The following is a 72,089-nucleotide window of genomic DNA, read 5'->3' as shown; positions in this document are numbered from 1 at the left end:
CCGGCTAATCCTATGATGGGACCGCATTGCCATTAAGGATGGTGACAGCCTTGCTCTGGTCACTCCAGAAGCTGACCAGTCTATGCATGGCTGAAGCTTGAGGAGACAACAGCCATGCTGTAGTTACCCTGGAAGCTGACTAGTCCATGCACGGCTGAAGCTTAAGTTGTCATCAGGGAAGTAAATGTGGCTAGAGATCTTAAGCCTAGTAATTTTCCTTATAATATTAATTATTTTACTGTTGTTCTGTCGCTTTGCTCAACCTCCTCCACTGGGTAAAAACCTCTTTTGTCCTTGCTGGGTATAAAGATGCTGCTCTTTATTTTGTTCCTACTCCTCCCCATCAGGGCACTCCATTTACCTGTGCCAGGGGATGGGCCCATAGAAGGGTGCCCCCACTGTACTCACACCACATGATTGGGGAGCACAGTAACTAGAACCCTGTTATATCACACTTACTGTGAATGTACAGGGACTCACCAAGGAACTTGTATTCACAATCAGATGACCTACTTAGTCTGTGATCCGGGAAATGACCAGCCTTATGTATGTTACTATGCTAAGTCCTCACCTTATGAGTCCATCTGGTTTGAGGTCTATGTCGGGCTAAAAGAAGGGAACCTTCTAACCCTAACCAAAAAGGTCCCTCCCTCCTACAGGGGGCCTATTTCCTTGTATTTTGATGCCTGCCAAGCTGCATACATCAGCTACTCTTATCCTGTAGTTTCTTGTGACGGCCTATCATGGGAAAGATACTATAGTAACTGTCACAAGTATATATGCGCACCAAGGAGAGGAAGCTTTCAAGAGAAGACCCCTCTTTGCTCCCGAGGTCTCTGGAAGCAGACTGTCAGGCCAGCACGATGTGGTCCACTGACCCTGTAGAAAGTCAAGGACAACCACGGGAGACAGTCAGGCTTATCAAAATGCCAGCAAAACCATATTGTAAGACGAGAACCTGCAATCCTTTAAATTTTACCATCCTGGAGCCAAATCTGCCCATATGGACTACAGGTTACCCCACGACATTATGGATCAGTGGTCAGGGAACTGACCCAGGAGTCTATTTATATATTAGAAAGAAAACTTGAACCCATTCAACCCAACAATTCTGAGTTTTTGAGTCATTCTATGAGCACATCCACCAGGAGTTGCCTGAACCTTCTACCTTGGCTAGACACCTCTTTGCCCAACTAGCTGAAAATATAGCTAGCAGCTTGCACAGCTCCTGCCCCAAGATAACTTTACTCTGAATGTCCCCTCCCCCAAACCAACGCTCACAAGCTCAAGCGTCTGGCTCTTAAAAACTTCTATTGTTGGGAGACTCTGCATTGCTCACTGGGGAAAAGCCTTTACAGACCCGGTAGGAGAATTAACTTGCCTGGGACAACAATATTACAATGAAACAGTAGAGAAAACTTTATGGTGGGATGGGAAATATAATTCTGCATTGCCCCACCCAAGCCCATCCTGTTTCCCTTCCTTAAATAACTTTTGGTACCAACTTAACGCCCCAAATATCTGGCAGGCACCCTCTGGCCTCTATTGGATCTGTGGACTGCAGGCATATCGGCAGCTGCCAGCTAAATGGACAGGAGCTTGTGTACTAGGAACAATTAGAACGTCCTTCTTCCTAATCCCTCTAAAGCAGGGAGAAGCCTCAGGTACCCTGTTTATGATGAAACTAAAAGGAGAAATAAAAGGGGCATAGCCACAGGGAATTGGAAGGATAATGAATGGCCCCCTGAGAGAATAATCCAACATTATGGCCCAGCCACCTGGGCAGAAGATGGAATGTATGGATACTGCATCCCTTTTACATGCTCAACCACATCATAAGGTTGCAGGCAGTGCTTAAAATCATTACTAATGACACTGCAAGAGCCTTAAATCTGCTGGCCAAGCAAGCCACAAAAATGAGATATGTTATTTATCAAAACAGATTGGCCTTAGACCACCTCCTAGCCCAGGAGGGAGGGGTATGCGGAAAGTTCAATCTAATCGTTGCCTAGAAATCAATGCCAATGGAAAAGTCATTGAAGATATAACTGCAAAAATCCAAAAATTAGCCCATGTTTCAGTCCAGATGTGGAGGAGATGATTTCCAGACTCCCTCTTCAGGGGCTGGTTTTCATTCCTTGGAGGATTTAGGACCTTAGTAGGAATAGTTCTGGCCATATTAGGAGGTTGCTTAATACTCCCTTGTCTCTTACCCCTCCTTGTCAAAAACATCCAATCTGCCATGGATTCTCTTGTAACAAGCCAAACTACTCAGCTAATGGCTCTAACCAAATAGCAGCCCTTGCCAAGTAAAGAACTAACTCCCCATGAAGAATTAAAATTTGATGATGATGCTTTCTATTAAACTTCATTTATAGGAAGCACCAAAGGGGGGAATGAAGCAGAAAACATAAAAAGAAAAGTAAAAGGAAAAACAACTTTTCCTGTACTTGGCTGACTCCCTCCAAGGCTAGCAATAGGCAGAGCCCTAGCAGGGCCTTGATAAAACTATCTGAAAAGCCACAGCCCAAAGGAACATGTTCCAGAGACTCTCCCAACAACCCCCAACTCCGAGCAAGGATAAGAAAAACAAGTTCTTTTTATCAGTTTCCCCCTTTGAAATTCTTTCCCTATACCATTATCCTTTGATCTGCTCTTACAACTACTTTTGTAACTATTTCTGCAAGTTTGCAAAGATTTTGTAAGTTCCTGTTTTCCAGCTGTGCAGTATGGCAATGGTCACAAGACATGCCTGAGTTGTAAAACCTGTCACTGTTTGATAAACTGCCTTTGTTCTGCTTCTGTAAGCTTGCTTACCTGCCTTACAGGTTTTGCACCCTTTTCAGATGTATGTATAAAAGTCAAGCCCTGTCTTTGTTTGGTGCTCAGCCTTTGGATATGAATCTGCTGAATTGGTGGCCACCTAAAAAAATCCTCCTCTTCCACCCATTTGTCTCTCTGGTTTCCTGATTCCCACAACATTAATACTTAATAAACTCCTATCTATCTATATCTATCTATCTATCTATCATCTATCTGTCTGTCTGTCTGTCTGTCTGTCTGTATGTATGTATGTATGTATGTATGTATGTATGTATTCCATTAGTTCTGTCCCCCTGACTAATACAGATTTTGGTACCAGGAGTGATTCTAAGGAACAGAATATTAAGGATGGAGTTCTTTTGTTGGTTTAGGGGTTTCTGCAGTTGGTTGCTTAATATGATTAGACCCGAAAATGCTAAGGAATCTACTTCTAATAGTATGGAGAACACTGATAGTACTTGGCATGAACTGTTTAGAGAGTTATGCAAAATAAATGCATTTGACACTCCTGATTCATTGCTTGTGAGAGGCAAGGAGATTAGTGACTCAATACATAATACCTTTGACCATATGTGGAGAACAAAGGAACATAATGAAACTGGTTGTTTGCTCGTAAGTCTAGCGGACAAAGTGATGAAAGAAAATGATGAACTCAGGGATTTTATCTCCTGGCCTCAGAGGCAGATGCTGAGCCTCAAATCTGCTAAGATTGCCCTGAGTGACAGTTTTATCTCCTGTAGAGAAAGAGCTGAAATTATGGAAAAACAGAGACAAGCTCTTATCATGTGAGTGGCTGACCTGGAACAAAAGTTGCATACACAGCCTCGTCAGGTGTCTACTGTTAAAGTGAGGACATTGATTGAAAAAGAATGGGACCCTGCATCTTGGAATGGGGATGTGAAGGAGGACCCTGATGAAGCTGGGGACACTGAGTTTGTAAACTCTGATGAGATTTTTTTTTTTTGCCAGAAGAAACAGCTACCCTATCCCCAGTAGCAGCAACATCCCCTCCCTGACCCATGCTGCAATCAGCATTTACACCTTTGTCTAAGGAGATAAACCCTGTGCTGCCTGAGGCAACAGTGATAGCCTCTCCTGAGGCAATCACCAGGCAAGATAATGTTTATTCTCCTCAGGAGCCACCCCCAATGCCCCTGTTTGCTTCTAGACCTATAACTAGACTAAACTGGCAGGTACCTAGAGGTGAGATTGAGAGTGTGACCCATGAGGAAGTGTGTGACACTTGAAAAGAACTGCTTGAGTTTTCTAATTTACATAAACAGAAATCTAAATAACAGGCATGGGAATGGATATTAATGGTGTGGGATAATGGTGGAAGGAATATAGTGTTGAATCAGGCTGAATTTATTGATCTGGGCCCTCTAACTAGGGACTCTGCATTTAATGTTGCAGCTTGAGTTAAAAAAGGGTCTGATCGGTTTTTTTTTTTTTGGTTACCTGAAATATGGATTTAAAGATGGCCCACTATGAGTGAACTGGAAATGCCTGATCTCTCTTGATTTAATGTAGAGGAAAGGATCTGAAGGCTTAGGGATATTGGGATGGTGGACCGGATTAGTTACTTTAGACCTACTCATCCCAGCTGGGAGGATCCAGAAGATAGACCCTTGACCAATGTCTTGAGAAATAGATTTGTGAGGGCAGCACCTGCATCTTTGAAGAGCCCTATAATTGCTCTTCTCTATATGTCAGATCTAACCATGGGAACTGCAGTCACTCAACTACAAAATTTATATACAATGGGAATAATTGGATCCTAAGGTGGCAGAGGCCAAGTGGCAGCACTCAACCATCAAAGTCAAGATGGGCATAGCTATCGTAATCGACAGCAGAGGCAAAGCAGCAATCAGAATAGTCTGACTTGTGTAGACCTCTGGCATTGGCTAATTAATCATGGTGTTCCTAGAAGTGAAATTGATAGGAAGCCTACTGCATTTCTACTTAATTTATACAAGCAGAAAACTTCTAGGTCAAATGGACAAAAGACTAATTTGAATTATAAAAACAGAGAATCACAGCCCCTCAATCAATTTCCAGACTTGAGCCAGTTTACAGACCCAGAACCCCTTGAATGAAGAGGAGGCTGAGTCCCCTTGAGGAAGGACCCCACTACATTACCAACAATTTATGCAGTTAATCTTTCTCCCATCTTTCCCCAAGGAGACCTCCGAATCCAGCCTTTTACCAGGGTAACTGTGCATTGGGGAAAGGGAAAATGATCGGACATTTCGGGGACTACTGGACACTGGCTCGAGCAGGTCCTGAAGGCACAAGTAAGTTACATGAGGAAGTGGCTCAAATGCCCATGGTCTCCACTCCTGCCACCCTGCCTTCTCTCCTGCAGCCTGCACTGATGGCCTCATGGGAAATTCCCTATGACCAGTTGACAGAGGAAGAGAAGACTAGGTAGGGCCTGTTCACAGATGGTTCTGCATGATATCCAGGTACCACCCAAAAGTGGACAGCTGTAGCCCTACAGTCCCTTTCTAGCACATCCCTGGAGGACAGCAGTGAAAAGGAGTCTTCCCAGTGGGCAAAACTTTGAGCAGTGCACCTGGTTGTGCACTTTACATGGAAGGAGAAATGGCCAGATGTGCAATTATATACTGATTCATGGGCTGTAGCAATGGTTTCGCTGGATGGTCAGGGACTTTGAAGAAGCATGGCAGAAAAATTGGTGACAAAGACACTTGGGAAAGAGGTATGTGGACGGACCTCTCTGAGTGGTCAAAACTGTGAAGACATTTGTATCCCATGTGAGTGCTCACCAACGAGTGACCTCAGCAGAGGAGGATTTTAATAATCAAGTGGATAGGATGACCCATTCTGTGGACACCACTTGGCCTCTTTCCCCAGCCACTCTTGTCATTGCCCAATAAGCCCATGAACAAAGTGGCCATGGTGGCAGGGAAGGAGGTTATGCATGGGCTCAGCAACATGGACTTCCACTCCCCAAGGCTGCTCTGGCTATGGCCACTGCTGAGTGCCCAATTTGCCAGCAGCAGAGACCAACACTGAGCCCTCGATATGGCACCATTCCTCGGGGTGATCAGCCAGCTACCTGGTGGCAGGTTAATTATATTGGACCTCTTTCATCATGGAAAGAGCAGAGGTTTGTCCTCACTAGAATAGACACTTTCTCCAGATATCGGTTTGCCTATCCTGCATGCAATGCTTCTGCCAAGACTACCATCAGTGGATTCATGGAATGCCTTATCCACCATGGTATCCCATACAGCATTGCCTCTGACCAAGGCACTCACTTTATGGCTAAAGAAGTGGTGGTGTAGTCTCATGCTCATGGAATTCACTGGTCTTACCATGTTCTCCATCATCCTGAAGCAGCTGGATTGATAGTAAAATGGCCTTTTGAAGTCACAATTACAACACCTACTAGGTGACAGGACTTTGCAAGGTTGGGGCAAAGTTCTCCAGAAGGCCGTGTATGCTCTGAATCAGCATCCAATATATGGTACTGTTTCTCCTATAGCCAGGATTCACTGGTCCAGGAATCAAGGGGTGGAAGTGGAAGTGGCACCACTCACCATCACCCCTAGTGATCCACTAGCAAAATTTTTGCTTCCTGTTCCTATGACATTACGTTCTGCTGGCCTAGAGGTCTTAGTTCAAGAGGGAGGAACACTGCCACCAGGAGACACAACAACAATTCCATTAAACTGGAAGTTAAGATTGCCACCTGGACACTTTGGGCTCCTCCTACCTTTAAGTCAACAGGCTAAGAAGAAAATTACTGTGTTAGCTGGCATGATTGACCTGGACTATCAAGATGAAATCAGTCTACTAACACACAATGAAGGGAAGGAAGAGTATGCATGGAATACAAGAGATCCATTAGGGCATCGCTTATTATTACCATGCCCTGTGATTCAGGTCAATGGGAAACTACAGCAGCCCAATCCAGGCAGGACTACAGATGGCCCAGACTCTTCAGGAATGAAGGCTTGGGTCATTCCACTAGGAAAAAAACACAACCTGCTGAGGTGCTTGCTGAAGGCAAAAGGAATACTGAATGGGTAGTAGTAGAAGGTAGTCATCAATACCAGCTACGACCATGTGATCAGCTATAGAAATGAGGACTGTAATCGTCATGAGTATTTCCTCCTTCTTTTGTTAAAAACATGTTTGTGCTTGTATACACTTGTACTAAGAAAATATCTTCAGTTTATTTCCTTTCTCCTTTATCTTGTGACATAAGATTTATTGACTTCATATCAGCATTGAAGTATTGTTAACTTTATATAATAGTATTTGGGTTGGGGATTGGTGCATTTCCGGTTGTACGAAGAATAGTTGTGTTATGTTAGGTGTAATTATGACCTTACTATTGTCTTTATTTGAAGATTATGTATAATCTCAGGAGTTGTATATGGGTTCAAATTGACAAGGGGTGGTCTTCTGATCATTAATACTGAGTTTCAACTTGATTGGATTGAAGGATGCAAAGTATTAATCCTGGGTGTGTCCATGAGGGTGTTGCCAAATAAGATTAACATATGACTCAGTGGGTTGGGAAAGGCGCACCCACCCTTAATCTGGGTGGGCACAATCTAAGCAGTTGCCAGCATCGCTAGAATATAAACAGGTAGGAAAATGTGAAAAGAGAGACTGGCCTAGCCTCCCGGGCTACACCTTTCTCCAGTGCTGGATGCTTCCTGCCCTTGAACACTAGCCAGACTAATAAACAAGAAAAGAGAAAAGAATCAATAAATAAACTAAAAAATCTAGATGAAATGGATAAATTCCTGGAATTTATACCCTCCCAAGACTAAACCAGGAAGAAGTCGAACCCCTGAATAGACCAATAAAAAGTTCTGAGGCAGTAATTAACAGCCTATCAAGCAAGAAAAGCCCAGGACCAGATGGATTCACAGCCGAATTTTACCAGAGGTACAAAGAGGAGCTGGTACCATTCCTTCTGAAACCATTCCAAACAATAAAAAAAGAGGAACTCCTCCCTAACTCATTTTATAAGGCCAGCATCAACCTGATACCAAAACCTGGCATAGATGCAACAAAAAAAGAAAATTTCAGTCCTGATGAACATCAGTGCAAAAATCCTCAATAAAATACTGGCAAACAGAATCTAGAAGCACATCAAAAAGCTTATCCACCATGATCAAGTCAGCTTCATCCCGGGGATGCAAGGCTGGTTCAACATACACAAATCAATAAATGTAAATCCATCATATAAATAGAACCAATGACCAAAACCACATGATTATCTCAATAAATGCAGAAAAGGCCTTCGATACCATTCAACACACCTTCAGAAACACTCAATAAACTAGGCATTGATGGAACATACCTCAAAATAATAAGAGCTATTTATGACAAATCCATAGCCAATATCATACTGAAAGGGCAAAAGCTGGAAGCATTCCCTTTGAAAACCAGCACAAGACAGGGATGCCCTCATCACCACTCCTATTCAAGATATTATTGGAAGTTCTGGCCAGGGCAATTAGGCAAAAGAAATAAATAAAGGGTATTCAATAGGAAGAGAGGAAATCAAATTGTCTCTGTTTGCAGATAACATGATTGTATATTTAGAAAACCCCATAGTCTTAGCCCAAAAACTCCTAAGCTGATAAGCAACTTCAGCAAAGTCTCAGGATACAAAATCTGTGTGCAAAAATCACAAGCATTCCTATACACCAATAATTGACAGAGAGAGCCAAATCATGAGTGAACTCCCATTCACAATTGCTACAAAGAAAATAAAATACCTGGTAATACAACTTACAAGGGACATGAAGGACCTCTTCAAGGAGGACTACAAACCACTGCTCAAGGAAATAAGAGAAGACACAAACAAATGGAAAAAAAATTCCATGCTCACGGATAGGACAAATCAATATCATAAAAATGGCCATGCTGCCCAAAGTAATTTATAGATTCAATATATTCCCATCAAGCTACCATTGACTTTCGTCACAGAAATAGAAAAAGCTACATTAAATTTCATATGAAACGATGAAAGAGCCCATATAGTCAAGAATCCTAAGCAAAAACAAAAAAAAAAAACAAAAAAAACAGCTGGAGGCATCATGCTACCTGAGTTCAAACTATTCTACAAGGCTACAATAATGAAAACAGCACGGTACTGGTACAAAAACAGATATATAGACCAATGGAATAGAACAGAGGCTTCAGAAATAATATCACACATCTACAACCATCTGATCTTAGACAAACCTGCCAGAAACAAGCAATGGGGAAGGATTCCCAATTTAATAAATGGTGCTGGGAAAACTGGCTAGCCATATGCAGAAAACTGAAACTGGACCCCTTCCTTACACTGTATACAAAAATTAACTCAAGATGGATTAAAGACTTAAACATAAAACCTAAAACCAGAAAAACCCTAGAAGAAAACCTAGGCAGTACTATTGAGGACATAGGCATGGCAAAGACTTCATGATTAAAACACCAAAGAAATTGCAACAAAAGGCAAAATTGAAAAATGGGATCTAATCAAACTAAAGAGCTTCTGCTCAGCAAAAGAAAATATCATCAGAGTGAACAAGCAACCTGAAGAATGGGAGAAAATTTTTGCAATCTATCCATCTGAAAAAGGCCTCATATCCAGAATCTACAAGGAACTTAAAGACATTTCTAAGAAAAAAATAACCCCATCAAAATGTGGGTGAAGGATATAAACAGACACTTCTCAAAAGAAGACATTTATGAGGCCAACAAACATGAAAAAAAAGCTCATCATCACTGGTCATTAGAGAAATGCAAATCAAAACCCCAAAATTCAGTACCACCTCACGCCAGTTAGAATGGCGATCATTAAAACATCAGGAAACAATAGATGCTGGAGAGGATGTGGAGAAATATGATTGCTTTTACACTGTTGGTAGGAGTATAAATTAGTTCAACCATTGTGGAAAACAGTGTGGCAATTCCTCAAGGATCTAGAAGCAGAAATACCATTTAACACAGCAATCCACTGGGTATATATCCAAAGGATTATAAATCATTCTACTATAAAGACACATGCACATGTATGTTTATTGCAGCACTATTCACAATAGCAAAGACTTGATATCAATCCAAATGCCCATCAATGATAGACTGGAAACAGAAAATGTGGCACATATACACCATGGAATACTATGCAGCCATAAGAAAGAATGAGTTCATATTCTTTGCAGGAACATGGATGAAGCTGGAAACCATCATCCTCAGCAAACTAGCACAAGAACAGAAAACCAAACACAAGAACAGAAAACCAAACCATGGTGGGATATACCCTCAAAGTAAAGGCAAATTGCTTCATTTTGCATTCCCTAGTGCAAAGAAAAAGGTGGTGCCTGCTATATGCCTCCATGGGTTGTTGAAGCAAACATTTCACACCTATGGATACTACTCTGGCCCATATACTAGATAATAATGAAGTGATCATCTTTGAGTAGGGCCCAAAACAAGAAATGACCTTGCTGTGGGTCCAGGTTGTTATGTGAAGGAGTTAAGGATATGCCACCCCAAAATATGCCAAATTGGCATATTATTTCAAGCTGAAAACACTTCAAAAACTGCATTTGCAGTAACAGCCATTTGACCTGCTGTTTTCCACATGTAGCAAACCATAAAATTTCCATATAGACCAGGAGGTCAAGACAAGCCTGGCCAACATGGCAAAACCCCATCTCTACTAAAAATACAAGAATTGCTTTGGGAGGCCGAGGTAGGTGGATCATTTGAGGTCAGGAGTTTGAGACCAGCATGGCCAACATGGTGAAACCCCATCTCTACTAAAAATATAAAAATTAGCCAGGCATGGTGGTGCATGTCTGTAATCCCAGCTACTCAGGAGGCTGAGGCAGGAGAATTGGAGAACTGCTTGAGCCTGGAAGGTAGAGGTTGCAGTAAGCCAAGATTGCACCACTGCACTCCAGCCTGGGTGACAGAGTAAGACTTTGTCTCAAAAAACAAAGAAGCAAAAATTTAGCCAAGTGTGGTGGCACATGCCTATCATCCCAGCTACTCAGGAGGCAGAGGCATGAGAATTGCTTGAGCCTGGGAGGTGGAGGTTGCAGTGAGCTGAGATCACACCACTGCACTCCAGCCTGAGTAACAGAGTGAGATTGTCAAAAAGAGAAAAAAAAAGTTCCATAGATGTTGGGAACAGGCCCCCAAATCTGGCCATAAACTGGCCCCAAAACTGGCCATAAGTAAAATCTCTGCAGCACTGTGACATGTTCTTGATGGCCATGACACCCACACTGAAGGTCGTGGATTTACCGGAATGAGGGCAAGGAACACCTGGCCCAAGCAGGGTGGAAAACCACTTAAAGGCGTTCCTAAACCACAAACAATGGCACGAGCAATCTGTGCCTTAAGGACATGTTCCTGCTGCAGATAACTAGCCAGAGCACATCCCTTTGTTTTGGCCCATCCCTTTGTTTCCCATAAGGAATACTTTTAGTTAATCTATAATATATAGAAATAATGCTTATCACTGGCTTGCTGTCAATAAATATGTGGGTCAAACTCTGCTTGGAGCTCTCCACTCTGAAGGCTGTGAATCCCCTGGTTTCCCACTCCACATGCTGTATTTGTGTGTGTGTCTTTAATTCCTCTAGTACCACTGGGTTAGGGTCTCCATGACTGAGCTGGTCTCACCACATAGAGAAAGATGGTTTTCCTGTACTAGGACAAGACAATAACCCTATTACCAGAGACTGGAAATGGTGCTGCAATGGACCTGTGCAAATAAACTTAATAACCCTTACCTTCTACTAGGTTTACCCCTCCCCAGTATATCTCCTAGTGACATTCCTGGAATTACTGCCCTTAGCCTAGATCCTTTTGTCCTTTCATTTCTTCATAGACGTATCGTTCTTCGTCTAAAAAAATATAAAAGCTTTCTGCTTTGGCCATTTCTTCAGATCTTCACTCTCTTGTGAGGATCCCCCTGTACATGTAAAAAGTAATAAAACTTGTATCCTTTTCTCCTCTTAATCTGTCTTCCATCAATATCATTCCTAGACCTAGTCAGAGATGGGTGGAGGTGATCCGTAACATTCCCTACAAATTTTGGTGCCCAACATGGGGCATCCTTCACTGGCTGGAACACTGCTTGCTTGAAACTGCTGCACCTGGAATCCTGGCCCTCTGACAAAAGGCCAGCAAAGGTAAGAATTCTTAATACTGTCAGTCTGCTGGATCTCTGCCTGTGGGGAATGGTCAAGATGAGAGTGGTAAGACTCTTTTCTTCCTCTTTCCCTCTCTAAATTTAGGCTGGCAGGAGAAAATATTTATGTGAACTAGTTTTGGGGGCAAAGTGACTTTGGTGTTTGTGAGTAGTCTTGTTTTCTATTTGATCCTTTCCCCCCAGAGTTAATCTTTGCTTTCCTTTTGTCTTTTGGGGTAGTTTGTTATAAGGGGGAAAATCATATGAAGATTCTCATTTCATCTTGTTTTATGTCTTGAGAGCTTGGCTTTGTAACCAGGTGAGAAGTTATCTCTCTCTGGTCTCTGCCACTTGGGGAACATGATTGTCAAGTCATGTCTGGCAGCCAGCCAAAAGGCTGGGAACTTCAGATGCAAAGTGACTAGCAGGACTCTCCTTGTCTGACTGTGCCAGCTCTCAGGGGTGTTTTCTCTTAAGAAGAAGCTCTAATTTATAAGCAGCTTTTGTCATCTCAACCTTTGTTGCTTAGTGCAACATGGAGGTCACACATAATGACCTCCATTGTATGCCTACATATATGTAATACATATACAATGTATATTACATATATGTAATTGTATATGTATTACATGTATTACATATAATGTACATTGTATACATATGTGTACATTGTATATGTATTACATATATGTACATTGTATACATATATGTATACATGCATATACATGCATATACGATGTATATGTATACATGCATATACGATGTATATGTATACATGCATATACGATGTATATGTATACATGCATATACGATGTATATGTATACATGCATATACGATGTATATGTATTACATATATGTGAACATATAATGTATTACATATATGTGGACATATACGATGTATATGTATATGTGGACATATATATACATGTGTACATTGTATATGTGTATGTATATGTATATATATACACAAAATTGAGCACTGTAATACATATACACATACATTGTATAGGTATGCATATACACAATGTAGCACACCATAAAAGTTCCATAGAGACTGGAGTTGTGTAATACATATACACAATGGAGTACTATTTTCCTTATCCATTCATCTGCTGATGGACACTAGGTTGCTTCCAAATCTTGGCTATTATGAATAGTGCTGCAATAAACACAGGAGTGTAGACATCTCTGATATACTGATTTCATTTCCTTTGGCTAAACACCTACCAGTGGGATTAGTGGATTTTATGGTAACTCTACCTTCAGTTTGTTGAAGAACCTCCGAACTCTTCTCCATAGTGGTTGTACTAATTTACATTCCCACCAACAGTTACAAGGGTTCCCTTTCCTCCACATCCTCTCCAGGATTTGTTATTGCCTGTCTTTTGGATAAAAGCCATTTTAACTGGGGTAAAAAGATATCTTATTATAGTTTCAATTTGCTGATAATTGATGATGTTGAGCATCTTTTCATATACCTGTTTGCCATTAGTATGTCTTCTTTTGAGAAAGGTCTATTCAGATATTTTGCCCATTTTTTAAATTGAAATATTAGATTTTTTCACTATAGAGTTGTTTGAGCTCTAGTTTCATTTTTCTGCATGTGGACATCCAGTTTTTCTAGCACCATTTATTGGTGAGACTGTCTTTCCCCCAATGTATGTTCTTGGCACCTTTGTCGAAAAATTAGTCCATTGTAGATGTATGGGTTTATTTCTGGGTTTTCTCTTCTGTTCCACTGGTGTATGTGACTCATTTTGAGCGCATCAGCAATGTCAGTGAGAACAGCTGAGAGGAATTCAGGCAGTAGAACTAGTACACTATTGACTGCAGCAGGTGATGAGACAGCAAATGACAACTGCAGTGTGATCTTTAGCAAGTGATTAAGTTTAAGTTTCATCATCACTAAAATTCATTCATTCATTGAAAGCCTATTATAAGGCCAGACACGATGGCTTATACCCATAATCCCAACCCTTTTCGGGGGCTGAGGCAGGAGGATTGCCTGAGGCCAGGAGTTTTAGATCAGCCTGGGCAACACAGCAAGACCCTATTGCTACAAAAAATAATTTTAAAAAATAAACAAAAAGAAAGTCAAGTTTGTGTTGGCAACTCTTATAGGTACTGGAGATAAAGCAGTGAACAAGAAGCAGTGGGGCAGATGGCACAGCAAATGCAAAGATCTAAACTAAACCAAATGTATTTGTTTGAGAAACAGAAAAAAGTTGTGTAGATGTAATGAATGAGGGAAGGGGGTTGTGGTAGTAGACGAGTTAGAGAGCTTGACAAAAGCCAGATTATCTGGTCTTAGAGGCAGTGTTAAGGATATCGTTTTTTTCTACATGAGATGGAAATGACTGAAATATTTAGATTGGGGCATGACATGATCTGATTTACATTTTTGTAAGATTGCTCCAGCTGAGGGAAGAATAGATGGGAGATATCGAGTGAGCAGCAGAAAAAACTTTCAGGAAGAACCGTAGAAGTAGAGGCAGTACATACTGGTGGTTTGTAATAAGCTGGTAGTATCAGAGATGGTCAGATAGACTGTATTTCATACATAGCAACAACTATACTTTTGATGGGTTGAATGTAGAATGCAAGGGAAGGAATGGAATCAAAAGCTGTTCTTAAGATATCATATGAACTGAGTAAACTGAGTTACTCAAGGAAGGGGAACAGCTAAGAGAGGTATCAGTTTAGGGGTATAAGGGTTAGAAATTCTCATTTTATCATAATTTAAGATGCCTGCTAGGCATCTAAATTTTGAGATGTCAGGTAGGCAACTGGGTTACACAAGACTGAAGCTCAGTGAAGAGACATGACAGCTGGCATATTAATGGCATTAGAGCCAGGGTTCTGAATTAGACTTCTTATAAAGATAGCATATATATACAGAAGAAGAAAGAGTACCAATCAAAAAGGACAATAGAAGATAAAATAATTGTAAATGCCTTGTGGATATCTGCTGTCATCAATAGCTGGGGTTAGCAGTGCAACTTGCAGCAAGAACTTGAAAATTAAAGCAATAATACTGCTATCAGGTCTAAACTTTAAAATCAACATGTAATGGGCCAGAGCAGAGATATGCAATGCGAAAGGCTGTGACTTCACTGTAATCTGTGTTATGGGCTGTGTTGTATGCCTGCAAAATTCATCTGCTGAAGTACCTCAGAATGTAACCCTATTTGGAGAAAAGGTCTTTAAAGAGGTAAGTAAGTTAAAATGTGGTCCTTAGGGTGGGCCCTAATCTAATATGAATGATGTCCTTATAAGAAGAGGAAATTTGGAAACAGACATGTGTGCACACAGAGGAAAGACCATGTGAAGACAGAGGTAGAAGATGGCCATCTGCAAGCCAAGGAGAGAAGCCTCTGAGGAAACCAACTCTACCAGCACCCTGATCTTGGACTTCCAGACTCCACAGCTGTGAAAAAATAAATTTTCATTGTTCAAATTACGCAATCTGTAGTATTAGTTACAGTAACATTAACAAACTAATATCATCTGATTAAATGTAATAATAATACAACGAAGAAAAAAGTGTGTCAATCAGAAAAGAGTTTCGTCACTTAAGGAAGCATAGAAAAAATAAAATATGCAGGAATTTGAAACTAAATAGGTAAGGGCAAAAAGTTGGAACAAATGCTATGTCAAAGGAGAGGTGGATAAGTCCCAAATACAAACATATTCATGAGCTGGTCATCAAAGAGGCTGATAGAATAAAATACTGAAGTAGGAGGGGACTGAAGCAGACAAGAGAGATAAGAAAGACAAAGTGAATACATGACAGGAAATGTGCAAAAATAGAGCAAGGTATGATTAAGGTGAGGCAAGGTTTCCACTAATTTTGTAAATGGTAGTTTGAAGTTGCCACTACGTTCTACATTTTTTACATAACTCAAGGTTTTAAACAGAAAGGTTAGTTCAGACAGAAAGTGTCACTTCTTGTGTCAGAGACTGCCAATGGCCTCCCAATATCCATTCTCCCATTTTCAGTTAATAATAATAACCTTGATTTTTATGGTTGGCACATTTCTATCCCTGAGATTACAAGAAGTCTATGACATTTCCAGGAAGTCTTCTTGGCCTTTCCTTCATTACCTTCCTGGAATGTAGATATGATGGTTGAAGTTCCAAAATCCATCTTAAGCATCTTGGCTCATGAAGTAAAGGCTACACTCCAGGGGTGAGCCACTGCACCCAGCCTGATTCCATAATTTTTCTCAATTGTTTCCTCTGAGTAGAATCTCATTTTCTCTGTCATTTGCTTTCCTACATATTAAAGCTCCCTCATTGTTTTTTTTTAAATTTATTTACTTTTATTATTTTTTAATAGACATGGGGTCTTGCTCTGTTACCCAGGCTAGAGTGCAGTGCTTCAATCATACCTCACTGCAGCCTCGAACCCCTGAGCTCAAATGATCCTCCCGCCTCAGCCTCTAGAGTAACTGGGACTACAAGCATATCACCACGCCCAGCTAGCTTCCTTGTTCTTCCACTGTTACTGGAAAGGGGTCCTGATTCAGACCCCAACAGAGGGTTCTTGAATCTTATGCAAGAAAGAATTTGGGGCAAGTCCATAGAGTAAAGTGAAAGCAAGTTTATGAAGAAAGTAAAGGAATAAAGAATGGCTGCTCCATAGGCAGAGCAGCCCCGAGGGCTGCTGGTTGGCTATTTTTACGGTTATTTCTTCATTATATGCTAAACAAGGGGTGGATTATTCATGAGTTTTAGGGGAAATGGGTGGGCTATTCCTGGAACTGAGGGTTCCTCCCCTTTTCAGACCATATAGGGTAACTTCCTGATGTTGCCATGGCATTTGTAAACTGTCATGGCACTGGTAGGAGTGTCTTTTAGCATGCTAACGCATTATAATTAGCATATGATGAGCAGTGAGGATGACCAGAGGTCACCTTAATCGCCATCTTGGTTTTGGTGGGTTTTGGCTGGCTTCTTTACCACATTCTTTTATCAGCAAGGTCTTTGTGACCTGCACCTTGTGCTGACCTATCTCATCCTGTGACTTAGAATGCCTAACTTCCTGGGGATGCAGCCCAGTAGATCTCAGCCTTATTTTACCCAGCCCCTATTCAAGATGGAGTTGCTCCAGTTCAAAAGCCTGTGACACCATTATTCCCATACTTCTATTAGGGAATAAAGGCAATTTACACATCCCATCTCTCACTCTACTTGTTACCAGCATTTCCTCAACTTGTTTAGGATACTTTTTTCTTTCACTGCCCTCGTATTTCTTTTGAAGCTGTGTGCTCAGATGAAAAAGACAATTTTCCCAGGTACTAAGAGGTGATTCCCCCACCCCACACCCACCCCCACAGTGGTCTAAAAGAAACCTTGTGTTTTTTTCCTTACAAATCTCCTCATTGATGACTTCTTGATTTTCCTCCCATTTCTATTTGATCTTTTCTCTCTTGACATTCCAATGTCATTTATTTTATTTTATTTATTTATGTTTTGAGATGGAGTCTTGCTCCGTTGCCCAGCCTAGAGTGCAGTGGCACGATCTCCACTCACTGCAACCTCCGCCTCCTGAGTTCAAGTGATTCTCCTGCCTTAGCCTCCCATGTAGCTGGGACTACAGGCCCGCGCCACCATGCCTGGCTAATTTTTTTGTATTTTTAGTAGAGATGGGGTTTCACCATGTTGGCCAGGCTGCTCTTGAACTCCTGACCTCAAGTGATCCGCCCACCTTGGCCTCCCAAAGTGCTGGGATTACAGACGTGAGCCACCCCGCCCAGCCCCCAATGTCATTTATACTTATACTCATTTATATTATACTTTTTTTTCATTTATCATTCTCTGCCTTTTATAATGATAATTTTATTCACTCATCCAACCAACATATGAAGAGCTACTATCAATCCCATTTTAAGATGGGGAAAGAGAGTTCAGAGATGTTGGATACCTTGCTCAAAGACAGACAAGTTTAAGGGAATGGAATGGAAACTTGAGCCCAAGTTGCAAGTCATAATCTGTGTTATTTCCACTATCCTATCTTTTTTTTTTTTTTTTTTTGAGACAAAGTTTCCCTCTTGTTGCCCAGGCTGGAGCGCAATGGCGCGATCTTGGCTCACTGCAACCTCTGCCTCCTAGGTTCAAGCGATTCTTCTGCCTCAGCCCCTCACCAAGTAGCTGGGATTATAGGCAACTGCCACCACGCCCAACTAATTTTTTGTATATTCAGTAGAGACAAGGTTTCACCATGTTGACCAGGCTGGTCTTGAATTTCTGACCTCAGGTGATCCACCCACCTCGGCCTCCCAAAGTGCTGGGATTGCAGGCATGAGCCACCGCGCCCAGCCTCCACTGTTCCATCTTAACTTCTCTCAGAGTGAGCAAATAAGAGGCCTTCCTGCCGAATCTGCCCCTATCTCCTTCTGTTTGGTAAACATAGTAGCTGCTGCTTTGGTTTTTTACTCTAAACTTAAATGTCTTGATGTTGGCCTTGCACTTTCTAGTCCTCTAAGATCCCCACCAATCCCTGTGGTCTAACTCCAGGTTGCTTCACAAGGTTGTCACCTTCCTGGCTCTTTAGGCTTTTGTGTTTTTACCCCTGAAGTTTCATTCAAGTTCAGTTTGGAATGTCTCATTCCAAAAGTCAGGAAGACTGGCCTAAAGTTATACCTAAGTCGTGCGTTAACCTTATTGTAAGAGTTAAAACATTAAAAAGATTGAATTTTCCCAGTTGCCAAAAGAATGAGACATTCCCCCACCCCCCTTTCTTAAAACATTTTCTTGAGCAAATTGTAATTATAATCCGTGTGTGTGTGTGTGTGTGTGTGTGTGTGTGTGTGTGTATCTTTTTAAAAGCTAAATAAGCCTCTTGTCAGATAAAACCCAGGAATCGTTTTCTTCAGGTCCAGGGAGCCAACTCCTTGACATTTAAGTATCAAGGTAGACAGTGCCCCTATGTTCCAGGCTCGCGGGAGTTACCCGAAGCGCCTTGCTCCAAGCCGTAAGTACCTGTTTGTCACAGAGATAACGTTTTATTTTTCCTTTGGATAAAGGCAATTAACCAACACAGGCGGCCACTCCAATGGTGAACTACCAAAAATTGAATACCAAACCATGTTAACTCGTCTTACATGAGAACATGCGTGTGCTTTGGCTACATAAAAGGTGAGATTTTTGTCTCTCTTTGCAATCTCATTAGTGGATTGCCTGTAACACCCATTCCGGTCTGGTTCGATGCTTACAGAATAATACTTTTTTTTCTTTTCTACGTTTGTGGAGATTTTCTAGGATCGCAGGAGATTTTTTTTAAATTTTTTTCTAGACAATATCAATTTATTTAGGTCCCTTACTTTTACTAGCCACCCCCTTCCCACCTGCTTCCAATGGTAAATTATAATGGTAACTTGCCCCTTGCTCACCTCATGCTTGGCTTTGGGAACCCGTGAGAAACTGCACTCCGTTGGCGGTAGGAACCACGATTCCCAGCATTCCCAGCGCCCCGAGTCCTTCGGGCTTCCTTTTCCGGGTCTCGAGGCTGCTGAAACCGAAAGCGCTGTGCTGTGGGCGCAGCGCCGAGATTGATTCACCTTCACCTGTGCTGCACTCCAGCTGACCCAAGTAGGAAGCCAGACGAGCTGTAAAACATGAACGGAAGAGTGGATTATTTGGTCACTGAGGAAGAGATCAATCTTACCAGAGGGCCCTCAGGTATGTGCGGAACGGAACATATCTGATAGTAGGGGATTAGAGGGTGTAATTGCAGACACCTCTGCTGCTGAGCCGGATTCACCTGGCCTCGGGGCGGGCAGGCCCCAACCTAGAGGTTTCATGCAACGCTTTGCGGTGCTTAGAGAAAATATATTGAAATCCATCATTAGCCAGATACGGGTCTGAGGTTTCCACCTCAAAATCCAGTCGGATGACCACAAATATATATAGTCAAGAAGGGGTTCTTTGTGCAAGTCGTGCTAGAAAAGCCTTTTTAAAAGCCTGCTTTTTTAGCCTGCTTATCGTGGACACCACATCCTTCTTTCCGTTGCCTGTTCTATCCCTCCCCTTATGAGGGACCGTTTAGTAAAATGGGAGCATAAACGGTGTGGACTCTGAATGCATAGCCGTTTTCCTGCAGCTAGGATCCCTCCCTCGCTCCTTTGATTTCTGGGAAATTCATTTACAGTGTCAACTAGAATGTTAAAGTAGGAAGAGCCCTTAGAAATCTTTTATTACACAGGTTCCCAAACTTGGTTCCGCCACAAAATTACCCAGGGCTTAAAAAAAAAAAAAAAAAAAAAAAAGAAAAAAGAAAAAAAAGTTAAATCTTATCTCCCATCTGCAGGGATTTGGATTCAATACGGATTTATTTTATTGATTTATTGATTATTATTATTGATTTTTTATGAACGTCTCATGTGATTTTGAGCAGCCAAACTTCTATCCTCTTCCCCCAGTGAGGCTCTTCATTAAACCGGGCTCTTGACATTACTACATTCTGCCTTCTTTCGACTTTGTTTACTTTCCTTTACAGCTATTTAGTTGATCGATTAAGAGCTTTAGCTTTGGAATTACGGTATCTGGGTCCAAATCTTGTATCAATCTCCTTTGATTCTTTGATACTTATTGGCTAACTTAACTGATGTAAGCCTTAGTTTATCATCTCTAAAATGGGGATGGTTATAAATATACTTCATATTGTTGTGAGAATGAAATGAGTTAATCCATGTAAAATGTTTACAACATTGCCTGACCTATGGTAAGCAGTATGTGTTTCCTACTATTGTTATTGTTAATGGATAAATAGCTAAACTGACACAATAAATTCTACTAATACTGTATTCCAAGAGTCTCTAATAAATCATCAAGTACTCTGAGCTCCATCTGTGAAATGTTCCTGAAATTCTTTCACTCCTGTGTCCCTTGCCACTACCTAGGACAGTCCATCACCTTTTCTCATCTGCAGTTCTGCAGTAGCTTAATCATCATGGATAGATTATTCTTTATAAAATATAGCTTTCAGAATTATCCGTACTTTGTGTCTTCTTTTCTTTTCTTTTTTTTTTTGAGACAGGGTCTCACTCTAATGCCCAGGCTAGAGTGCAGCGGCACGATCTCAGCCCACTGCAGCCTCTCCCTCTTAGCCTCAAGCAATCCTCCCACCTCAGCCTCCTGAGTAACTGGTACCGTGGGTGTGCACTGCCACACCCGGCTTATTTTTTTGTATTTTTGGTAGAGATGATGTTTCACTACATTGCCCAGGCTGGTCTCATTTAAACTCCTGAGTTTAAATAATCCACCTACCTCTGCCTCCCAAAGTGCTGGGATTACAGGTGTGAGCCACTGTGCTCTGCCTTCCTTTCTATTATTAAAAATTGGAAGTTGGTTTTACTTATCAGAATATAACTCATCACTAATATCATTATTAATATTATTATTATTTTTTTAGAGACGAGGTCTCGCTTTGTTTTCTAGGCTGGTCTTGAACTCCTGGACTCAGGCAGTCCTCCTGCCTTGGGCTTCCAAAGTGCTGGGATTACAGTCATGAGCCACCATGCCTGGCCTATCAATAATCTTAATGGATTAATGTCATGCTCCATATGTGCACCTAAACTTTTGTCAAAGGCTCATTTGGTATGCCCAAGTTTCTTGGATTCATTTTTTTGCTATTTTATATAAATTTATCGTTCATGCACTGTTATATTTATTGACTTTTGAGGCTAACATAGAAAGTTCCTTTTAAATCAAAGTCTGTTTTTTTTGTACTTTTCATCCATTGGTAACTTGTTCTTTTAGGACCAATTAAAACAATGCTTGTTCCTTTTCTGATTGCTGTGCAAGTATTTATTTAAAGGCTCTAGTTGTTCTGCTCCTGTTTTGCCTCTTTCTTCTTTATCCTAAATACCTTCAGTTATTTTACTACCTCTTGAGATGTTTGAGATTTGATTCCTGCCTTTTGCTTAAGAATTTAATGTACTTTGACGTAGTCCTTTTGCTCTGGCATCCAAAGTATTTTCAGATCTCCTGTCTAAAGCAGAGCAGGACCCTGATATTATCTCTTGTTCTAAACATGAAATCTTTTTAAAATTCAATATAATATCACTTCATCGTTTTTGGCATTTGCAGTCATAAATTTCCTAGTGTTAGTATTTTCCCAAAACATTGGCATTAGGACAAGCTTCAAGGACAAATGAAAGGGAATAATTATATCTAGCTAATATATTTCACCCAAAAATGGTTTGATTTCTGTATCACATATTTATTACAAATGAATGTATTTATTCACTCAGTGGCTTCCTAAATTTTCATAAGCATTTCCATGTATTAATTATATGTCAGTGAACTTACTGGGAGAGTAAAGCCTCAAGTTTAGGAATGAACTTGGATGAAAACAGTCATTTGAAATTTGGTTGGTTCAGTTAGCAAGGAAAGGTTTCAAGTTCATGTTAATCACTTACCAGAACTGGTTTCCTAGTATGTGATAGTCTTCTTCTCAGGGTCTAATTCAACTCTTCTTCGTGGTGTCATCATGAAGATATATAGGGAGGAGACTGCATCTCAAAATACCACTGGAAACAAAATACCACTAGAAACTTCCACATAATTTTGGTAGTCCCATAAGGATCTTTCTTTCTATAGAAGAAATATGAAAATCCTCTAATTCTAAGCGTGCATTTCTTTTGTAGACAGCATTGCCCACTCTTTGTCTTTGTACAGCTGTGTACTCAGGAACCTGATGTTTAATCAGGTCCAAGAACATGTGTACCATTGCCCCTTTGTGTTCTGTCAGGGACAAGAATTGTGGATATTTCTAGTGTTTGGGCCCATATTATAAGGCAGTTGAACCTGTTCCTGACTGATCTGCTTACTGCAAGGGAAGTAATGAAATCTTGGGGAAATTATGACAATAGAGTGAAGAGGCAAAAGAAGCTTGACATGTATTAGGTTGGTTGGTGCAAAAGTACAATTACTTTCTTTTGTTCTTCTTTTTTTTTTTTTTTTTTTTTGAGATGCATCTCATTCTGTCACCAGGGTGGAGTGCAGTGGCACAATCTTGTCTCATTGCAACCTCTGCCTCCCAGGTTCGAGCAGTTCTCCTGCCTCTGCCTCATGTGTAGCTGGGATTACAGGCATTTGCCACCATGCCTGGGTAATTTTTGTATTTTTAGTAGAGACAGGGTTTCACCATGTTGACCAGGCTGGTCTTAAACTCCTGACCTCAAGTGATCCACCCACTTTGGCCTCCCAAAGTGTTGGGATTACAGGCGTGAGCCACCCTGCCCAGCCATGAGTACCACTACTTTCAATGGCAGAACCGCAATTCCTTTTGCACTAACTTAATAGCATGGAATCTCTCCTGTTGTCTGCTTTCTCAACTGTAAGGAGGGACTTGGGCTAGATAACTTCGGAGGTCTCTTCCATCTCCAAGAGTTCATCATTCTTTGGCTCATTCCACATGTTATTTTATGACTCCTACCATTTGGGGCTTCGTTTTGTTTTGTTTTGTTTTTTGATTCCTGCCATTTTGGACTAATAGTATGAGCTGAAGAATTTCAAAGGCAGTGGCTGCAATCTCAAATGTCTTCAAGGGTTGAACAGTTTACCTTTTATCTTTTGTGGAAGGCTATTTTTTTCTGTAGGAGTCCAGCTTGATTATAGTGTCTAAGGCTCTTACTTTTTCTTTATAAAATTGAAAGTCTCTTAATGAGTTTTAAAACTCAGTTACTCTAAAAAGTGTGACAAGACTCTTAATATGTTTTTTTGCACTGCAACAGGTGAGAGATTGGCCATAAAGACAACCTTACTGTACATTGAGTACTATGATTAGGAATCTTGTTTTTAGGTCCGAGTCCTCAATGGGTTTCAGCAAGTTACTCTTGTTATGCCATCTTTAAAGAGGAAAGAGAATATTTATTTTCTTACTTTCTTTAGAGGCCTTGGAAAAGATGTTGGGTTGATGGCAGTGTTTTAATAATGAATACTAAAGGAGGTATTGTGTTTCTGGTGGTGTGCTAGTTACTATATATACATATATTATATATGCTGTATATATACTATACATACATACATACTCATTTAATCTTCACAGCAACCCTGAGTAGTAAATATTTAATCTACATTATTAGATTGGGAAATTGCCTTAGGTTAAGGACTTGCCCAGTTTCTAATGCCAGTAAATTTCAAAGGATTTTAACCCAGGTGTGTTAATTCTGCTATACCATATACTACTTTCCACCACAGTAGCCATGTTTAAGAAGTTGACTGCCAACCTTTCTCCTGACCTTTATTTTATTATATCATGCCTTATTCCCAGAAGCATTTGAGGCATCTTAAATGACTAACATAACTTACAGTGGAAAGTTTTTATTGCTTGCTGTTGATAGAGCTGAGGGCATATCAAGGTGAGTACCTAAAATCAAGATGCCCCATTAAGTTCTATCATTTAAGCCCTTGTAGACCTGTCATAGGCTTTAGGTTTCATGCTAACTGAAACTGTTGTTAGTAGTTTTCTGATCTATTCCTTTCTTCACATATCAAATAGATGTGAGACTGAAGGCTATATCCTTGCCCTATTTTCTCTTGCTTACACAAAGTCTCGCCTTCATGGAGTTTACAATCCAATAGAGATATGATGTTCACATATGAAAAATTAAATCTCACTGCAAAGGTGCAGATAGTTAAGGAAAATGATGAGCAGGTAGTTAGTGGGAGGGCAAAGGAAGTGTGGAAAGGAGCATGGTAATCTGACCCTGTGCTAGGAAAGTTCAAGAATGCAGCCACTGCTGAGAACCATTAAAATGGTCAATTAAAAGAAGGTGGAACTTGTGAGTCTTCTGGAATGGACAGGCTTTAGGCTAGGGCCAGAGTCAGGGATGAGTATGGCCTAAGCAATAATAGAAGAAAATAAGCAGAGCATATTCTGAGGTTAGTGAGTAAACCAGCCTAGACAAAAGGGAAGTTTCCTTTAGGAGGTTCAAGAGAGAAGAGGTAGCTGAGTAGTAACCTGAGTAGGTGGAGATCAGATTATGAAGAGTCTTTAGTGTTAGTATGGAAACTTAACCTTTCTCTAAGGTTCTATCTGGATTCTTTCTACTTCCTAGTCATTGATTAGGACTCAGTTCAAGAGTTAGCTCCTTTAGGAAGCAGACTTTACCCAGGATAGATGTTCTCTTATTGTCTGTATTATACATCATTTACAGATTGCCTGTAATGTATTCCCATGTATTGCCAAGCTAAGCACTGTATCTTGTCCCCTTGTAAAAAGGAAGAGATGAAATGGTTTTTATCCCCATTTCAGAAATGAGGAAACCTTACTTCTGCGTTATACAACTCCTTAAGTGCAGATTTGGATCCAGGTCTGTGTGACTTAAAATTCCAAGCCCTGAATCACTATAAATAACTTTTTTTTTTTCTGTATGCTTTCTCACTTATGTCTCCTCCTTCTACTTCACTTTGAGCTCTTCTGATTCAAAGAACGTATATTTTATTTCTTATTTTCTTTCATTTAACTTTTATTTTAGGTTCAGGGGTACATGTATGGGTTCCTTATATAGGTAAACAGTGTCATGTGGGTTTGTTCTACAGATTTTTTCATCACCTAGGTATTAAGCCTAGTACCCGTTAGTTATTTTTCCTGATTCTCTCTTTCCTCCCAACCTCCACCTTAAGTAGGCCCCAGTGTCTGTTGTTCCCCTCTATGTGTCTATGTGTTATTATTTAGCTCCTACTTATAAGTGAGAAAGTGTGGTATTTGGTTTTCTCTTCCTTGGTTAGTTTGCTAAGGATAATGGCCTCCAGCTTCTTCCATGTTCCTGTGAAGGACATGATCTTGTTCTTTTTAATGGCTGCAAAGTATTCCATCGTGTATATGTACCACATTTTCTTTGTCCAGTCTACCACTGATGGGCATTTAGGTTGATTCCATGTCTTTGCTATTGCAGATAGTGCTGCAGTGAACACACACATGCATGTGTCTTTAATGTTTTTTTTTAATGCTTTGTCTAGTGCGTGACACACAGTGGTCAATAAATGTTCATTAAATGACTGAGCAAACCAATAGATATCAGAATAATATAATGGAATGTTTTTATATTTATTTATGACACAGGGTCTCACTTTGTCACCCAGGCTGGAGTGCAGTGGCATGATCTTGGCTCACTGCAGCCTTGACCTCCTGGGTACAAGTGATCCTCCTGTCTCAGCCCCTCAAGTAGCTGGGACCACAGGTATGCCTCACCACACCTGATTAATGTTTTTATTAGCCATATTTTTCATACAGACGGGGTTTCACCATGTTGCCCAGGCTGGTCTCCCAACTCCTGAGCTCAAGTTATTCACCCGCCTTGGCCTCCTAAAGTGCTGGGATTACAGGCGTGAGCCACCACACCCAACTTATTTATTTTTGAGACAGGGTCTCTCTCTGTCACCCAGGCTGGAGTGCAGTGGCACTATGATAGTTCACTGCAGCCTCGACCTCTTGGGCTCAGGTGATCCTCCTGCCTCAGCTTCCTGAGTAGCTGGGACTACAGACACGGACCACCACACTTGACTAATTTTTTTTTTTTTAATTATTTGTAGAGATGAGATCTCACTATGTTGCCCAGTCACACCGTGGACTCCTGGTCTCAAGTGATCCTCCGCCTCAGCTTTCCACAGTGCTGGGATTCCAGGCATGAGCCACTGTGCCTGCCATAATGGGATGTTTTAAATAAAGAGAAGCAGTAACATGATCTGTTTCAGCTTTCAAAAAGTGGTAAACATGGGTCTTCACTAAATACAATTTGAGAAAGAGAGAATGAGGATGGACACGTTGTATTATGGATAGGAAACTGGCTAAGATATCAGAAACAAGGAGAAATAGTAGATGGAACACCTCTTGGAGAGAGTCAGGTAAATGGAACAATTCTCTAAAGATTGCTTCAAGGATCAGTATTAAGATCTTTTCAAAACAATACTAAAGAAAAGCTGTACAGTAAAATATCTAGGAATTACTTTGGGGAAATAGAAAGGCAAGCTGATAGATGTTCAACTGCAGAAACATTTTGTGAAGCCATGTGACTAGGCAGAAAAGTGGTCAATGATTACATGTGATAAGTACACAATTATTTATTGAAGGAAAAATAGCCAAACTATACTTAGATGATAGGGTCAGAGGCCGGGCGCGGTGGCTCAAGCCTGTAATCCCAGCACTTTGGGAGGCCGAGGCGGGCGGATCACGAGGTCAGGAGATCGAGACCATCCTGGCTAACACAGTGAAAACCCGTCTCTACTAAAAATACAAAAAATTAGCCGGGTGTGTTGGCGGGCGCCTGTAGTCCCAGCTACTGGGGAGGCTGAGGCAGGAGAATGGCGTGGACCCGGGAGGCAGAGCTTGCAGTGAGCCGAGATCGTGCCACTGCACTCCAGCCTGGGGCACAGAGCAAGACTCCCTCTCAAAAAAAAAAAAAAAAAAAAAAAGATGATAGGGTCAGAACTGCTGGTTTCAGAAGACTGAAAAGTAAAGTAAAACTATTTTTTAAAATTTATTTAGCATTTATTATGTGCCTACATGATGATTAGGAATCGTGGACACTAGAATAAAGAATAAGAAATGATCCCTGTTTTTAAGAATTTTGCAGTTCAAGCCAGGCACTGTGGCTCTTGCCTGTAATCCGAGCACTTTGGGAGATCGAGGAGGAGGAGGACTTCTTGAGGCCAGAAGTTCAAGACCAGCCTGGGCAACATAGCCAGACTCCCATCTCTGCCAACAAAACAAAACAAAACATTAGCTGTGTTTGGTGGTGCATGCTTGTAGTCCTAGCTACTTGGGAGGCTGAGGCAGGAGAATTGCTTGAACCTAGGAGGTGAATGTTGCAGTGAGCTGCGATCGTGCCACTGCATTCCAGCCTGGGTGACACAGCGAGACTCAGTCTCAAAAAAGAAAAAGTGCCAGAATGCTTGAGTTCAAATCCTTACTCTATCACTCACTAACTGTGTGACCTTGTGCAAGTCATCTCACTTCTATCTGCCCCGGTTTCCTCAGCTATAACATGAGAGGATTATTAGAATCTACTAATAAGAGTTAGATTAGTATAGCGTTAGTATAATTAGAATCTACTAATAAGAATCTACTAATAAGAATCAACTAATAGAGTTGTGAGGATTAAATTTTTTTTTTTAGGCAGAGTTTTGTTCTTGTTGCCCAGGCTGGAGTGCAGTGGCACGGTCTCAGCTCACTGCAACCTCTGCCTCCCAGGTTCAAGCGATTCTCCTGCCTCAGCCTCCCAAGCAGCTGGAATTACAGGCACCTGCCAACACACCTGGCTAATTTTTCTGTATTTTTAGTAGAGATGGGGTTTCACCATGTTGGCCAGGCTGGTCTCTAACTCCTGATCTCAGGTGATCCACCCATCTTGGCCTCCCAAAGTGTTGGGATTACAGGTGTGAGCCACCACACCTGGCCGATTTTTGTTTTATAAATACATTTGTAGTGATGATTCCGTACTGTCGTAAGCACTTTACCACAAAACAACTCATTTAATTCACTGAAGTGCTTTAAGGGTACTACCATGTGGGGAGTAGACTTTATGGGGCAAGAGTTGAGTCATCTAGGAAGGGTAGGGTAAGCTGTGTCAGTAATTTCAGGGATATGTGGCTTCTATTTCTATTTTTCCCCCTTTTATGCCTTAGTTTATAAAAAACGCTATTACTGCAATAATCCTTCCCCCCCAAAAAAAAACTTGTTAGAAGCTCCCAGAAACATTTTTAACCTTGCGAGATTTCCCTAGAACTGGAAATGTTAGAAATTCCTGACCTAGGTGTAGTTTTCAATTCCAATAACAGACAATTGACACCAGTTGGGCTTTGTGTATGTACTAGGTACTATATTGGCACAGGAGGTACAAAAATGAATACAAGCTAATTACTTTGTCTTCTAGGAATGAATGTTGCAATAGAGTAATGAGACAATTAAACAAGTAATTTCATGTTTTCAGGCAAAGGGAAGAAGACATCCAAAGTCATGGAGATAAGCAGTAGATGTGGGTGGGGATGATAGGGTGAAAAGCCATAGCAAATATTAAATTTTGTTTACTGTATAATGCAAAGTAGAGAATGTCCAAAGATGGCTGGAAAGGTAGATTATAGGGATTTTGAGTTTAAACTTCATCTTCTACGTTTTTTTTACTTTGATTTTATCTTGGGGATATACTTAGAATTTCTTTAAAAATCATTTTATCATATTTGCATAGGAAATAGCAGAAAAAGTCTACTGTAAGGAGGATACTATAACAAAATTTTTTTGGCTTAATTAACATGAAATTGGTGCTTTGAGAAACTTTAGCTTTTTATTATTGACTAATACTAAGTGCAGAAGTAATTGTGGTTTTTGCCTTTTTTTTTTTTTTTTTTGAGACGGAGTCTCACTCTGTTGCCCAGGCTGGAGTGCAGCGGTGCAATCTCGGCTCACCGCAAGCTCCGCCTCCCAGGTTGATGCCATTCTCCTGCCTCAGCCTCCCGAGTAGCTGGGACTACAGGCGCCTGCCACCATGCCCGGCTAATTTTTTGTATTTTTAGTAGAGACAGGGTTTCACTGTGTTAGCCAGGATGGTCGTGATCTCCTGACCTCGTGATCTGCCCGCCTCGGCCTCCCAAAGTGCTAGGATTACAGGTGTGAGCCACCACGCCAGGCCAGTTTTTGCCATTTTTTATAGCAAAAACTGCAATTACTTTTGCACCAACCTAATAAGTAGGAGTCATTAATAAATGTTTAAAATGCTTGCATTTTTGTACATAATCACCAGGTTCATCTCAACTTTTTTGAGGCATGATTCACATTCAATGAAGTGCAGGTGTAATTACTCAATGGGTTCTTCTTGCTTGCTGCCTAGACTGAGCCAATTTATCAAGGCAGGGGAATTGCAATAGAGAAAGAGTTTCATTCACACAGAGCTAGCTGTACAGGAGACTGGAGTTTTATTATCAGTCTCCCTGAAAACTCAGGGATCAGGGTTTTTAAGGACAATTTGGCAGGTAGGGGGTCAGAAAGTGGGGATCACTGGTTGGTCAGGTCAGAGATGAAATCATAGGGAGTTGAAGCTGTCCTCTTATGCTGTGTCATTTCCTGGGTGGGGACTACAAAGACTAGATGAGTTAGTTAATAGATCTAAATGGTGCAGCCTGATCCATTGAGTGCAGGGTCTGCAAAATATCACAAGCGCTGATCTTAGGTTTTACAATCGTGATGTTATCCCCTGGAGCAATTCAGGGAAGTTCAGAATCTTGTAGCCTCCAGCTTCATGACTCCTAAATCATAATTTCTAATCTTGTGGCTAATTTGTTAGTCCTGCAATGGCAGTATAGTCCCCAAGCAAGAAGGGAGTTTATTTCAGCAAAGGGCTGTTATCTTTATTTCAAAGTTCGACTGTAAGCTAAGTTCCTCCCAAAGTTAGTTTGGCCTACACCCAGGAATGAACAAGGACAATTTGGAGATTAGAAGCAAGATGGAGTCAGTTAGGTCAGATCTCTTTCACCATCATCATTTTCTCAGTTACAATTTTTGGAAAGGCAGTTTCATAAGCATTTTAAATGTAAAGTTTATTTTGTAGTCGTTGGGTGTGTTATTCTGCAAAGGTAACCTGACATTCCTGGTGTGTGTGTGTGTGGTGGTAGGCCCCCTCCTGCCCTGCTTATGCCTGACTAGCTACCTACTATAACAATATGATTTTAACATATAAGCCTAATACGTATCTGTTGGACTTCCAGGGGTTCCTTTTGGAAAAGTCTTAATGTTAGAATTTGAAATTTGGTTTTGGAAAGCATGTCAAATAATGCAGGTTGAAAACAAAACAGGATCACAAGACACAATAAAATAATAGTCATTAATTAAGTTGAGGTGATACTTAAAAGCAAAGACCTTTACTCTTTAATAGAAAGGAGACTTGGTTTCCCAAACAATCAAAAGACCTAATAAAGACAGCACAAGACCAACACATCTTTCTCTCTTTTTATTTTTGTAGATTACTCAAAAGGTGAACAAGTCTTTTATTATCTCTTAGTATATGAAAATATTGTTTTAAAGAGAAAACCATATTCTACCTTTGCATCAGTATGTTGTTAATGCTAAAGCTAACTTCAATAAACAAATCCATCTAATCTCAATCAGCTTTGAACACACAAGATTCCCATAACCCTTTTATAATCTATTAAAGAGCAGATCAGTGGCCCAGAAAACCCATTATTTTGAGTCTGGCCTTGCATCAGTGTGCTTTTGATATTAATGCTCAATTTTGATTTTGATGCTCAATTTTTTAAAAAGTGAAATAATCCCCTTCTAATTTTAGCCAACTTGATCACTCACAAAATTCATAAGATTCATGTTCCACAAAACTTCTATTAGGTTGGTGCAAAAGTAATTGCGGTTTTTGCCGTTACTTTTGCACCAACCTAATACAACCTGTTCAAACCTTCAGTTTTGTCCTATACTTCCTTTTTGATATTGGCATTCTACCTTAGGACAGAAATTTATTATACATTTATTTCCCCATTATCATTCATTCATTCATTCATTTTTTTCCAGACTTTCTACAACCTGTTTAAACCTTTAGTTTTGTCCTATACTGACTTTCTGATATTGGCATTCTACCTTAAGACAGAAATTTACATTTCCTTCTTTCTTATCATTGATTGATTTGATTGATTGACTGACAGGGTCTCACCCTGTCACACAACTTGAAGTGCAGTGGCGTGATCACAGCTTACTGCAGCCTCATCCTCCCGGGCTTTGATGATCCTCTCACTTTAGCCTCCTGAATAGCTGGGACTACAGGCACACACCACCACACCCAGATAATTTTTTGTATTTTTTGTAGAGATGGGGTTTTGCCATGTTGCCCAGGTTGATCTTGAACTCCTGTACTCAAGCAATCCACCCACCTCAGCCTCCCAAAGTGCTGGAATTACAGGCGTGAACCACTATATACCTGGCCCTCCTTATTTAATTTACATTTCTTTCCTCCTTATTTTGTCCACACAAAGTTACAATGTAAAGAAAAGTTATCTCTATTGTCAACTTTCTTCACATCTTACTTTCTTTATATGCACTGTATTTAGAATTGTTTCTGTTGTATTCAGTAGTTTTAATTGTATATATTAACTATAACTTTAACTCTTAGTAACCCTAATTTCTGGTGAAGAACCTAGGAAGTAAGGTAATTTTGAACAGTTTTATACCAGTATTTGTAGATAGAACCATTTCATAATTTCTAGAAAGATAACCTTCTCAATCTGTTTATTAATAGATCTAAATATATTTAGCTTTTCTATACCATGTAAATGACTCATTTTATAATTATCTGTCAATTTAGCATAACATGATTTTAAGTTTCTGAAAAGATTCTTAAAATTATGAAAAACTTGCTTATACACTTTTATACTATTTACATTCATTTAATTTATTCATTCTTAAAAGTTAGACTTGTATAGATCATTAAACAAAGCTGGCCGTCATCCCAAGTTATTTTTTTTTTGTGTTTGTCTTTAAGACAGGGTCTTGCCCTGTCACCTAGGCTGGAGTAGAGTGGTGCTATTATGGCTCACTCCAGGCCTACAGCAGTGCACCACCACGCCCTGCTAATATTTTTTTTATTTTTCATTTTTGTAGAGACAGGATCTTGCCATGTTGCTCAGGCTGGTCTTGAGCTCCTGGCCTTATGGATGTTAGCTACCATGCCTGGCCTCAAGTTATTTCTTTGTTAATAGTTTCCACAGCTTGTGAAACCCTGACTTTACATACATGCATATTTTGCTGATCAGAAGAAACAACTATTTTCATTAAACCAACAAAGTAGTCTTATTTTTGTAATGTGAATTAAAAGGCATTTGAGTTACTTTCTATGTTTCTGATAAAATACTTGATTTAAGTGCTTACCTTTAAAGCCATTTCGTTACTGGAAAGGGGTCCTGATCCAGACCTGATGAGACGGTTCTTGGATCTCATGCAAGAAAGAATTTGAGGCAAGTCCATAAAGTGAAAGCAAGTTTATTAAGAAAGTAAACACCTCTGCCCGGCCGCCCCGTCTGGGAAGAAGTGAGGAGCACCTCTGCCCTGCCACCCCGTCTGGGAAGAAGTGAGGAGCGTCTCTGCGCGGCCTCCCCGTCTGGGAAGTGAGGAGCGCCTCTGCCCGGCCACCCCGTCTGGGAAGAATGAGGAGCGCCTCTGCCCGGCCGCCCCGTCTGGGAAGTGAGGAGCGCCTCTGCCCGGCCGCCCCATCTGGGAAGTGAGGAGCGCCTCTGCCCGGCCGCCCCGTCTGGGAAGTGAGGAGCGCCTCTGCCCGGCCGCCCCATCTGGGAAGTGAGGAGCGCCTCTGCCCGGCCGCCCATCGTCTGGGAAGTGAGGAGCGCCTCTCCCCGGCCGCCCATCGTCTGGGAAGTGAGGAGTGCCTCTGCCCGGCCGCCCCGTCTGGGAAGAAGTGAGGGGCGTCTCTGCCTGGCCACCCCGTCTGGGAAGAAGTGAGGAGCGCCTCTGCCCGGCCGCCCCGTCTGGGAAGTGAGGAGCGCCTCTGCCCGGCTGCCCATCATCTGGGATGTGAGGAGCGCTTCTGCCCGGCCGCCCCGTCTGGGATGTGAGGAGCGCCTCTGCCCGGCCGCCCCGGGATGTGAGGAGCGCCTCTGCCCGGCCGCCCCGGGAGGTGAGGAGCGCCTCTGCCCGGCCGCCCCGTGTGGGAAGAAGTGAGGAGCGCCTCTGCCTGGCCGCCCCGTCTGGGAAGTGAGGAGCGCCTCTGCCCGGCCGCCCCGTCTGAGAAGTGAGGAGCGCCTCTGCCCGGCCGCCCCGTCTGGGAAGAAGTGAGGAGCGCCTCTGCCCGGCCGCCCCGTCTGGGAAGAAGTGAGGAGCGCCTCTGCCCAGCCGCCCATCATCTGGGAAGTGAGGAGCGCCTCTGCCCGGCCGCCCCGTCTGGGAAGTGAGGAGCACCTCTGCCCGGCTGCCCCGTCTGGGAAGTGAGGAGCCCCTCTGCCCGGCTGCCCCGTCTGGGATGTGGGGAGCGCCTCTGCCCGGCCGCCCCTTCTGGGAGGTCTACCACGGAGGCCAGACCCAATGTGGGAGCTGGACGTGGTGGCTCACGCCTGTAGTCCCAGCACTCTGGGAGGCTGAGGCGGGTTGATGACTTGAGGCTAGGAGTTAGAGACCAGCCTGGCCAACATGGCGAAACATGAAAAATACAACAGACAAACCAACCAACCAACCCAGCGGCAACAAAACAGGTCTACCCTGGAGTCATACTCTAATTTTTTCTATTTTCCTCCCTTTCTGATCCTTTATCCCACTTGCTTTTTCTTCCTCTTCCTTCTCCTTCTTCTTTGTCAAATAGAGGATTGAGTTATTATCATTGATCCATACAAAGTCCCTCTCTCATTTATTTTCTTTAATTCCCACCCCCCCATTTCTATTCCCCATCTTCCCATGTGCAACCTTCCTAATGTGTTTGATATGCATCTTTTTGTTTGTATGTATTTTTAGAAAATGTTTATTGTTTCGTGTGCAAAAAAAAATTAATAAAAAAAAGGAAAAAAAAAGAAAGTAAACAAACAAAATAATGACTAATCCATAGGCAGAGCAGCCCCGAGGGCTGCTGGTTGCCCATTTTTATGGCTATTTCTTGATGATATGCTAAACAAGGGGTGGATTATTTATGCCTCCCCCTTTTAGACCATATAGGGTAATTTCCTGACATTGCCATGGCATTTGTGAACTGTCTTGGCGCTGGTGGGAGTGTAGCAGTGAGGACCACCAGAGGTCACTCTCATCACCATCTTGATTTTGGTGGGTTTTGGCCGGCTTCTTTACGGCGACCTGTTTTATCAGCAAGGTTTTCATGACCTGTATCTCGTGCCTACCTTCTTTCTCACGCTGTGACTAAGAATCCCTTAACTTACTGGGAATGCAGCCCAGCAGGGCTTAGCCTTATCTTACCTAGCTCCTGTTCAAGATGGAGTTGCTGTGGTTTAAACGCCTCTGACAAATTCATTAGAATGTTTTCATGTATTTTGGTGGTGGAATATCACATACACATGACACATAAACATAGAGACATACAGACACAGAGACAGAAACAGATCTTATAGCTTTATAAGATTCTTCATTTGCCAGTTTGCAAATAATCTCTCCCTGTTTAGACTACCAGTTCCTTGATTACTTATTCCATTTCCCTAAACAGTTATTTAGCTAGGTAACCCTAAATTGCAAACATTACTCTTAGGTGAAAATTGATACCCCCAGAGGCACAGAACTTATATCTGTATACCATTATTTGCTGAAACAAAAAGAATCAGTCAAGATAAAATTGCCAGGAAAAGTATCTTTAAACATAGGTAAGGTTTGTTATGTAAACTTTAAGCCAGTGTCTTTCCCATTGTAAAAATTTCTAGCTGCTTGGGTATAGGGGGATGTCCTTACAAATGGAGATTTCCTTTATAGAAGTAAATTTATTTTACATAGAGTTTCAAAGTAGCCAGCTAAGTGCCAGAAAGTTGTATTTTGGAGACTAATCTTGTTAGATACTTAGTTTGTTTCTTGATTAGATTACTGACTTCAAAGTTGAGCCCTTTCATGAATGGGACCAGGAAAGTATTTGCAGTTTCCAGGGCCTAATACATATACATTTTAAAAATTTCTTTCTTTCTTTCTTTTTTTTTTTTTTTAAAGCAGGCTCTCATTATGTTACCCAGGCTGGTCTTGAGCTCCTGGACCCAAGTGATCCTCCCACCTCAGCCTCCCTGGGACTACAGGTGCACTACCTGTTGTCCCAGTGAGGACTGCCTCAGGGCCTGATATTAAGTGTCTAAAAGCCAGGCCGATTTGCAGGGCAGTGTATCTGGATCTTTAAAAATCAAGGAAACCACTTTTACAGTGAATCTTGGGTCTCCACAAAGAGCAAAATGCCATGATACTAGGCCACACAAACCTCCACAGTGCACCTCACTACAAAGACATTAAGCCACATCTTTCTTACCTAAATGTTTAAAAAAAAAAAAAAATGAGTAGCTGCCTGTAGTAACAACCATTCACCATAAACAACTGCTGTTAGTCACCTCCAATACTGTAGCTCTTGTCAGTGACTTACCAGCCGTAACATACACAAAGGTCTCTCTCACAGTACAGAGTAGTCTCTGGTACTCTCAAAAGCCAACAAGTAATGCAGTATGGAAGAGAGCAGAGTTTTAGACTTGAGAGGAACCTGTCCATGACTTTTCAGACTCCACAAGAAGACAGAATACCCCAAAAGGAGTGAATGGTGTGTTTTTTCTGTGTTCCTTGAGGGGTCTGAGTCGTTAGAAGTCTCCTTTAGATTTCTTCCTATGGTATCAAAATAGCAAAAGGAAGGAGGAGCAGAGTGGAAAGAAATAGAACAAGTTTAGCCAGGAACAGTGGCTCATGCTTGTAAGCCTAACTTTTTGGGAGGCGGAGGTGGGAGGATCAAACTCCTGGCCTGAAGTGATCCTCTCTCCTTGGCCTCCCAAAGTGCTAGGATTACAGGTGTGAGCCGCCATGCCCAGCCCTAAGTAAGCTGACTTCTGACCAGAGAACTCTAAAAAATAATCTTTTCAAATCTCTTATTATCAGATTTTAACCAAGACTATTATAAAGTAGGTCTCTCATTCAGTTTGTATGGTTCTAAAACCAGCTTTTTTTTCCCCCCTCTTGTGCTTGCAAATGAATTATTTTATACATTTCAGAGGATCTCTGTTTTGGCCGTTTCTGCTTATGACCATCCCAAGTTAGGTGGGTCCACTTTCCTAGATATTTATAAGAGGGTGTCCCATAAGTGTTATATATAAGTCATGCTGGTGTTTCTAAAAAGAGCACTTGAATTTTGAAGCTTAATTTTTCATAATTTACGGACTTTTCAAAAGTCATAGACTGCTTCTTTGGCTTTTGAAAATTCTTCAACTTGGCTGCTTTGCGGTTTGGTAAGGCTGGGGAACATATGCCACACCCCTAGCTATGTTAGAAATAGACCTTATCTGCATCTAAGTAAATAATTAAGATAACTTACCAGATTTTTCATCAAAATTAAAAATTGCTAACAGTTACCATTATAACATGTAATTGAAACTACTGAAAATAGATTTACGTGCAAGGTGTGTAAAGAATGTAAAACGTGTCTTTAGTAAAAGAGTATGAGAAGGCATGGGAATATACATTTTTGCCTAGTTTAGGGGGTTAAACGATTGTTTTAAATTAGATAAGATAAAGCTAAAGGTTTAAACAAGTTGTGAAGATTTGTAAAGGTTAATCTTAAAATTCTGTGTGGGAATACTAAATTCAAAAGGGTATTGTTTGGTTTTTTTTTTATAAAGTAAACTTTGGAATAAGACCACAAGGGTTTCTAAAGGCACTGTTCTACTCTTTAACAAAAATTTGTAAAGGGATTGTCAAGATAAAGATAGGGTTTAGTCTTCTTCAGGTTATATTTGGGTGAATAATACTGGTGTATGTTCCAAAATTGTATGGGACTTCAAAAATCCAAATGTCTGAGTATATGCTGTCAATCATAATTAGGGTTATCGTATTGGGTTATTGTAATCCACAGAGATGACCAAATTTCTTAGTCATTTGTGTTTTTGAATGAAATGACCCTAGGATATTTTGGCATTCACAGACAATTGTTGTCTTGTTTTGATCCTCTTCAAAAGATGGATTATAGTCCTTGAGTACTGGTTTCTGATAACCTTGGAGCTTGTGAACAGGAGTTGACTGAGTGATCTGAACTAATGGAAGACTGAAATAATCCTTTTTGACTTTTTGCTTGGAACATTGCTGATCATTTGTTTTGTATTTCAGAGTCAAGGAAACTTTTCTCTTTTTTGCAGCTTTTGACAATTGTAGGGGTGAACCAACCAGTGATCTCTGACTGCAGCTCAAAAGAAATAAAAGGGGTGGGCTGTCAAACTCCAAATGGTCATGGAAATGGAGCCTCGGATGATGGCTCCCTTTTACTGGGGACCCTTAGATAGGACCCTGAGAGAAAATCTGCTGTTTTCCCCAAAACAACACCCATCAGCATGAAGCTGACCCTTAGATAGGATCCTGAGAGAAAATCTCCTGTTTTCCACAAAACAACACCCTCTGTCAGCATGAAGCAGTTAAGAGCAGTCATCGTCCCTATCTTAACAGCAGTTAGATGTTCCTCTTCAGAGGGGGAATTGATGGCAGTGCCATCACACTGGCTGCAGCGGGGAGGCGTGGGCGGTGGCAGCAGGAGCGGCTGTGGGAGCAGCAATGGCAGTGGTGGGTCCCCTATGCCTTGTGTCCCTGAGGCAGCCAACTGTGTGTCCCCCACCCTCATATGGCCAGGTGGGACCCATCCCCAGGTCCAGAGCCTCTGTTGATGCAGACCCTGGCCCTGCATTGCCACTCTTGCCTGCTGCAACTACAGGGAGAGCGTGGGGAGGAGGCAGGGCTGGGCCCGGGGCAGTGCCTTGCTCCATGGAGCCAGCGGGAGCCAGGGACAAGCAGGAACCCCACTGGAGCCTGCTGCCTTGGGGACTGCGCTGTGGGGCCAGGCCGAGATGTGCGCCAGCAGGTGAGCAGTGCGGTTGAGCAGAGAGGGACCCTGAGGCCATGGTGGGCCTGGGGCAGTGCCATGCTTCTACACAGAGCATGGGGGCTGGGCCAGGGGTGCAGAGCTGGGGCCGCACTTTGGGGCCCCAGGGTGGGAAGTGGGAGCAGCGCCTGTTTTGGGGACCTGGCCAGCGGAGCACCCACCAAACCCACCCACCAAGGGCACTGCAGTGGGTTCTTACACCTTGGGAGCAGCCTCCGCGGGGCCGCATCCCCGGGGTCCGCCCTGCATCAGGGTGACTTCGAGCCTGACACTCGCGATGGCCAGGCCCGGGGCCCACTATCTGCTCCTGGAGGCCCCCTACAGGCAGGGCTGTGAGCCAAGCTACAGGGAGTCCCAGGCCACCCCTCAGCGCCAGGGCGACGGCGGGAGCTTGTGGTGATGTCAGTCCTGCTCTGAATATTGGCCCCGGCCCAGCGAGGACCTGCAGCCCCCACCCCAGGCTGTGAGGAGGCACAGCTAGTGCTGGCTGCACACTTCATGGAGCAGATGAGAGCTCCGCCTTCCCAGGTGCAAAGACCTAGGCATTTCTGCACTCCTCACCCTCAGGGGCCCAGGAAGGTTCCCCCTGCGCCCACAGGCTCAGGGGTGTCTTTTCCTGCTGCCTGGCCTCTCCCTGCTCCCAGTGACTGCTCCGATCTCAGTGCAGCGTTTGGGCCAACCTGAGTGCTGTCAAAGCCCGGCCCAGTGTGCACACACTTAGGGCAGTGCTGACACGCCAGCCCCCTGCTGCCTCGGCCCCCTCTGGACTTTGGGCGCCAACAAGCATGAGGGGAATCCTGGAGGTGCTGAGGGCAGCTCAGCACTGGCCTGCAGGTGCCCCTTGGCACAAGCAGCCTGGTCGCCATGGATGGTGGCAGGAGGCAGACAGTCTCCTGGGTGGAAGGGGATTGGTCCCTGGTGAGGCCCCACCTTCAGGCCAAGGTGGGCCTGAAGGCTGGGGGCTGGGCTGCCAGTCCCGCAGACTGGAATGGGTACTTGTGCCTTTTCTGGGCTGTCCATGGCTGCCTGTGGACCAGTTGGCACACACTTCTGCTCTGAGGCCCATAAATGTCCCAGGTTCAGCCACAGCAGAGAAGATGGGATGACCAGCTCCAGAGAGGAGCTACCCTCTCTGCTGAGAACTGAGTACTTGTTGAGATGACCTGCCTACAGAGAGGAGCTACCCTCTCTGCTGAGAGTTGACCACTCATTGAGATGACCTCCCTAGCAGAGAAGAGCTACTCTCTCTGCTAGGAGCCGAACACTCATCAGGACACCCTGGCTGCTGAAAGGAGCTACCCCCCTGCAGGTCCCCTCTGAGCTGTTCTGTCACTCAGTAAAGCTCCTCTTTGTCTTGCTGACACTCCACTTGTCTGTGTATCTCATTCTTCCTGGTTGCTGGACAAGAACTCAGGATCCATCGAATGGCGAGGCTAAGAGAGCTGTAACACAGTCAGGGCTGAGACATGCCCCTTGCGTGCTACATTGCGGGTGAAGAGAAAGAGAGAAGAGCTGCAACCCTTCATGGATCTGAGACCTGGGAGCTCCCTGAGCCAGGGCTGTGACTTTCTCCTTGGGACCCTACGGTTCCTGGCATCTCCAAGCTTCCAGATGCCATCGTGTTCCCCAGTGCCAGCTGTAGAAGCTGTTCACGCTACGCCTGGTCCAGCTGTAGCCTTGCAGAGAGCCGGCACCTGGAGCTGCCCACCCTGCTGCAGCAGCCACACAGAGGTCTCCTGCCAGAAAAGCGACACCCTAAAGTTCCTGTAACAAAGCAACAGAGTGCCAAAATGTATCAAGCAAATGTTGAAAAATTGATCTGGAGAAGTACACCATTTTATAATAATAGTTAGACCTCAGTATCCTCATTTTCAGTAATGGATAGGACAACCAACAGAAAATCAATAAGGAAAGAGAAGATTTGAACAACACTATAAACAAATTAGACCTAACAGGCATATATCTATAGAACACATCATCAAATAACAGCAGAGTACACATTTTTAACATATGGTGTTTGGAAAACTGTATATTCACATGCAGAAGTATGTGAAAGTTGGATTTTTGCCTTAACATTATGTACAAAAATTAACTAGAAATTTATTAACTACCTAAATGTAAGAGCTAAAACCATAAAACTCTTAGAAGAATGGAAAAAGCTTCAGTACCTTCGATTTGGCTATGATTTCTTGGATGTGATACCAAAAGCACAGGCAACAAAACAAAAAATAAACCGGGCTTCATTAAAAGTAAAACACAAAAAAAATTTTGTGTTTCAGAGGACACTATGAGGAGAGTTAAAGATAGCCCACAGAATGGGAGATAGTATTTGCCAATTATATATTTGCTAAGAAGTTAATATCCAGCATATATAAAGAACTTTTACAGCTTAGTGACAGAAAACAACCCAATTCCAAAATGAGCCAAGGACCTGAGTAGACATTTCTCCAAAGAAGGTAATCCAAATGGCCAATGGCCAATAAGCACATGAAAAAAATATTTAACATCACTAGCTATTAGGGAAATGCAAATCAAAACCACAATTGGTTACCACTTCACACCCATTAGGATGACTATTTTATATACATATATATATATATATATATAGACACACACACGCATACATACATACACACATATCATTGGGGTAGCTGTGCATTGCTTGTGAGGATGTAAAGTGGTGCAGCCACTGTGGAAAACAGTTTGTCACCTCCTCAAATTATTAAATATATAATTACCATGTGATTCTGCAATTCCACTCCTAGGTATATACCCAAAAGAATTGCAGGAAGGGGCCGGGCGCGGTGGCTCATGCCTGTAATCCCAGCACTTTGGGAGGCTAAGGCGGGCGGATCATGAGGTCAGGAGATCGAGACCATCCTGGCTAACACGGTGAAACCCCGTCTCTACTAAAAATACCAAAAATTAGCTGGGCGTAATGGCAGGCGCTTGTAATCCCAGCTACTCGGGAGGCTGAGGCAGGACAATGAGTGAACCTGGGAGGCGGAGCTTGTAGTGAGCGGAGATCGCACCACTGCACTTCAGCCTGGGTGACAGAGCAAGACTCCATCTCAAAAAATAAAAAGAATTGCAGGAAGGAACTCAAAACAGATATTTGTACCCCAATGTTCATAGCAGCCAAAATGTGGAAACAACACAAATATCCTCTGACAGATGAATAGGTAAATAAAATGTGGTATGTACATACAAAAGATTATAATTCAGCCTTAAAAAAAGAATGAAATTCTGAAATGTGCTACAATGTGAATGAACCTTGAAGACATTATGCTAAGCAATATAAACAAGACACAGAATAACAAATATTGTGTGATTCTACTTATATGGGATACCTAGAATACACAAATTAATATAGACAGTATAACAGATGTTGTCAGGGGTTGGGGGAGGGGAGAATAAGGAGCTATTTTTTAGTGGGTATAGAGTTTTTATTTGAAGAAAAAGTTCCAGATATAGGTGGTGGTGATGATTGTACGACATTGTGAAGGTACTTAATGCCACTGAATTATGCATTTAAAAATGGGTAAAATGTTAAATTTTATGTTAAGTTTATTTTACCATGATATAGATAAAGACAGACAGGGGGGTTGTGTATCCAATGGAGTTTGATTGATGTCTGGGAGAAAATTAGTCGGATTGATCTTGGGAAAGAAAAGGGAAAATAGGGTGTTTGTTACTTTAGTCTTCATAACTCAACAAGTGGCTATAATCCTTGGTGTTAATGAACTATTTTGTTTCATTTTAATTATGTCCAGAATTGTTATTTCTAGAACGGGTTAACATTGGTCATTTACTTTATAACTTTTAGATTTTGTAGATAAGAATCTGAATGAAATGAAGGGCTTTTCCTTTTCTGGTCTGAAGGTAAATAATAGGAACCTTGACAACAGTTACAGAACTCTGTAATGGTGAATTATTCCTCTAGAATATATTACCCTTGGGGACTGCTCTACAACCATTATCCCAGCATTGCTTGTTCAGAGCCAGCCTGGAGACCAGTTAGCTCCTGAGGTAGCCAGCAATGCTTAGAAGACTTTTTCTTAAAGCAGTTTATGTTTTCTGCAAAGATGTATTGTAGCAAAATGGTTAAAAATTCATGCTTTGGAATCACACAGCCTGACTTAAGTCTTGGCTTTGCAAAGAGCTGTGTGACGTTTTTGTAAAGTTGCTTAATCTGTCCATGCCTCACCTTTTAAACTCTTTGAAAAATGAGTATTTGTGTTTGTCAAGAAGATTAAATGAGATAATATATATAAAGTACATAGCATATTATTTGGCACATAATAAGGTCTTGGTAAACATTAGCTGTTGCTTCTGCCATTGCTCTTTTAAACAGGCTTAGGGTCCAGACCTATAATCAGGAGTTCAAAAGAAGATATTTCTTGTTTAACTTTCCAAGGTTCTTCTATTAGGCACACTTTCTTTCTCTCTTAATCCTATAGTGGTGTCATTCTTATGCTACCTTTACTATTTTGCATTTAGACTGCAAAATAGACATCCAGCAACCCATTTTAATCTTGCCATATTTTAAAATTTGTTGGCACATTATAACCAGAGCTCAGTAAGCTCTTCATTCATTCACTAAAAAAAAAAAAAAAAAAAAGTTGATTCCCAGTCTTTTTTCTTCCACCCTCTCCCCTCAACTCCTTTTGGACCTTTAATGATAAGAGCTGAATTAATTATACCCTTTAGCTCTAAAGTACCCTGTTATCATGAGTGTGTTCCTCTCAGGTTTTTTTTTAACCCTTCATACCTAAACCCTATCCTGTATCTTTTTCCCCATAAGTACCCACTCTAATGTGTCTTTATATTTCTTTAAATGTGCATGCATTTTTGTAAATAGGTAATATTTGTGTGTATGTTTTTATTTATAGGGAGGTGTTGTGTTATGAATATGAACATTACATTTTAAAACCCCATGTTTCTTTTTACATTTTTATATTTTTACAAGCCTGGTTACCTTGTAAATAGCTGTAATAGGTTTCTGTCTCATGGGTGGTCAGACTTTTCCTGTGAGTTAATGAAAAACTAAGAATATATTATTAAGGATCTTTTTTTTTTCGTTTGGTTTCAAATCTTTTTTTTTTTTTAAATTTTACTTTAAGTTCTGGGATACATGTGCTGAACGTACAGGTTTGTTACATAGGTATACATGTGCCATGGTGGTTTCCTGCACTATCAACCCGTTATCTAGGTTTTAAGCTCCGCATGCATTAGGTATTTGTCCTAATGCTCTCCCTCCCCTTACCCCCCACCCCCTGACAGGCCCTGGTGTATGATGTTCCTTTCCCCGTGTCCATGTGTTCTCATTGTTCGGCTCCCACTTATGAGTGAGAACATGCAGTGTTTGGTTTTCTGTTTCTGTGTTAGTTTGCTGAGGATGATGGTTTCCAGCTTCATCCATATCCCTGCAAAGGACATGAACTCATTCTTTTTTATGGCTGCATAGTATTCCATGATGTATATGTGCCAATTTTCTTTATCCAGTCTGTCATTGATAGGCATTTGGGTTGGTTCCAAGTCTTTGCTATTGTAAACAGTGATGCAGTAAACATACGTGTGCCTGTGTGTTTATAGTAGAATGATTTGTAATCCTTTGGGTATATACCCAGTAATGGGATTGCTGGGTCAAATGGTATTTCTGCTTCTAGATCCTGGAGGAATCTCCACACTGTCTTTCATAATGGTTGAACTAATTTACAGTCCCACCAACAGTGTAAAAGTGTTCCCATTTCTCCACATCCTCACCAGCATCTGTTGTTTCCAGACTTTTTAATGATCGCCATTCCAATTGGCATGAGATGGCATCTCTTTTGATTTGCATTTCACTAATGACCAGTGATGATGAGCTTTTCTTTATATGTTGTTGGCCTCATAAATATCTTCTTTTGAGAAGTGTCTGTTTATATCCTTTGCCCACTTTTTGATGGGGTTGTATCGCTTCTCGGCCTTTTGGCTAAGATCAAGTGTAGTATCTGTTCTTATCAGTTTGATGGGGTTGTTTGTTTTTTCCTTGTAAATTCGTTTAAGTTCCTTGTAGATTCTGGATATTAGCCCTTTGTCAGATGGATAGATTGCAAAAATTTTCTCCCATTTTATAGGTTACCTGTTCACTCTGATGATAGTTTCTTTTGCTGAAGAAAAGCTCTTTAATTTAATTGATCCCATTTGTCAATTTTGGCTTTTGTGGCAATTGCTTTTGGGATATGTGGTCACCCTACTTATGCAAGACTTTTCTGGGCCATAGCCAATAATTAGCAAGATACGTATTGAATAGCCTTTCCCTTTCTGGTGGTTTCCAACTGGCATCTGTTTCAATTGGTTGGTCCATATGCTGGATGATTGCCGCAGAGTTTAGATATCATACTTGCTAGAATCTACTCTTAAGGGGGATTTCTAGGTCACATGCCATAGACATACTTAATTAGTTTGAGTTCCTGTTTATAGATGGGTGGAATTTTAAAACTGTCTTCCCATTTTTTAGGAGATTTTGTATTTCTACTGTATATTTATTCATCCTTTCTCTGTCAAACTATCTAGTTTGGAGCTTTAGCAGCCATTAATTTATTGACAACTACTCCTAGCACCTTATCCCAATAGAGCAACTACTATGTAGTTTATGAAGTTTTTTTTTTCATATTTTATGTTATTGGCCCCTAACACTTACCCACTGAGGTAGAGGGGGCAGAATTTATAATTCTTATTTTATAGAAAAGGAAGCTGAGGATCAGAGGTAAACTGACTTGCTTCAGTCCACATATCTGGTAAGTTATAAACTTAGAACCAAGTCTTCTGACTTTGATTTGCTTCTACAATATCTAAAAGGGACAGGGAAAAGGATAAATGTTGGTTTGTGGTTAAAATAGGAACTGTCCAGGTTAGCTTTATGTCTTCCTCAGAGTATAACATAATGCCTAACACATAGTAAATGATGATTTGCTTCTGCAATATCTTAAAGGGACAGGAAAAAGGAAAAATTCCAGTTTGGGATCAAAGCAGGGAGTGTGCAGTTTAACTTTATGTCTTCCTCGGATAATAACACAACATCTTACACATAAGATTCAATCAGTAATTTTTACTGAGCAAGTGAACTGGGGATTATGTAGGTATCCGTACAGCCCAGGTTCAGTTGGTCATGCCACTACTCAATGCTGTGGTGACTCTTTTATTGCAGCAATGCTTTGGCTTATAGATACACCCAGTTCTGTAAATACTCTGGCTGAACAAAGGGCTTCAGGTCAATGCAGGAGTTCTCAGGTTAAATAGTTTGGTTCATTTACAACAGAAGTAGCAACGGGTTATAAATGTACCTGTGTAATACGACTTCGATGGGGTGTGTAGTAGATGGCTCTTGTTTGTTTATGGTAAATCTCGGTAAAATTTCTTCTACTCTTCCTTTTTTTTCTGCAGTTAGCTTTGAATAACCAGTAGCAAAGTTCTTTCTCTTGCTAACTACTATGTTGCATTCAGCTGCTTAACATTTGCTTCCTGTTCCCAAGATCACCAGAGGCAACTGTAGTGTTTGATGAGGATGTTGGATTTCTTCGAAAGATTTTCTCTACATAGTTTGTTCCAGCTTGGGAGAGGCGGGTTGGCCTTGGCCCCCTTGTTCAAAGCTGTCACAGTTTTGAAGTCATTTCAAAACCTTCGATAATCTTGTTCCATCTACTTTTCCACCTTATCTTAAATTTCTGTACCGTCTCCAATACTTCCTACCTTCTATGATACAAATTGAGGGTGCTCTAAGAAAATCATTTAGTAAGTTAAGCTACTATTTTTAATACCCAGCCCTTCAAGGAAGTTAAAATAGCATCTTCCAGAAGTAGCACCTTCGTATTTATTTAGAGAATAGGGTCTTGCTATGTTGCCCAGCCACGTCACAAACTCCAGTAGTAGCACTTTCTATTATGTATATTATTTTAGAGAATAAATTATTTATATTCTCTAGCTGCAGAGATTTTATGCACAAGGTATGCTTTTTATTTATTTTATTTTTGAGATGGGGTCTCACTCTGTCACCTTGGCTGGAGTGCAGTGACACAATCTTGGCTCACTGCAACCTCTGCCTCCCAGGGTCAAGTGATCCTCCTACCTCAGCCTCCTGAGGTTGGTCATGTACCACCACGCCTGTCTAATTTTTTGTATTTTTGGTAAAGACGGGGTTTCACCATATTGCCCAGGCTGGTCTCGAACTCCTGAGCTCAAGTGATCCACCCAGCTCAAGTGATCCACCCACCTTGGCCTCCCAAAGTGCTGGGATTATAGGCGTGAGCCACCATGCCTGACTAAGGTATGCTTTTTAACTTTAATGTTTCCTGTTGTGTCCTTGTTTGGTCATGTTTTTCTTTAAATTACAAATTGATTTGCTAATACTTATGTTAATACTGTGAGCTTCAGGTGTAAGCTTTTCTCCCACCAATGGGGAGAACTTTCAGAAAGCCCACATATGTCTGTTTTTTTTTTTTTTTTTTTTTTTTTTTTTTTTTTGAGACAGAGTGTTGCTCTGTTGCCCAGGCTGGAGTGCAGTGGCGCAATCTCGGCTCACTGCAAGCTCCACCTCCCAGGTTCACGCCATTCTCCTGCCTCAGCCTCCCGAGTAGCTGGGACTACAGGTGCCCGTCACCTGGCCCGCCACCATGCCCAGGTGATTTTTTGTATTTTTAGTAGAGACGGCGTTTCACTGTGTTAGCCAGGATGGTCTCGATCTCCTGACCTTGTGATCCGCCTGCCTTGGCCTCCCAAAGTGCTGGGATTACAGGCGTGAGCCACCATGCCCGGCCCCCTGCATATGTCTCTTTAAGTGTCTTTTCTATTGAGAACAGTGTAGGCTGGTGATTATGGTTATTCCTTCCAATTGCACCACCAGATTTTTGGTTCGTTTCCAAACTATCTCCTTTGTCTTACACTGTGGCCCTGACTTCTACCAGTAGCTGACATTAAGAAAGCCCTAGAGAAGTTCCTTTTTCCTTTTTTTTTTTTTTTATGCATAGGTAAAATCCCTTCATAACAATGGTTTCTGTACAGTGAAATCCTTTCCAGCACTTAGTCATTGGTCCATGGAAATAGCACTTTGATACTCAGTTTTCTTTCCTTCTCTTTTTTCTTTCTTTTAATATTTTGTTTTACTGTGGTAGGAACACTTAATGTGAGATCTACTCTGAACAGATTTTTCAGTGTACAATATAGTATTATCTATAGGCACAATGTTGTACAGCAGATCTCTAGAACTTAATTCATCTTGCATAACTAAAATTATATGCATTTAAAATAGTCAAACTCATAAAAACAAATATTAGAATGGTGGTTTCCAAGGACTTAGGGAAGAGGAATTGGGGAGTTGCTAATCAACGAGTAGTCAGTTTTTTCTACAGTGAATAAAACTTGTCAATTACTATACCCAAGTATAGATTGAGTAGCCCAAATCCAAAAATCTGAAATTTGAAATGCTTCCAACTCCAAAACTTTTTAAGGGCCAACATGACGTTCAAAGGAAATGCTCATTGAAGCATTGCAGATTTCAGATTTTTGGATTAGGGATATTCAACTGGTAAGTTTAATTCAGATATTCCAAAATCCCCCAAATTCAAAATTCAAAACACATTTGGTCCTAAGCATTTTGGATAAGGGATACTCAACCTATATATGGTTGTACTTGAAGTAGCAAAAGAAAGGAGAGTAAATTTGGTGATTTAGTCCTACCATGAAATAGCAGTTACCTTTCTGGTTCTGAGGTTTCTCCGCCGATACCTACACCACTGCCTCCACCAACCAAAATAGAAAAAAAAATGAAACTCTCAAGAGATTTTTTCCAAAGCATTATCATACATAAATTCTCCAGAAGCTTGGGAGAAGTGTGGAAGGGAAGGTATGGTTAGAAATCTGTCACACTAAATTAGGAACAGTTCATTCGATAATTGGTAAAAATGTACAGCTTCTTCTGATGAACACAACTAACCCTGCTGTAATAATATCAGGAATGTCAGGAACTGGGTCCTTTGAATACCATCAACAGGATCAAAATTAAATGTGAGTAGAAGAACTTACATCTAGGCTGGGCGTGGTGGCTCACACCTGTAATCCTAGAACTTTGGGAGGCCAAGGCAATAGTGATTGCTTGAGGCCAGGAGTTCATAACCAGCCTGGGCAACTGAGCTATGAACTCCTGAGTAGCTGGGATTACAGGCGCCCACCACTATGCCCACTAGCAAGACTCTCAAACAAAAAAAGAAAGAACGAACTTAGAGTAATCACCATTATTCTTTAAGTTCTATATAGATCTTTCTTTATATATTCAACAAAACAGGTGGATCACTGTGTTTATATTTTCAGATGTGCCTCATTTGAGTGAGCAACTCAATATTCTTGATATTGCTGACCTTGTTCATGACCATTCACCAGCTCCATCACAGGCTGACTCGCCAGCATCTCCTCTCCATCAGCCTTTCCTCCCCAGTAGGCTTTCCCTCCCTTTCTCTTCATCTTCTCTAATCTCTCTCTTTCTTCTTCACCCCCATCTTTTTACTCCTCCATGATTTTCTCAGGGCTGGGCTTCAACATCGTCGGTGGGACAGATCAGCAGTATGTCTCCAACGACAGTGGCATCTACGTCAGCCGCATCAAAGAAAATGGGGCTGCAGCCCTGGATGGGCGGCTCCAGGAGGGTGATAAGATCCTTTCGGTGAGAATGGGCTTCGGCCTCCTTCACTGTCCTTTGCTCCCTAAGCCCTAGGTCCTACCCCTATCCCTTTTCCTTGAAAAGATTTGGATCCGGAAATATACAGGTTGTAGGTTGAATGGGGACAACTTTGATCAGTCACTCTTTCCAACCCTATCATTGAGCATGGAGGGCAATATTATGCTCACCTGATAGATGAGAATGTGAAGCCCAGAATGTGAAGTTACTTGTTTAAAAAGCACAAGGCAGGAAGCAGCGAGGGACTCATATGGGGAAAAGAGATTTAAAATCCACAAATTTTGTCTTTCATCCATTACTTTATCACCTCCTTTTGTTGATTAAAACACTAATGTGTATCTTCCTTTGGGGAAATGTCAGCCCTTATAATTGGATTTAACTTCAAAAAACAGAAAGAAGGAAGGTTGGAATTAAGTGTCCTTTTCAGACTCAGAACCCTTTTTCACCCATTATTAACATGAAAATTTGGAATGCAGTTGATTTGAGTATCTGTCCACTGTGTTCCTGTTTCATCCTGCTAATGTCTGTACGAAGACATACTACATGGTAATTATTAATCTTATTATTTTCCAGAATATTTCCTCAAAGGCAGTGACAAGATCCCTTTTTTTTTTGAAATAGAGTCTTGCTCTGTCACCCAGGCTGGAGTACAAGGTCGTAATCTTGGCTCACCGCAACCTCTGCCTCCCGAGTTCAAGCGATTCTCCTGCCTCAGCCTCCTGAGTAGCTGGGACTACAGGCCCCTGCCACTACGCCCAGCTAATTTTTTGTATTTTTAGTATAGACAGGGTTTCACCATGTTGGCTAGGCTGGTCTCGAACTCCTGATCTCATGATTCGCCCGCCTCAGCCTCCCAAAGTGCTGGGATTACAGGCGTGAGCCACCGGGCCCGGCCTAAGATCTTTTTTTAACCTTTTGAATCATAGCACAGTGCTTAATAATGTTTAAGAAATGAACAAGTTAAGAAATTCAGGCAAACCTAAAAAGGTCGACTGATAAATATAGGCCCACAGACCTCAGGTCTTAAGATAAATTAGAACAAGCATACAGTCAAAACTATTAAAATGCAAAATATAACTCTGGCCCTATTGTTCATTTCTCTACCTTACCATGGGCCACAGTAATCCTATGATACTATCAGTTGCTGGGGGATAAGGGAGTATAGTTGGAGATAATTATTCTGTAGAATTTCTTTTTTTATTAATCTTCAGGGCTAGTGAAAAATGGCCAACTTATTACTTGTATGGAAACAGTACAGATGATTGGTATAAAAAATGGATGCTGAGGGGGTGAGACATTATCTAGAATATTCTTGGGAGAGCTGGCTTCAAAGGGCTAGACTTAAATACAAGGAAATTGAAATAGGACAGGGCTTCTGAAGCCCTATCCTCTCCAGATGGGCCATAAGCCCATGGTCTGAAGAGGAGAAAACTATTCCCTGTTTTCTTTTAGAACTGAATAGGGCAGGATGGCCACGTTGGGAAAAGGTTGAAATAAATGAATGAAGTACAGACGGGAGAAGTCTTGATTGGCAGAATTGAGTATTGGTCTCAGAGACATGATTTTGAACGTACCTCTATAATGAGTTAGCTTCATCCCTTAAAAATTTTTTGCTATATAGTTTCATTTGAATTTTCCCTTTCACATTACTTCTCATGCAGTTCAGGTGATTAGTGATTAAAGGTCATATGTGTGAAATCTCTTACTCTTCTTAGTTGCCAGCTTATTGAACACCTCTCTGCCATGAAGCCCATTTGGTAGCAGAACCTGAAGGCAGAGATACAAAGGAAAAGAGAGAGAGAACAGCCACTTTTTCTTCATTTGGCATCTGAGTATTTGAGTGATCAGGCTCAGCAGTATGGTTCTGAATGCCTCTTCAGGAAGACTGTGACTCCACTTAGTCACCCAAAAAGAAAGAAAATCAGAACAAGTAGCTATTAGAGCCACCTAAATTAGCTCAAGAATGTCTAAGCATGTGTCCTCGCTGATCCATAACATAAATATAGTATCAAGCACCGCAGTATTTCAGTCCTTCTCATTGACTATTTTGCCTCTCTTCAGTCCATTAAATTTCTCCTAGACCCTGTTTATTAATCAGTGAGATGGAGACAGTGATAATATACCTGTCTTCTCAAAAGGATAGTGAAAAGTTTAGAAGCAGATTATTTCCTTTAGCTCCCAGGGAAAGACATTCATCCATATGAATCAACTTGGCAGTGGTACTGTAAGGAAACGCTGAGAGTGGGTTGTTAAAATAAAGGTGTAGCATGTAGTTAGAATCTATGCAGCTTAATATTTTGACACATAAATTACATTATCCTCAGAACACTGGAACCTGGGCTCTGTGGATAAAGAATAGTATAGGAGTTAAGAAGAGAAAGAAGAGAGCTGTATTATTTTAAAAGCTTTGGTTAAAGGTAGATTATTGCAAAATGAGAATGGTGAGAAGTATTTGAGCACTAAATATCAGGTAACATGCTAAGAACTTGAGATTTATTTTGTTTAATATTATAGTAACCCTATGAGGTGGGCATGATTATTGTGCCCAAGCCATTTGCCCAAGGTCACACAACTAGTGAGCAGCAAGGGACTCAAACTGGTTTGTCTGAATTTGTAGCCTTTTTTTTAACCACTATGTTATACTGTTATACTGGCTCCTAAAAGGTAAATGAGGAGTTAGGATTAGTTATCCTAAAGACAAAAGTTACATGGTGAATTAATAGTAGATTCCATGTATGGTTTTATATAAAAACTAAAATTAGCCCAGGTACAGTGGCTCATGCCTGTAATCCCAGCACTTTGGGAGGCCGACGAGGGTGGATCACTTGAGGCCAGGAGTTCGAGACCTGCCTGGCCAACGTGGCAAAACTCCATCTCTACTAAAAAAAAAAAATACAAAAAATTAGCTGGGCATGGTGGCACGCACCTTGGTGCACGCGCCTGTAGTCCCCCAGCTACTCAGGAGGCTGAGGCACAGGAATCGCTTGAACCTGGGAGACGGAGGTTGCAGTGAGCTGAGATCATGCCAGTGCACTCCAGCCTGGGCGACAGAGTAAGACTCTATCTCAAAATAAAATAAAATAAAATAATATAAAGATAAAAACTGAAATTCATCTTTCTATAAAGGGTAGAATCAGAAATAAGGAAATAAACCTCAGTGGAAAACAAATTATTAGATACAAGTTGAGAAACTTATGTGGACCATTTCCTCACAGAGAAATTATTGAAAGGCCTCTCCAGTTTTAAAAAAGGGCTGGGGCTGCTGATAAATGATGGGAGATAAATGTCAATGAAGAGAAAAGTAGATGTCTAAATTTATAGCAAAGAGGATTTTACTTTACCAAAATATAAGAAATATAAAGATGTAAAAAGATATTAAATATTACAAAGATATGTTACGAGGAATGATATGTTTATGTTCTGGCCATTTAAGGAGGAGGCGTGCAAAAGAAGAGAGGGGAAAAGCCAGGGGAAGGAGAGGCAGAGATAGAAGACATGTCAGGGGGTATATCAATCTGTTTTCACACTGCTATAAAGATACTACGTGAGAATGGGTAATTTATAAAGAAAAGAGGTTTAACTGACTCACAGTTCCACTTGGGTGCGGAGGCCCCAGGAAACTTAAAATCATGGTTTTAAGTTTTAAGTTTAAACTTAAAATCATGGTTTTAAGGCGAAGGAGAAGCAAGTACCTTCTTCACAAGGTGAAGTGCCAGACACTTATCAAACAACCAGATCTAATGAGAACTCACTATCACCAGAACAGCATGAGGGAAGTGGCCCCCATGATCCAGTCACCTCCCACCAGGTCCCTCGCATGACATGTGAGAATTACAAGAGTTTGCTTCAAAATTCTTCTTTCTAGATCCCATTCCTTAAGAAATACTATGAAACAGCCTGTTCCATCACTTACCTGTGACATCCTATTCCCTCTCTGTCCTTAAGTGAACTTCTAGGCCATAACTATGAAATGTACTTAAGTATTCATTTATTATTGGCTTTGAAGTCTCTATAAAAATGATGCTAAATTATGTATTAGTCTAAATTCCCATTTAGTTTTTATGTATTTCCCTATTCTCCATGCATAGGTTATTTCTCCATGTTGTAAAATATGCCCCATTTTTCCCCTAGTAATGTTTGCTAGATAAACTAAAAATGTATCTCTTCCTTAGCACATATCTATTTTAGATAGCTGATTTAAGTAACATTTATGTGACATGTAAATTTCCTGGAGTTATTATTAGCTATTAATTTAACCTTTTCATTCTCCCCAAGTAATTCCCACATATTATCTTGCTTTCAAGTTCTAAAATTAAATAACTGCATGGTTTATCATGTAGTTTCATGGCGTGAACCTGGGAGGCAGAGCTTGCAGTGAGCCGAGATCGCTCCACTGCACTCCAGCCTGGGCAACGGAGCAAGACTCCATCTCAAAAAAAAAAAAAAAAAAGTAGTTTCCTCTTTCTCATCAAAAGTGAAATTTCATTTTTTATGATCACTGTAGATGATTTAAACTTAAGAAAGAAAAATAAATTTTCTTAAATAATGACAGTAAATGATTTTTAAGGCCATGTTGCATCTGACAACCATGAAATAAAAATGGCTATTATGAAGGCTGGAAATTCCTCACCCATGGTTCATTTTGTGTGTGTATGCTGGTGAGAATGGTTTATTATTAGAATAGGTTGCAATAATAAACCATTATGGAACCTGGGATAATTTTATTTTTATTTTTAGAAAAGTAAACTTTAAGTTTCTCATTCCTTGTGTGTCTGCCTAAATGAAGGCAGGTGAAGAATAGTCATTCCTCAGTGAACATGACATTTTTATTAAGCTAAGGGTGACGTAGCTGGTCATACTACACAGTTGAATGTTCCATTTTAACATGGAACAAACCCCTTATATAACAAAATGGCACAGATTGAGCCATTAGCCAGCTTCATTTCATATTCTGTGTGAGTACAGTTTTTAATTTGGTGAATGAAAGAGTTGATTAGTCATCAACATTTATCAACTATTGTACTTAATGGCCTTCAGAGCACTGTGCCAAGTGCTGTGGAAAGTTACAAAGAAAATGAAACACTGGTCTCTGCCCTTACCTTAGAAATCAGTGAGAAAGACCCAGCAGAAACCCCCATCCAATCAGCTGCAGAGATGTTGAAATATACAGCAGCATTCTTTAAATAAAATACCTCCAGGGAAGGGTCTTTGCCTTATCATCTCTTTATCTCCAGCATCTAGTCCTGTACCTGGCCCTGAGTAAGCATCTAATAAGTTAGTTCCGTGAATTAACCCCTCCATTATAACACACTGACTTTTTTGGATTGGATCTAAATAATCTATTTTTATGGTTTCTTCAAAAATTGATGAAAAAAGAGATGAAAAAATGTGGTTCATTGTAGGATCTTAGTAAAAAATTACAATATCCAGAGTATATTCTCACATCTATTGCTTATTAAATTGAGCCCATTCTTTCTCTATGTTTCTACATTTACAAGTCAGAGATCTTGTTTTAGATTATCCTGAGGCAATTCAAAATTCTTTATCAAAGAAAACTAATTTTAAATCAGCTGATTTCATAAGGCAGGAAATAGGAAACACATTTTAACACGCTAACAACCAGAGTTAAAGTAAAAAAAGTATGTTTCCTCATCAGTTAACTAGAACAACACCATGCTCATTCTCTGAAACTTCAGAGTCAGCAAAATTTTCTAGCACATTGCAAATCTGCCATATCTTAGGTTCAATAAACCTTATTATGTCATGAGTTAAGGAAGCTGAAGTAGCAAGTTAATTCTGGGATTACTCAGCCGAGTAGTTCCTGGTACTAAAAGTGAGGTTCAAGGACCAGCAGTCTGGCCATCACCTGGGAGCTTGTTAGAAATGCAGAATCTCAGGGCCCTTCCCAGACCTACAGAATCAAACTCTGCATTATGAGATCCCCTGGTGAGCCTGTGCACAGTAAAGTTTGAGAACCACTGCTGTAGGCAAGTGTTTTTCAAACCTCTTAAATTATAACCTATAACAGGAACGACATACATTTCCTATTCATCAAATAAGTGTGTGTGTGTATTTGAAGCAAAAGTTTAACACAACAATACTTTTCTATATGTGATGAATTTTGATATTTTGTTTTCTTTTAATGTCACTTTTTAAAAAATAAAAACTGTTTTTTGTTTTGTTTTGTTTGAGACAGAGCCTCTCTGTGTCGCCTAGACTGGAATGCAGTGGCGCAATCTCAGCTCACTGCAAGCTCCGCCTCCCGGGTTCACGCCATTCTCCTGCCTCAGCCTCCCGAGTAGGTGGGACTACAGGCGCCCGCCACCACATCCAGCTAATTTTTTGTATTTTTAGTAGAGACAGGGTTTCACCATGTTAGCTAGGATGGTCTCGATCTCCTGACCTCGTCATCCGCCCGCCTCGGCCTCCCAAAGTGCTGGGATTACAGGCATGAGCCACTGTGCCCAGCTAAACAACTGGTCTTGACCCACTGGATTATTTCACAATATTTGAAAAATTACTACTCCAGTGAATGGAAAAGTACTAATGAAATCTGTAGATGCAAGGGATATGTAGAAAGGGGTATATTAAATAGGGGAAGTAGTCTGGGAGTGGAGACCAGTTAAAAGACTGTTTCAGGCAGATTAGGTAAGAACTAACTCAGACTTGAGAATCACTTTGAAGGCGTGTTAAAGTGCAGCTAGGATGAGGCCTAAACATTTGCATTTTTAACAGGTTCCCAGGTGATGCTAAGGCTGCTGGTAGTGGGACCACACTTTGAGAACCACTGGTCTATGTTAGTAAGGATGGTAATAAAAAGAGTGGATTCCACAGATATTTAAGGGTGAAATATACAGAACTTGGTGGTTAGTCACTGAGCAGCTGGAATCTAAAAATGCTTAGAGGATGTCAGTATTGGAGAGCAAATTCAATTTTGGAGTAGAAATGACATTGTCAAGGGAGAAAGTCGTAATCATGACATGTTTTAGGGGCTGGTTTACCTTGGGTAAAGGATGAGAAAGGGTTCCCTAAGAAAGGTCTTTGCGTTTCTAAAAGGTCTCTTATTTGGGGTTTTAAAGTAGTCATTAGAATAACATCTCTTAAATTAGAATACCTTTAGCCTTAACTAGGAGGGTTGAAAGGCATAATTGGCTTAACTGGCCTATGCCCTTTATAGCATCTTCTTTTGCCTGATGTACCAATGTCTTTCTTCCCTGTTAGCAGAAGGAGACTCAGATGGAGGGGCAGGATTACACACTGAATCATTGGCAGGTAAAGCTACTATTAGAATCCAGCCCTTGCAGCTTTATGTAGTACTGAGATTATGTCAGTCAGGCTTTGTGTATTTATGGCTTTTTCAGGGTGCACTCTGCAGCCAAACTTCAGGAAAGCATGTGCTATTTATTATGCTCAAGTGTACAAAGTTCTCTTAGCTATTGTAGAGTTATAATGATCAGCTGAGATATATCTTGAAGTTACAGTAGAATGTAAAGTGGGATCAGGCAGAGTTCAATTTGGACTTTAAGAGAGTTACATAGTATTCAAAGTATGTAGTTGCATAGTATTCAGAGTTACAGAGTATTCAAGGAAGTAAATCAGTCATATCTAGTGATGTTATCTAGAAAGGCCTTGTCAATGAAGTGGCACCTAACTAAATTGCTTTTTTAATTTTAATGCTACATAAGTATATACAAATGAATAGTAATATTAATATATAAATACCTTGTTTTTATTCAACTCTAATTATTTTTTTTTTTTTTTGAGACAGAGTCTTGCTCTGTTGCCCAGGCTGGAGTACAGTGGCACAATCTTGGCTCACTGCAACCTCTGCCTCCCGTGTTCAAGTGATTCTTCTGCCTCAGCCTCCTGAGTAGCTGGGACTACAGGTGTGTGCCACCACACCTGGCTTATTTTTGTATTTTTAGTAGAGACGGGGTTTCACCATATTGGTCAGGCTGGTCTCGAACTCCTGACCTCATGATTCACCCGCTTTGGCCTCCCAAAGTGTTGGGCTTACAAGTGTGAGCCACCATGCCCGGCCTCAACTCTAACCCTTTTTAAATGTGTAACATTAAATACAAACTAAATGGCAAAACCAATAAAAATTTAATTTACAACATATATGTGATAGGCAGTAATACGTTGCTGAAATAAAATCCTTGCTTGCCGTGTAAATTCATATAGGTTAGTGTTTTAAAGTGAAGGCTTTTGGGCCAGAATGCCTGAGTTTGAATCCTTGGCTTTGCTGCTTTCATTCTGTTTGCTCATAGATAAATGGATAGCCTCTCTACACTTCAGTTTTATCACTTATAAAATAGGGGTTCCTAACTTACAGAACTATTGTGAAGACTAAATGAGTTAATACATGTAAGATGAACAGACAGCTCCAGACATGGTTATGTTCAATAATTCTCTGCAATTATTACTGACTACTATGGCAAAGGTTATTTTAAGCCCAGTATTTCTACCATTTAATATAGTGACCCAATTATCTCATTTGCATTTATATTACTATGAAACCTTGGCTCTGATATTGAGCTGTGACATTATTTGGCATTCATTGACATGACTGCATCATTAACTTATTTCTGCCTCTAAAGAAAATACTTACTTCTTTATAATGAGAAATACAGCTATCACGTGAGCTAGATTACTTAAGTGAGCATTCTCATGACAGTCAGCAATCTCACACCTATTCTGTCTCCCAGGAGTTAACTAGCAAATTGAGTCATTGAGAATTCATTGTGATAGTGATAGAAATCCTGAAGTTCTTTCCCTACAGCATATCTACCAAGAAAACCAAGGCATTAACATGAAATTAAAGTCCCTCAACTAGAAAACTGTATTCATTTCTACACTGTAGGCAGCAGGTCTGATCCTTTTTAAAGATCAATCTTGGAAGACAAATAGAATTTTTTAAAAGGGAAGGGCATTTAGGTGGTAGATAACAGTTTGAGCACGGGTATAAAGGTAAAAAATGTATTTTATGTCCCAGTCAGTGAGTTATGTGACTTAGCTAGAGTATAGGATATAGGAAAGGAAATAGAGATTAACCTGAGAAGATAGGTTAGAGCCATTACCTGGAAGACTTTCCATGTCAGCATAAGAAACGAGGTATGTACTCTTTCCTTGCTCCCCAATTTTGTTTTTGTTTTTTGTGTAGTAAAGTGGTACTAACAGAATTGTACTTTAGGAAGATTAATCTGGAGACCTAGTGTTTGAATCGGTTCCAACCTAGAGAAAAGTAAATCAGAGAGAAGTGATCACAGTAGTTCAACCAAGAGTATTTTAAACCAAGAGTCTTATAAATTGATTGAAGTTTCTTTTGCCAACATTAAGGACACGCCTGGGAGACAGGTATGTACCTTTCTCCAAAGATGATTTTGAGGGCTTTAATATTTAAAGGGGAAAAGTAGGCTGAAGAGCAAAGGGGGAAGGTATGGTAATCCACGAAAGGAGCAGGCAAGGGAATGGTCAATTATGTATTTTCTTTTGCTTAGTAAGTTGGGACTTTACATAAGATAAGGTGAACGTAGAGTAATTACCTGTGGAGATATTTAACCTGTTATCTGTAGCTATATGCTTAGGAACAAAAGGAAAAGCAGTTTATTGCATGACTCAGCTTGCAGCTTAATTTTTTCTTTTGACATAGTGGATTGGGGTCCCAAGGTTTTATTTTATTTTTAGTGTCAACAGCCTAAAATAGGCAATAGAAAAGAAAATACTATATGAGAGATGTCATGGTGTTGGACTGTGGAATTTGGCAATCTATTGTATATGAAGGTTGACAGCAGAGAGAGAGTTTAAAACTATTATCAAAAATTTAGCCTGGGCTGGATACAATGTCTCACACCTATAATCCCAGCACTTTGGGAGGCTGAGGCAGAAGAATCACTTGATCTCAGGAGTTCAAGTCTCCAGTCAGCCGTGATCACACCACTGTGACAGCCTGAGTGACAGAGCAAGACTCTGTCTCAAAAAAAAAAGTTTGAAGGAATGATAGTGGCAATAAGAAGCAAGGTATGTATTCTGATTTTTGTGGGAAGTATAAAGAGGTTTTGGATATGTTGAATTAGGGTCTAGCAGAATATACAGGTATAGACATCCAGCAAGAAACTGGCAAATCCAGAAGTATAAGTAGGGATACAAATTTGGGAGTTATCTTACACATTATGGTTGAAATTGTTAAAGCTCACAGTGGGAGAGAAAGAAAGAAGATAGGATTGACACTGAACAACCTTGACTCACCTTAAGGAGAAAGAAAGGGAAGAGGAAATCCAGAAAGGAATAATTTAAGAACTAAGAATGCTAAGTGTTCATATGCCAAGATAGGAGAAAATTACAAAAGGGAGGAGGTGGTCTGAAGACAAAGAGGGCTATAGGATTTGGTGATTGAAGTCATTGGTGACCTTTAGAAAAACATGTTCTTCCCTTCTACCTCATACATTGTGAGATTACAGGGGAATAGAGAATGAATGCTGAAGAAATAGAGGTAGTGCATGCAAACAGTTCTTAGAACAAATTTTGCAGTCAAAGAAAGAGGAAAGAAGATGGGAAGAGAGTGATAATGGGTTCCAAGAAATAGTTGTATTGTTTTCTTTATAGAGGTGTATAATTTTAGTTGAGAGAAGGAGCAGAGAAAGATAATAAGTAATCAAGAGGACAGAGTGTGTGAGTTTTGTAAGGAGGCTAGAAGAAGTATGATCAAGATCATCAGTGGATGATTTCACCTTGAAAAGGAAATAGATCTAATTCAGCGTCTAGGGGAAAGGAGTAGTGAGAAGATGTAAAGAAACTTTGAGGGAGAAGGAAAGAAAATGTAGAAAGCATTTATCAGAAATCCTTGGTGTTCTCACAAAAGATAAAGGAATCATCTAGGGAGAGAGGTAGAATTGGGGTTGGAGATGGTGGTGGAAAAAGGACTGGAACAGCTATCACTGTGTGTTTATTAAGGAGTTCAGTAAATGAGTAGAAGGGGTTTTAAGGATGAGCAGGAGTCAGCTAGCATAGGTCTATGGTGGAGAATGAGAATATACCTTTCTCCCAGAATATACCTTTCTCCCAGAATATTCAACTCAATTATGGCAAGAAAAGTATTGCAGAATATGGCCCAGGACTGGAAAGATGGCAGAAGATCATGGGGACAAAGGATTCTAATGATTTACCAAGTGCTTTGTTGAAATTACAGCAGGAACTCCTAGATGGGCAAGGATGCAAGTAAAGTCTAAAAAGGTTACAAGGAGGAAATTCAGTAGATGAATAGAAAGTGTGAAAAGAGTGGAAATTATTGTCAGGTTTTTAAGAGTTTGAGATATTAGAGCTGAAGCATGTCTAATATTGAAGTCTAAGTTTATGTCAATTGGTGACTGAAGTGGAATGGAGTTGGAAACTATTGGTTTACAAAGATAGACTGTCTATAGGGCAGAAGTGTTGGTAGATTCATTCGCCAAGTGTATTGGCAAGAGAGAGAGTAGAGGGAAGATTATGAATGCCTTGGAGAGGGAAGATTGTGACAAGGAAAATGAGAGAGTTGAATAAGGGAGTGACTTGAACATTAGCGGAGCAGAGGATAGTTGGTGAGTCAAGATGGAAGAATAACAGTGCAGAAGGAACAGTGAAATGCAAGGACACTTTGATCTTTCTTTCATTATTTACAAATCCTAGCCCTAGCTCCAACACAAATCTCACTGAGCTTCAAGTTTCTTCATCTGTGGAAACGAGATAAAAATAATGTCTACCTCATAGGGTTATCGTGAGAATTAAATGAGATAATGTATGTAAAGTACAGAACCTATCAAAATAAATATATCAGATGTTCTTATCACTGCTACTGTTAATGATGACATTGACATGTACAAAAGATATGTAATCTTGCACTAAGTGTGCTGTGCCGTGCCACTGAATACAGCATAGGATAGATAATTACTTGTGGCTGATGTCGCTCCTAACTGCAAAAAGTATTAATACAAGTATTCCTTCATATCTCTCACCTCTAAGTGGTAGGAGTGACCTACATTGAAATTTTTTTAAGGATTTATATCATTCACAGGAATATGGTATTTACTAAATTTTGATTAAAAATTGACTACTAATTTGGATATAATGGATAGGAATATCCATGGAATCACAGAAAGTTGTTCATTATGAAAAGCCCAATAGAATGGGCTAGTATAGATTTATACCACATCAAAATAAATTGGTGGAGAGTTTCATAGAGTTATATTTCTACAGTTGTAGCTGGCAATGCCAGGGCTTAGGAATATAAAGGATAGGGTGGTAACCTGGAAGACCATGCTATCTGTAAGGAAGCAGGTTAATGCTCATGGAAGAAATACTAATACAGTAACAGATTCCCAAGTGTCAAAACGAGACAGGCATAGAAGCTAAGAGGAAGGAGAGACCACTTTTTATTTTACCTAGGTTCTCTTCAGATGGCCTGTGGAACTTCAGTTCTAGGAAAACATAGTTTTGAAAATGAAAAAAGTTCTAAGTTCTGAGCTCTAAGTAACTTTGCCCATACTCCTAGTTCTTGCAATTTGCTCTGAAGGAGTTTGTTATTTAAAGTTTGGCCATTTGAAAATAAATTGTTGCCTTACAATAGCCTTCTTCCTTTCTTACTACTCTTCTTTGGTGTTTTGACAGGTAAATGGCCAAGACCTAAAGAACCTGCTGCACCAGGATGCTGTAGACCTCTTTCGTAATGCAGGCTATGCTGTGTCTCTGAGAGTGCAGCACAGGGTAGGTATCACTTCGAGCCAGAAACCTGGCACCAGGCTTTTGCACTGTACTTCTGAATAAACCCAATGTGTGTAATCTTCAGTGTTGCTTTTTGTTTGTTTTACCCTCACTCCCCTGAAGTTTCTCAGGCAAAGGGAGGGGTCCATTGGTACTTCTGCTTATCATTGAAGGACATTCAGGCCAGGCACGGTGGCTCATACCTGTAATCCCAACACTTTGGGAGGCCAAGGTGGGTGGATCACTTCAGGCCAGGAGTTCAAGACCAGCCTGGCCAACATAGCAAAACCTCATCTCTACTAAAAATACAAAAAAATCAGGCAGGGTGGTGCACACCTGTAGTCTCAGCTACTTGGGATGCTAAGGTGGGAGGATTGCTTGAGCCCAGGAGGTGGAGGTTGCAGTGAGCCAAGATCATACCACTATACTCCAGCCTGGGCAAGAGAGTGAGACCCTGTCTCAAAAAAAAAAGAAAAGAAAAAAAAGAGAAATTCACAATAGTATGGCTTATAACCGAGGTCCTTGCTTCAAGATAATATGCCTTAAAGATAAAGCTTGACAACCAAATTAAAACAGATGATTAAAGAAAAGCCAGGTGTGGTGGCTGACATCTGTACTCTCAGCACTTTGGGAGGCCAAGGTGGTATGATTGCTTGAGCCCGGGAGTTCAAGACCAGCCTGGGCAACATAGAGAGACCTCATCTCTTAAAAAAATAGTAATAATAAAAATAAATAAAAAATTTTAAGAGTGACATGGACCAATGGAAAATTAATTAATTAATTAAAAAGATGGTAAACATAGCCAATTTTACTTTTTGGTAGGGAAGGAACCATATGTCTACCCTTGAAAACTTATTTATAAAACCATTTGATAAAACACTACAAAGATGGTGGGTTTTCTGGTACCCAGTATATGCTTTTCCCTGTCACTGCCATGAACCCTTCCTTTATCAACTTGGTGATCCTCTTAACCAAATCTTTAGTGTTCATAGGAGAACTCCAGCAAAAAGGAAATGGAATTCAGACTTCAGTCAAGGCAGCACCTATCCCTGCATCTGTTTCTTATTTCCTAGTGTTTTATAATTTGGGTAATGATGTAAAGGGAAGCCTGGGTAGATATAATTCCTCCTATAGCATTGAGAATTTCTGAGTGTATTCACAAGACAGGTTCCATGCGCCTTTAAATTAAATCAATTTGCTGCTTCTTAAGTAGGTGCACTCTTTTCCTCACTCAGTGGCTAAGGATTTAGAAGCTTAAGAACATTTAGAGGAGTTCCTAAAAAAGTAGAGAAGGCAGAATGTAAAAGATACCTGAGAAAACAACCAGTTGCAAGCAGAATCTGGGTGTAATGGATTAGAAAACAGGTTAATAAGAGACAATATTGGTCATCAGTTGCTTCTGCCTTGGCTCTTCACTTTCTAAAGCATGGGAGCATTTGTGCAGTAGATAAAAACAAGTAAATATAGGGACACACTTCAATATGATTACAGTTCTTTTGGAAGGTATGTGAGAAGTTATTTCCAGTGTTCACTTTTAAGGAAACATCCATAAATAATTCCTAATAAAAAAGACCCTTATGTTGAGGGAATTGGCCTAGCCCTAAAAACCATGGCTTCCTATTGAGCATGTCCTCTCAGGACAGCTCATCAGCAAATGAATGAAAAATGTAGAGGTGGAATAGAGGGTATAGTGCTATTTCATGCAGTCTTGCCTTTCAGATTGAAGTGTCAGTTTTATGAGTTGTAATGAGGAAGTTAACTCTAACTGAAATACGATGGTGCCATAATTATTGCAAGTTAGCCACTAAAAATTGATATTAAGAGCTACCCTGAAAACCATCACTAGAATGAAGACCATCCAGCCTCAAAAGGAAACACTTAGCCAATAGAAAATTATAACCACTGGGATATAATTTCTTTTTTGCTTTTTTACATCTGTTTCATATAGATTCACCTTCATCTCTCTCTAGTATTAGAAATGAGCAGATGAAGGGCAAAACCCCATCTTTGGAGGGAGTTGGGTGCCTTCTGAGATTTTGAAAGCATATTTCAAGTAACGGCATTGGACGTATGTTGGTATTGCACCTATGTTGACATTGCCCACATCTGCTCTTACTACATTTTGATGACTGATTATCTAAGTAAACATTTCCAGAAAGATCCCCTTTCTTCCTCACCAAGTAATATCCAAGTTCCCTATAAGATCATAGGTTTTATCTCATGTCATTTTCCTGATACGATACACAAATAGCAAGGTAGAGGCAGTACAGAAACAGAAATTACCTGACTTGCCCTCAGGGGTCCCTTTAGGTCAGCAAGGTTAAATGCCTCCCCATCAGACCTATTTTCTTTCCAAAGATCCTGTGACACTGATGCATCAGCTCAGGACAAAGAGAGGACTCCTTCTGCTAGGTTTTGCTGGGGGTTACAGTTTTGGGTGGTCTAGAGTCTACAAACCCAGGTGATGTATCAACCTGGGCGTTTCAGTTGCAAACACACATTAGTCACTAGAGTTAACATTTTTCTTTCCCTTCCAGTTACAGGTGCAGAATGGACCTATAGGACATCGAGGTGAAGGGGACCCAAGTGGTATTCCCATATTTATGGTGCTGGTGCCAGTGTTTGCCCTCACCATGGTAGCAGCCTGGGCTTTCATGAGATACCGGCAACAACTTTGAAAAACTTGCTCTCTTTCAATACTCCCAATGAAGATACATTTCACTCACCCTCCACGCCTGCTATTCTGCCATGTCTTTCCCTCTCTCTGCGTAGCCAGATTTGAAGTGACTGATACCCACCCCAAACCTTGCTGTTCACAATCTCCAATTCTTCATATTCTAATGGGAAAGTAAAGGTATTGTTTGAAGGAAAACTGAAGAAAAGACTTGCTTAGAACAAATGAGGAGTTATATATTTTACTAGGACTTTCGATAGAAATTCAGCTACAACCCAAAGAGAGAAAGATTAAGTCTTCCTGTCACCATAGGCGATACCTTTTTTCTTAGCTGGCATGCCATAAAGGCCAGCTATGTGGTATTAGAGGAAGAAAGGATTTTCCTTTTTAATGATCTTCCTTGGGAAGTTATTGTGGCCTTTATTTAATTTCTAACTACATACCTGGGTGCCTATATCTGACAAAGGAGAGTGAGAAGAGCATTTTTACTTTTTAAAAAAAGCAAATATATACACATACATGTGCAAATATTATAGTATAATAGTGATACCTATGGAGAATTAAAGGTGAGAAAGCTACTTTATGGTGTCTAGGTTTCTGATAAAAGGGATGATCTTAACTGAAGAATTTAAAGAGATACTTACAGAGCAAATGTAGTAGGAACAAGGGAGTGAGCCTTATAAGAGGACGTTCAGTCTCATTTATTAAAATAATAACTGAGACTGGGAGAGGTGGCTCATGCCTGTAAATCCCAGCACTTTGGTAGCCTGAAGTGGGAGATTGCTTGAGTCCAGGCATTCGAGACCAGCCTGGGCAACATAGCAAAACCTCATCTCTATTTAAAAAGAAAAATAGAAAAAAATGTAATAACTGAAGCAACTAATTAAAAATCTTAGAAGAACAATATTTATTCTTGTGACAACCAACTACGGTGAGTTATTATAAGGTAAATTGCCATAATCCAGCGCTGCTTACATCTAAAAAACTTTGAGGTGTAAAGGTAAATCGTACCAATCTCTGGGCTGCCCTAGTGACTTTTTTGATACCTCAGAGGCTTATTGAAGAACTAGGTGGAGTGATTGTGGTAAGGGCTATAGTGCTGGAGCCAAACACCCCAGCAAGAAAACTCTAAAAGGACAAAAGCTAAGGCAGCACCTCCAAGGTGGCACCTGAACCCTCTCAGGCTTTTTGATTTCTAGTAACAAACAAACCTGAGGGAAGGAACTGCCTCCCTGGCAGGATGGGCGTCAAATCAACTCTGCTTCAGATTTAGTTAAAATGAGGCTGGGCACAGCGGCTCACACCTGTCATCTCAGCACTTTGGGAGGCCAAGGCAGGCAGATCACAAGGTCAGGAGTTCAAGACCAGCCTGGCCAACATGGTGAAACCCCATGTCTACTGAAAATACAAAAATTACCTGGACATGGAGTGTTCCTGTAATTCCAGCTACCCAGGAGGCTGAGGCAGGAGAACTGCTTGAACCAGGACCCGGGAGGTGGAGGTTGCAGTGAGGCAAGATCACGCCACTGCACTCCAGCCTGGGCTATAGAGCAAGACTCCATCTCAAAAAAAAAAAAAAAAAAAAAACAAAACAAACAAAAAAAAAACAAACATGGATTGCTAGTATTTTTGAAAGGCTTTATACACTACATACAGCTTTTAATTAATAAACCTTTTTGCAGCAAGAGGGAGGAAAAGAGTTTTGTTTGCTTTAGGAGGTAGGAAAATATGGTAGGTGTTTCATGTGGCCTAGGAGGAGGATATGAATGAATGGATACTACGGAATGCCAGTGATCTCGATAAGGTGGGAACCATCCTGTTCATGTTCTTTTAAGGCTGGTTTTAAGCACTATGGGTAGCTGAATCTTCTGGCTTTAAGAAAATCATTTCCATTAGCCAAATATGTTGGCCATACTGTAGGCCTTATATAATTTTGGCAGCAAGATTATCAGGACTCAGGCAATCAATTGTATTTCATTTCTTGCTTGGACAGTCTAGTAATTAAACGTTGATTGGACATCAGCTTTGTCAAGACACTTTTACAAAGAAGTACAGTGCATATCCTCCATCCCTTAGGGCTTTTGGGTTCCAACTGCGAAGACAACACTCTTATTGGCCACATAGGTAGGACAATGTAAGTAGGGGTCATGTTTATATTACAGACAGCAAAAGAGAAAAGTTACTGAGAACTGGGGCATTTGAGAAAGTTACATGGAGGAAAGGGACAAGTTAAAGACCCTTAAGGACCTCACAGCCTAGTTAAGAGAATTCATAAACAGGTGAGAAGTTAAAAGTATATGAGCAGGCTAAGTATTGAAAGCAATATTAAAGGGGTACCATGCAAAACATGATGCAGCAACAGGATATGCAGATAATCATTACATTTTCTTTTAGAAATTCAGGGAAAAAAAGATGTCACATAATGGCATCAGGCTAGATTGGAAAGGGAAGGCTTTTGAAAATAAGAGTTCCAGTAAGACCTTGCCTCTGGGTCACTATTGGTATAGGCAGAAACTTGCTTTAAACAGTCCTGACATAAAGTGCCTTTTGACATCAACTATTCAATACCTTTGAGACTCACTTAGACAACTGGACTCATTGTAGGTTCCACAGAAAAACACGGACAGTATTCCAGTTGTCACTCCAACCAGCCACACTAGGAGGGCACAGCCTCTGGTACCCTTCCTGTTTCTGAAGGCATGTACAGCGGCTTCTACAGCAAGCCTGCTTACCTCCCAGGATTCACCTCATGGTTTGGACACTGATTCCTGAGAGAACCTTGAGACACACAAAGTGAAAAAAATGTCAAGCAGGAATGAAAGCTCTAGTTTTTTGCTCGTTGGTATATGTAAATTTGTTTAAAAAGTGTCCATCCTGTCGTTGGTAGAAGTTTTGTTTTGGTTGATAATAGGGATTCTGATGTACTCTTATAACTTAGGTTTTTTCAGAAATTAAATAGTATTTAAGATAAATGTAATACAGTTTTAAGCAGGTACACTAATTATATTATTGATTCTACAGAAAACTAAAATTGTAGATGAGGTATCAGAATCCATTATAGGTTGTAAAAAAAATTCATGTTCTTCATAGATGGAGTCTAATATTTCTTCTATGGATTGCATCTAATGTTCCTACTACATAAATTATTACGTTCAAAGTTTTGAAAATTGAACGAAGGTATTTTTAAGTACTTAAAACATTTCTCTATATTTATCATTCTGTATTACATGTATAATTATAAGATAGTTTGCTTCAACTATCTGTACTTTGTTTTCCTGTGAAGTTTCAACTTATGTGTTATTGATTTAACTTAATTGTTCCATCTAGCCATGTATAATGGAAAAAGGAAGTTAATATTTGTTATTGTGTTCTATGCCAGGGACTGTACCAAACTCTGATTGGTACATTATTTCATGTCTCACAACTCTGGGATCTAAGTATTGTCAGAAAGAGACTAAAAAAGAGAAAAAATTACTTGACTAGGATTACATAGGTGGTAATAATAGAATCAGGATTTAAACTCAGGACTTCAGATGCCAGCATCAATGATATTCTCTCACTGGAAGTGGTTTTCAAAGTAAGGTCCTGACAAAAGCATCAGCATTACTGGGGAACTTGTTAGAAAAGCAAGTTCGTAGGCTGGGCATGGTGGCTCATGCCTGTAATCCCAGCACTCTGGGAGGCCTAGGCAGGCGGGTCACTTGAGCTCAGGAGTTTGAGACCAACCTGCACAACGTGGTGAAACCCTGTCTTTACTAAAAGTCAAACAAATTAGTGGTGCATGCCTGTAGGCCCAGCTACATGGGAGGATTGCTTGAGCCTAGGAGATTGAGGTGCAGTGAGCTGTGATTGCTCCACTTCATTCTAGCCTGAGCAACAGAGTGAGACCTTGTCTCAAAAAAACAAAAACAAAAAGCAAGTTCCCAGAAAAGAAAAAAAAAGTCCCAGACCTAGTGAATCAAAAACTCTGAGCGTGGCATCTCGCAGTCTGTGTTTTAGTAATCCTTCCAGGTGACTGATTCGTGCTAAAGTTTGAGACTCATTGCTCTATGCCAATCATCATTCCCTTTGCTCAGGTTAGAATCATCTGGAGAGCTTATAAATGTCCCCATGCCCAGGCTGCACACAGATCAATTAAAAGGAACCTCTGATGGTGGGACTCAAGCAGCAGTAAAATAAAGTTCATTGGGTGATTCTGGTGTGCAGCCGCAGTTGAAAATGTTATATAGCATTTAAACAAGACACTATTTAATTAAACTAAACACTATTTAAATTATTAAATTACATACATTGCTTCAGGCAAAACAACATCAACAACAACAACAAAAAAAACTTGGGCCTTTAGAGCCCAGCTTTCTGAGCTTCTGCACGAAGTAAGTGGAACATTCATTTCTTCCTAATTTGCTAAGGATTGATCAACCTCCAGCAAAATGTATGATTAGTGAGTGTTTCAGTTTGTGCATCTATTAAATAAGAACCAATCATAGAACACTGAAGCTAAAAAGGACCAGAGAGCTTCTAGGATAAATCTGTCTTACAGATGAGAAAAATCAAGGCTCAGAGAGGGAAGCTAATTTAACTCTGATCAGACTTTGTTGCAGAAGTGACCTTTCTGTCTCATATTTGTGTCTTGAATATATTCACTACATGAATACACTAACTACCCATTTTATCTTAGTCTACTTCTTTCTTCTCTCTTTGGGCCTGAATAAAGACTAGAAGAACTGATAGACAGCTAAAGGATATTGCAAGCATCATTATTGGAACTGGGAGATTCTACAGAACAATCTGAGAATGATCTCATATCAAATCCAATCAGATGAGTTATTCTGAGACTAATTCCAATAGTTCTAAACTAGAGACATGTTTTTTTTATGGTGGACATTGTTTTTATTGTGTAAATAAGCAATTTTTAAAGTATATTTAAAGAAATGAAACATAAGGAAGTATATAGGCTGTCAAGTATGTGGGGAAGTGAAGTTCATGTAGTTTTCATGTGGAGCCCATACAGATTTTATTATAGTCAATTTTAGTGAAATTTATCCTTGGTCAGATGAAGGTTTTTTTCCTTCATTCAGCAAATAGCTAATGAGTGCCTACTATGTGCTAGGTGCTGAAGATACAGAGATAAATAAGACTTAGTCATTCTAAGCTGAAATTGCTCAGCATATGAAAGTGGAGGAATATTTGTAGGTGATTTTGATGTTAAGGTATTTTTCTAACATCACCTAGAAGTAGAAGATTGAGTTATGAAGCTCTCTACCTCTCACCTATAATAGTTTTAGAGTTGGTTGCTATTTTGGTGTAAGCCTCTTTTGCTGTTCCTCTTTTAACTGCAAATCTTTTTGAGACCAGCACTCACATCCAGAAGGGCAATTGTGATAAAAAACAAGACAGTATTTTAAGGAATTCTGATCAGAACCAGATTCTTTTCTTTTTTTTTTTTTTTGAGACAGAGTCTTGCTCTGTCACCTAGGCTGGAGTGCATTGGCGCAATCTCAGCTTATTGCAATCTCTGCCGCCCGGGTTCAAGCGATTCTCCTGCCTCAGCCTCCCCAGTAGTTGGGATTACAGGTGCGTGCCACAACGCCTGGCTAATTTTTGTATTTTTAGTAGACACAGGGTTTCAGCATCTTGGCCAGGCTGGTCTTGAATTCCTGACCTCGTGATCCACCCATCTCAGCCTCCCAAAGTGCAGAACCAGATTCTTAACGGCCACAGACTCTTGTATTATGTAATTTATATACAGAACACAAAGCACTTGATTTGCTTAACTGATGTACTTGATGACACTATAAAACCTATATTATGAGAAAGCATTGCTCCTTCAAAGGAATCCAAGTGATAGCAAACACTCAGTCCTGTTTCCAGGTTTTCCTCAATGTTCATCTTCCCTTTGTTCTTGCAGGGGGAGAATGAAAGGGGCGAGGCCTAAAGTATGTTCTCAATGCAAGTCAATCATTAACCAACAATAATTTACAAAAGAACTTTATATTTGCTGTAATCATTAAATTTAGTTACTAATCCCAGGAAAAGGGTTAGTCCTTCTTCCTAGTTTGTAGATTTGCAAATGGAGATGAATAATTGAATCCTATTTTAATCTTTTATCTGCAGTAATCTGGGCTTCTTATTACCGGATATATTTGCATTTTACCTCCAGGCCATGTCAGTTCTTAGAAGATTATTTTCCTCATGAACCTTATTTTGTTTTGCTTCCTTTCTGCTTCGATTCTAATGTCACATTGCATACCTGGATGTAAACAGCAGTCAGTTTCTCAGATCAAATAGAGCCCTGTAGCAACTTGGAAGACACAGAAGACACACGGACATAAAACTGTATTTATTATCCAGGGAATGTCACTACAGATTAATTATGTTAATGAGGCCATCAAAATCTATGGTAATCTTTCAGGCTTTGCTGTTTGATACCAGATACAGCAAATGAGATAATAGTGTGTCTAATTGTGCCTAGCCAGTATTGGTATTTAATAAAACTTTGTCATTGAATCTTTACAATCTTTTTTCACCTTATTTTGAAGACTGTTGATTAAATATCTCCTTTTTTTTCTTCCAGATGAGGGTTTTTTCCTTCATTCAGCAAATATCTAATAAGTGCTTACTATGTACTAGATATTCTTAGGGTAACACCTCTGACAGAATCGTGGAAAGAGGAAGAAATCTAAATGATCAGTTTGAGGCTTTGACATAGGAGATAAGGAACAGGACATTGATATCCTGTTAACAGTTATGGAGCTCTTATCAATATTCCAGCTTTTGTTCTAAGGCCTTTGCATGTATAATATTTATTTAAGCCTCAAAACAACTGTTAAGATAACTGCTGTTGTTATCTTCATTTTATAGATAAAAGGCATAGAGAGGTTAAGTAACTTGCCTAAGTTATACAGCTACTAAGTGCCAAAGCTGTGATTTAAACCCAGGCAATCTGGCTTCAAAACCTGCATTCATAACTATAACACCTTACTGTCTCTACTTCCCATGGTACCAGGCACTGCATTAGGCTGCCCTTTTGTATGACTTAATGCCAAATTTTCATATCTGTGCAAGGCAGTATCAATATTCCATTTTTATAGGTGAGGTAACTTGATGCTTAAAGAAGTTAATAACTTGCTCAAGATACATAACTAGTCAGTTCCAGACCTGGGAATTTACTTCAAGCCAATGAGGAGTCCACTGCCCTTCCACTATTCTAGAAAATTAAGGTTTACTGTACTCAATTTGATTCAACCATGCTATCGTATCCTTCCATTATGGATTATAGGAAATTGACTGCACTAGGTTAAATGTTCTATAATAGCAGTAGCAGTATCATTGTGTATTTATTCGCAATGTTTGCAAGCAATTGCCAACATTTACTATCTTACTTGTATCCCTTTCATCCCCCAAAGCCTTATAAG

General features: G+C 40.6%; 1 protein-coding gene and 1 pseudogene across 1 annotated transcript; both read left to right on the top strand.

Moving 5' to 3' along the window:
- The first annotated feature begins 19,500 nt into the window (after positions 1-19,500).
- Positions 19,501-65,575, top strand: SYNJ2BP (synaptojanin 2 binding protein). Its single transcript, XM_012504456.2, has 4 exons — positions 19,501-19,691; positions 49,114-49,250; positions 61,908-62,003; positions 64,538-65,575. The coding sequence occupies exons 1-4, from the start codon at positions 19,628-19,630 to the stop codon at positions 64,676-64,678; spliced, it is 438 nt and encodes a 145-aa protein (XP_012359910.2). The 5' UTR covers positions 19,501-19,627; the 3' UTR covers positions 64,679-65,575.
- On the top strand, positions 44,509-44,631 carry LOC115836125 (annotated as a pseudogene).
- Positions 65,576-72,089: the final 6,514 nt, after the last annotated feature.

The sequence above is a fragment of the Nomascus leucogenys genome, chromosome 1a, assembly GCF_006542625.1.
Source record: "Nomascus leucogenys isolate Asia chromosome 1a, Asia_NLE_v1, whole genome shotgun sequence".
NCBI classification, from domain to species: Eukaryota; Metazoa; Chordata; class Mammalia; order Primates; family Hylobatidae; genus Nomascus; species Nomascus leucogenys.
The sequence above is the reverse complement of the archived record's forward strand: the minus strand, read 5'-3'. Positions and strand labels throughout refer to the sequence as shown.

What these genes read in the sequence shown, in the direction of transcription:
- SYNJ2BP (XM_012504456.2), top strand. Translation starts at nt 19,628, where the DNA reads ATGAACGGAAGAGTGGATTATTTGGTCACTGAGGAAGAGATCAATCTT. An exon ending in AGGGTGATAAGATCCTTTCG is followed by an intron (nt 49,251 to 61,907) that starts GTGAGAATGGGC and finishes GTGTTTTGACAG; the next exon opens with GTAAATGGCCAAGACCTAAA. An exon ending in CTCTGAGAGTGCAGCACAGG is followed by an intron (nt 62,004 to 64,537) that starts GTAGGTATCACT and finishes TTTCCCTTCCAG; the next exon opens with TTACAGGTGCAGAATGGACC.